Source organism: Hevea brasiliensis, chromosome 14 (assembly GCF_030052815.1).
Source record: "Hevea brasiliensis isolate MT/VB/25A 57/8 chromosome 14, ASM3005281v1, whole genome shotgun sequence".
Taxonomy (NCBI): domain Eukaryota; kingdom Viridiplantae; phylum Streptophyta; class Magnoliopsida; order Malpighiales; family Euphorbiaceae; genus Hevea; species Hevea brasiliensis.
The window spans coordinates 11,023,274-11,092,316 of NC_079506.1; the positions used below are offsets into that span (position 1 = coordinate 11,023,274).

Consider the following 69,043-nt stretch of genomic DNA (forward strand, 5'->3'; position numbering starts at 1 on the left):
CCAAAAATAATTCACATCTAAACTCTGAAGCTATTTTTCAATGTACAAGCGCAGTGAAACTGTGTTAATAAATTCATTATTGCTTTGCTATATAAATATATTAATTTAATAATATTATAATTATTTGTAAAATTATAAATTTAATAGTAAAAATCACTATATATTTTCTTTGTAATGCGCCAAGCCAAAATCAGTAGTCTCAGTCATATTCTTTCGTGGAAGGCATATGTGAGTGTGTTTTTTTTTTTTTGGGTTATAATTATATTTTATTATATCTTATGATATTTTGTCTAAAAATTTTAATTTCATTCTTTAATTATATTAAAATTAAGAAATTTACAATTTTAATTTTGAATTTTAAACCCTAAAATAAATGAGTAATATTTAAAATAAAATAAAAGACCTACATGAAAGTCGGTGAAGACACCAGATTGACTAACTAAATTATTTTCACAAGTAAACAGCATTTGAATTATCTTCATTCATGACAACAACATTGGAGATATTTGCTCTAATTGGGTCAATTTGCATAGCAAGAAGAAAGAAGCATGAAGAGCACAGAGGATTGGAAGAGTGGAAAGTAAAGGGAAAAAGCTTTCGTTAAGGTTCCTATGACTGAGCCCCACACGCTAATCAGTAAGTTTGGAATTCAATCCCAATGATGTCATAGTTTGGTTGAAATTCCCTCTCTTAAGAATCTGAGCAATCTTACTGAACTTGATCTATGTGAATGCTATAAAGTCAAAGATTGTCCAGAGATTCCGTGTAATATAAAGATTCTAACTTTAGATTACACTGGAATAGAACAACTGCCCTCATCAATTAAGCATCTGTCCCAACTTGTCACATTGTCCTTGAACGAGTGTACAGAACTCGTGAGTCTTCCAAGCAGCATTGGCAATTTGAAACGTCTTGAACAACTCAATCTAGTTGGATGTTCAAGACTCGTGACTATTCCAAGCAGCATTGGCAATTTGAAACGTCTTGAAGAGCTTCATCTCGGTGGATGTTCAAGACTTGTGACTATTCCAAGCAGCATAGGCGAGTTGAAATGTCTTGAAAAATTACTTCTCTTTAGATGCTCAAATTTAGCAAGTCTTCCAGAAAGCATCAAACAACTTTCGAAGTTGAAACAGCTTGATTTAAGCATTTGCGAGAGTCTTAAAATTTTACCAGAGCTTCCATCATGCTTAGAATGCTTAGTTGCTGGTAATTGCCCCTCTCTGGAATCTGCATCAATTTCTTTCCATTTCTCAGTACATGAAGATGAAAATGAAGAAGCAGATAAAAGTGAAGATGAAAATGAAGAAGCAAAAAAAAGTGAAGAAGCGGATGAAAATGAAGAAGCATATGAAATTGAATTTGAAGATTGCAAATTTCTTGATTTTAGTAATTGCGTCAATTTGAATAAGAAAGTAATCGAGGAAGTTTTTGAAGCGCATTTGTTGGGTCAGAAAGTTAGATTATGTATGGCAGGAGGTGCAGTGCCAGAAAGGATGAGATATAAGAGTAAAGGGTCCTCGCTTTCATTCAAACTTGACCTTCATCACTTAATTGGCTTCTCTTTCTGCGTTGTTGCTGATACCACATTTTGTAATTTTTTTATTAAAAGAATTGAATGTAGAGTGGATTTCATGTATGGATCTGGAAATAGGCAGGGACGTCGTACATTCATCTTCTTTGAAGGTGATGATTTTGCAAATTTGTATTTTTTTGAATCATCAAACGTGTTGCTTTCATTCAATGGATTGAGGACACGTTTGATGAAGAGTGTTTCGTTAGGGCCTCATTTTACTTCCCCACTGTGTTTGCGAAAATTGTGGAGTGTGGGGTCCATCCGATATATAGTAGAAATAAAAAGAGAAGCAGAAATGAAGAGCATCAGGATGACAGGGAACACCAACCACTTCTTCAAACATTGGAAGACAACTAATTTCTATTTTCACAACAACAGGTATAACTAATTTCTAGTTTGCTGTTACTTTTTAGCATTCACAATTGCTTTTCTCTTACAAATACTTGCAGTTCAAGATGAGCTTCCTATTGTTGGATTCAATTTCTTGTTACAGGAGCAAAATTGGACATCAAAATTCAATAATAAGCGTTGAAAAAAAAAAAAAAAACATGAGGAAGACGACGAAGGCGAACCTGAGGATAAGGAACACGATGCCTTATTGAATCAGGAGGAGGATGAGAACCAAAATGACATTTTGAATCATGAAAGAACAAAAAGGAAGAGGAAGAGGAAAAGCAAAAGGTAAATCTATTTCTTATTTGCTGTTTTAGCATTCTTAATTTCAACATTCTCCGTCACCACATTTGCTTCTTAACTGCTCCAATGTTAGACATTACACAATCTGCTGCTCCATATTCTGTTTATAAATACTAAATTTTACAATATTGGACCCCAATTTCTTCCAATTACTCTGTTCATGTTGATGGCTACTTATTGCTTGACCAACTTATTTATGCATGCCATATGTTAGATGGATATTATATGTTAGATGGATATTATCCTTTCATTCATTGATTTTCACTCTCATTTTTGTGACATAAATGGAAACATTCAAATGGAGTATGTTCATACTTCTATGCAACCTGCTGATATCTTTACGAAGGCTTTGGGAAAGAATCAGATTGATTTTCTTCTTCGCAAGTTGGGCATTCAGGATCTTCATGCTCCAACTTGAGGAAAGGTATTGGATCAAGCAGGAAAGATCTTGGCAGCTGATTGGTTTAGGAAGTTTTGCGAATAATTTGTTTCGTAAAGTCTTGATAGTTTACCTTGTTTACGAGATTTCTTATTGTACAGTTTTAGGAGTTTACCTTGTTTAGGAGATTTGGTGAGCTATAGCTCTTGTGTATATATATATTGTGCTTGTGTCAATGAAGGAGGTAGAACTTTCAGGCCCATTTTTCTCAAAATTCTTTATTGTATTAATATAAAAATAATAATTAATATAGTTATTTCATTAAAAATTATATTGTATTCATATAAAAAATAATAATTGATATAATTATTTTATTAGCATGTTGAATAATAAAATTATTTCTTATATCATGAGAAAATACACAAAATTTTTTCTATTAATTGTGCTATAAAAGTTTACTATATCAATTTTTATATTATAAAATTACTTTTTATTTTGTTTAAAGAAATAAAGAAGGGATAGAAATTTAAAGAGAGTGAGTAGAAAGAGGACAAAAATGTAATTTTCTTTTGACAACCGGTTAACAGGTCATAATGACTATTTCTGAATAAAAATTAAAATTGGGAGATATTTTTGTAATAAATTGAAATTACATAATTGAAATAAAATAATCTCCAAAATTGAGTAGCCATCTTTGTGCTTTAGCTCCAAATTCAGATGAAAAACTTAAAAAAGTAAAAGCTATTCCTAACCGCCCAATAGTTCATTTTTCGCTTCGCTATGTGCCTTGTTGAAAAATAAAACAATTGACCTCAAAGTATGGAGGTGGTCCAGACTTCATGTGGTTGAGCCCCACACAAGTGCCTTCCTGATTAAGTTTGTAAAATGAAATTTCTGATTATCTCATATTTCAATCCCAATTAATTAAAGAAAATAAGGATAATAACTCTAATTAAAATAATCCCAACTAATCCAATATTTCAATCTTGATAAATGAGTTTAATTAGTTGAACATAGTTTAATTAAGTCGGTAATTTGACATAAAGATTAGAGAGAGACTATTGATAAAGAGGAAAAGATTCGATCTTATATGACATAAAGAGCATTTATTTTGTTGACAAAATATAGCTATGCATTCCTTCTTTGAGAAGGCACGTAAGGTGTTTTCCTCTTGTTTCTTGCTTTCTTCGTTTACTTGTTCATTTATGAATTTCATGTCTCAGAATAGTTTAGACACACACTCACAAAATATTCATCTTTAGTAATTTGCTCTCTCTACCTTCTTCAAACTCAGTTGCACAATATCCTTTTTTTATCACTTATCATGGCTTCTAGTTCTTCATCAGCACCTCCCTGCAAATATGATGTTTTTATTAGTTTTAGAGGCAAAGATATCCGTAAGCGTTTTCTGTCCCATCTCTTTGTTGCTTTGGAGCAAAAACAAATCAACGCCTTCTTGGATGAAAACCTTGATAAAGGAGAAGATATCTCACCAGCTCTCTTGAAAATAATCCAGGAGTCAAGTCTCTCAATAGTCATTTTTTCTGAAAATTATGCAGATTCTCCATGGTGCTTGGATGAGCTTGTGAAGATACTCGAATGCAAGGAAACTTTAGGACAAATGGTCCTACCAGTTTTTTATGAAGTAGATCCAACTGACGTTCAAGAGCCGAGAGGAAAATTTAAGGAGGCATTTGATATTGCTAAGCGTGGAGAACAAGTTAAAGGCAGTTTACAAAAGGTGGACAAATGGAAGCATGCTTTAATGGAAGTAAGCAACTTATCAGGATGGGATTCACGAGAAAAGTATGTTAATTATATTTTTAAATTACTCTTTACTGTAGTTTTCTAAGCTTCAATTTAAGAAAACAGTATACACTTTTAATAGAGCACATTAATCTTAATATAGAGCACTAATCCAAAAATAGGCACTGCTAATGTAGAAAATCGATATTTGCTACCGTATTCTACAATCAGAACATATTAATTATATATTTGTTAAGAGTCCGGTAGAGAAAAAAATTCTAATGGGTTTACAAAGATCAAAGGCTAACTAATTTATTAGTTAGTTCTAACCTTTTAGTACTGGTTAATCCAAGCCTTGGCAAGTTCAATCTTCATACTTTATATACTCTTAACTCTAGCACATTCATTTTCCTCCACCCTTTCAATTTAGTTAAGCCCAGTTTCGTTCAGTCCAGTTTCTTGGTTATGCCACTGCATTCAAAGTTTAGGTTTCAGGAGGAGTATTTCAAGTAGTAACTATCTCAGTGGCTGCTTGACCACGTAAAGGGGAGTATGAAGAGTCCCACGTCTAAAACATAAAAGAATTCGATGGGTTTATAAGGTCAAGGGCATTAACCAAATAGTTAGTTCTTGCATTTTAACAATGGTTGGTCTAAACCTAATTAGCAAGCCCAATCTTCATATTTTATGGACTCTTGAATCTAGCTCATTCATTCATCTCTACCCTTTCAGTTCAGTGATAATATTACTATTTACTTAGAAATGTGAGTTTATCATTACTTACTTGTGTTTGTTGTTTGTATATAAATAGGTATGAGTCCAAATTGGTTGAGGAAATTGTCAATGATGTTTTGAAGAAACTTAGTCATATGTCTAAAAGTGATGATTCTTATGATCGCAACTTGATTGGAATTGAATCGCGTGTGGAAAAAGTAGAACGGTTGTTAAATGATAAGCAAGTTGTAGGAATTTGGGGGATGGGAGGCATTGGTAAAACCACAATTGCAAAAGAAGTATTTCATCGAAACAAGAATAAATTTGATGCTTATCACTTTGTTGACAAGCAACCATTATGTGAAGACGCATTAAATACCAGAAGGAAGATATTCATTGTTTATGATGATGTAAATGATCCGATCCATTTAAAAAGTTTAGCAAAAAAATGGGATTCATACGTTGAGGGAAGTAGAATCATTGTAACTAGTAGAGACTTGCAAGTACTTAAAAATGTTTGTTCAAGTGAATGCATATATGAGGTTGAGCAATTATGTAACTCTGAAGATCTTGAACTCTTTAGCTTGCATGCTTTCAAACAAAATAATCCCAAGGAGGGATTTGTGGAGCTATCAAAGAAAGTGATAACCTATGCTGGAGGCAATCCATTAGCTCTTATAGTCTTGGGATCTCATTTATTTGATATGGAGATAGAAGAATGGAAGAGTGAATTGGAAAATTTGAAGGGTCAATCTCTTAAGAATATTCAAGATGTTTTGAGAATAAGTTATGATGGGCTAGAGAGGAATGAAAAGAAAATATTTCTTGATATTGCATGTTTCTTCAAATGGAACCCAAAAGATGATGTTCAGAAAATGTTAAAAGCATGCGGTTTCTCTCCAGAAGGTCCAATACGTCGCCTAATTAATAAATCTCTCATAAGTATCACTTTTGATGTCGTATATATGCATGACTTGATAGAGCAAATGGGCAAGGATATTGTCAATGAGGAATGTGAACAGCCTGGAGGACGCAGCAGGTTGTGGAATTATGAAGATATTAGTCATGTATTAACGACGGATACGGTAATGGCCAAATTAATCAATGAGGCTTCTTCCATTTTCATATTTGAATTTTATAAGAATGTTAGCTCTCATGACGAAGTATTAATCAATAATCCTTTTTGCTGTCATTTTTTATTAGGGAACTCAAAATGTTGAAGCCATATTACTTAACATGCAAAACAACGGTAAATTGGAGGTAAGTTCCACGGCCTTCATGAAGATGTGCAATCTTAGATTCCTAAAAGTCACGGATGATTCCACAGTAGGCGAAGTGCTCCTTCCTAACAGCTTGGAATTTCTTCCACAAAAGCTAAGATATCTTTACTGGATTAATTATCCTCTAGAGTCTTTGCCATTAGAGTTTTGGCCAAAGAATCTTGTACAGCTTCATATGCCTTTTAGCAACCTCAGACAACTGTGGGATGAAGATAAGGTACCGTTCATAAATTTTAGCTACATTTTATAAAGTTGATTTGTGTCTTCTAATTTATTGATATTTTTCTATTTAACTACAGCCTCTTGGAAATTTGAAATTAATGGACCTCAGCAACTCTATTTACCTGACCAGGATTCCAAACTTGTCTAGTGTTGCCCCAAATCTCGAGTTTTTATATTTGGAAGCATGTTCGAGTTTGGTTGAAATTCCCTCTCTTCAAAATCTGAGCAAGCTTACCGTACTAAATCTATGTTGGTGCCTTGAGGTCACAGATTCTCCAGAGATTCCTTGTAATATAAGGATTCTAACTTTAGATGGAACTGCAATAGAACAACTGCCCTCATCAATTGAGCATCTATCTCAGCTTGTCAAATTGTCCTTGAATGAGTGTATAGAAGTAGTGAGTCTTCCAAGCAGCATTTGCAAATTGAAACATCTTGAAGAACTCTCTCTCTATGAATGTTCAAGCCTCGTGAGTCTTCCTAGCAGCATAGGTGAGTTGAAATGTCTTAAAGAACTTTGTCTCGATGAATGCTCAAATTTGACAAGTCTTCCAGAAAGCATCAAACAACTTCCGAAGTTGAAACGACTTAATTTAAGAGATTGCGAGAGTCTAAAATGTTTACCAGAGCTTCCATCATGCTTAGAATACTTACACGCAACAGATTGCATCTCTCTGGAATCTGCATCAACTTCTTTCCTTTTCTTAGAACATGAAGATGAAAGTGAAGAAGCAGATGAAAGTGAAGCAGCAGATGAAAATGAAGATGCGGATATATGTGAAAGAGAAGATTTTTTTAAAGATTGCAAACTTCTTGATTTTGGTAATTGCGTTAATCTGGATAAGAATAAAGTTATGGAGGATGCATTGAAAGCACATCTGTTGGGTCAGAAAGTTATATTATATATTGAAGGAGGTGAAGTGCCAGAAGGGATGAGTTATAAGAATAAAAGTGGATCCTCGCTTTCATTCAGACTTAACCGTCGTCACTTAATTGCCTTTTCTTTCTGCGTTGTTCTTCATCCCACAGAATATTATCGTAATCCAGACAGCATTAAATGCAGAGTGGATTTCATAGATGAATCTGGATACAGCCATAGCCGTGATTTGTTTTTATATTACTATGGGGGTTTGGATGAGGATGATGATTTGGATTTTAAGGATTCACCAGAACACGTATTGCTTTCTTTCAGTGATAATAAGTTCGGCTATGTTGATGAAGAGTGTTTCATTGAGGCCTCATTTCAGTTCTCCATTGCAGATGCCGCGGAGTTAATTACTGAGTGTGGGGTTCATCCTATATATAGTAGAAATAAAAAGAGAAGCAGAAATGAAGAGCATTTGGATGACAAGGAACACCAACGACCTCTTCAAATATTAAGAGAAGAAGAATGAAGAAAAGCAAGAGGAGGCTTCTTCTTCTTCTTCACTCAATCTAAATCTCTCACTATCTCTTCCTGGTTCCTCTTGATAATTCTCAGCGTCCAACCAAAACCTACTCACTATCACAACAGGTAGAACTAATTTCTTATTTGTTGTTTTAGCATTCATATATAATTGCTTTACTCTTATGAATACTTGCAATCTTTTGCAGCTCTATCATCACCTTATTTGGTTCTTAAATACATGCTGCTCCATATTAATCGCCATTTGAGAAAGTGCTTTAAATCATACATCAACAGGAGGTGAAAAGTTGAATAATATTTTTGTATATCAATAGAAGTGTGAAAAATACATCAATAATTTGGTTATAAGAGGTAAAATTATCTGACTTATATATTAATTTAATTTTATATTTTAATTACCAAGTCATGTTGATGCCATGATAGGATCATACAACTCCAACAGCAAAATGCTCGAAGTCATCTTCTTGGCAGAATTTCGCAGAGCTTCATGGCAACTACATCAGCTAGAATCAATGGAGGAACTTGTTTAAGAAAGAATCTTGATTCTAATACTTATTAGCCTAGCAACCATCTTATTTCTGATAGAAGAAGGCTTTAAAGCGGCTTATGTTTTTCGTGAGGCTTAAAACGTAAACAAAAATGGCAACGTCTTCCACTAATTATTTATTGCTAATATTTAAATAGAGAACTCCTGTTACTTTTCTAATTTTTTTTAAAAATTTAATTAAGATTTTTTTAGCAGAAAATTTAATTAAAATTTAAAAAATAACTTTATAAACTGTTAATTAAAATTATACTATAAATTTTTCATAACTAAAATTGAATAATTATTTAAAAACTATTTATTTATAATGATAAAAAATTGACTATCATTATAAAATAAATAAATAACACATATTAATTAAAAAAAGTAAAATAAGTTTTTAAATATATTTTATAATAATTTATTTTTTATATTATGAAAAACATGTTTTTGTTATTTTTCATAAAAAATAAAAACTGAAATTTTTCTTAAAAAAATAAAAACAAAATTTTTTTTTCACAACTTACTTACTATGTTCCTTTTATGACAAATGTAACTAGATTGCTAATTAATAAATTTAATATAATTTATATTAATCAGTTTAAATTAATATTTTACTAAAAAAACCTTTAATAATAATATTTTTAATCAAAATATTTATTATACTTATGATAATATAATATAAAAATATGTATTTTCATTCTCGTTATATTTTGATTTTTTAATTAATTATATAACTTATTTATAAAAAGTTAAAATATAAATTTACAAAAAAAGTTAATTGAAATTTGATTGATAACCACAGCTAACATCGTTCCACGACCATAATTGGCAGAATAAACTTGAGTTATCTAAGTAAACGTCTAACCTTTTGCAAAATACAAACTAAAAAGTATGCAACTCCAATAAGAAGACAGGCAATAGTTTATGATTGTGCGGTCATGAAGTAACAGTCTGTTTGTTTTTGGATGAAATAGGAAGGATTAGAAATTAGAGAGCGATTATCCATTTGGAAACTAGAAATTTGCAATAATTCAATTCAGTTAATTTCTTTTTTGTTAATTCTTGTGTTTGAAAATATGATAAGTGAAAGAAATTAATTTTTTAACTTACAAAAAAAATTATTTTGAAAGAAATAAAAATCAAGGCCAAAACTAAAATAATTGTATAGAAATTTAATTCAATTATTTTCCTAAACACTATTATACTCAACCACTTCCAGTGATTTAAGTTTCTATAGATTCACTTCAGAGAATGGAGGAGATTGGTAGTGGTTTTAGACGGAATGGTGGCAGGAGGTGGCAATGGCAAAACTCTAAAGTCGGCGTGGAGTGAACCAAAGAAGAACAAAAGATGGAGGAGAAAAAAAAAATAAGCGTAATTCGAAGCAGGCAAAACAAGGCTATTTTTTAGCTTACTGTCCCCTCTCTTGTTTCTCAACTCCTTTTACTAATTTTTTTTACATTTTCTATATGTCCTATAAGTAATTAAATCTCAATTAAAAAAAAAAAAATCCCAGAGGTCTGAAATAATTTTAAAATATAAAAATCATTTAAAATAAGTCGTACATTGTTGAAATAATTTTAAGCTCAAATTTTAACTCTTTTATTAATCGAATCTACAAATCAAGTTGATGAAGCTCGACTTAATAAATAAGCAGAGCTATGTGCAGCTCCGTATAAGCAAAGAAACAAGCGCATAAAGGGCAAAGCTTTTGTTAGTTTCAAGCTTCTTAGTTGCCTTCCACATTAAGTTTGGAAATTGAAATTTCTGAATGAAATTATTTAATTTTAAATAATTACAACTACTTTCTTTAAGCCCCAGTTGCCTTCCACATTAAGTAAGGAATTAATATGTTCCTTTTTTCCATTAATAGTATGTTCCTTCCTAGAAGAAGAATATGGTGTTTCCAGTCATCTTCGTCTTCTTTCTTTTCTTTCTTCGTTTGCTTGTTCATTTTTAACTCTAATGTTTACAAATTCATGTCTCATAATAGTTTACACACACACTCACAAAATATTCATCTCTAATGCTATTTTTCTCTCTCTACCTTCTTCAAACTCAGTTTTACAAAAGCTTTCTTTTCACTGATCATGGCTTCTACTTCTTCCACTCCTCCCAATCAGTGGAAAAACATGGGATGTTTTTATTAGTTTTAGAGGCAAAGATATCCATGATAATTTTCTCTCCCATCTCTCTAAAGCCTTGGAGGATAATCAAATCAAGGACTTTATGGATGAAAACCTCCACAAAGGAGAAGCTATCTCGCTAGAGCTCTTGAAAATAATCAAAAAATCAAGTGTCTCAATAGTTATTTTCCCTGAAAATTATGCAGATTCTCCGTGGTAGTTGGATGAGCTTGTTAAGACACTTGAATGCAAGGAAACTTTAGGACAAATAGTCCTACCAATTTTTAACCATGTAGATCCAACCGATGTTCAAGAGTTGATAGGGAATTTTGCGACAGCATTTGGCAATGCTATTCTTGAAGAACTACGTAAAGACCGTTTATTACAAAAGGTAGAGAAATGAAAGCATGCTTTGATAGAAGCAAGCAACTTATTAAGATGGAATTCACAGAATAAGTAAGTTAATTACTTTTTTAATTACTCTTTTAAGTTTCAATTTAAGGAAAGAGAATCAAAATATAAAAACATTTAATAGAGTACATTAATTTTAATATAGAGTACTCATCTATATATTATAAGTAGCACTAATATGGAAATCGATATTTGTTATCTTATTCTAAAATCAAAATATATTACTTATATACAACTATTTACATAAAAGTGTGAGTTTGTCATTACTTATTAGTGTTTGTTGTTCATATGTGACTAGGTGTGAATCCAAATTAATTGAGGAAATTGTCAATAATGTTTTGAAGAAATTTAGTCATATGTCTAAAATTGATGATTCTAATGATCGAGACTTTATTAGAATTAAATCGCATGTGGAAAAATGGAACTGTTATTAAATGATAAGCAAGTTGTAGGAATTTGGAGGATGAGAGGCATCGGTAAAGCAACTATTGCGCAAGAAGTATTTCATCAAAATAGGAATAAATTTGATGGTTATTACTTTGTAGAAAATGTTAGGGAAACAATGACAAAGGAATCATCAAATGATGTGCGAGACAAAATCATTCGTCAATTATTAAGGAACAAAAGTTTACAAGAAGGCAAATTAGATTTGTCTTCTTCTACTAGGAGAAGGCTCTAAAGTATGAAGGTATTCATTGTTTTTGATGATGTAGATGATTTTAACCATTTAAAAAATTTAGCAGGAAAGTGTGATTTATATGGTGATGGAAGTAGAATCATTGTAACTAGTAGAGATAGGCAAGTACTTAAATATGTTAATTCAAAGGAAGGCATATATGAGGTTGAGAGTTTAATTGATTCTCAAGGTCTGGAACTCTTTAGCTTGCATGCCTTCAAGCAAAATCTTCCCGAGGAAGGATACATGAAGCTATCAAAGAAGCCAACAAGCTATGCCAGAGGCAATCCATTTGTAACACCCAGTTTCCAAATAATAATAATAATGTGTTTTTGGAGATATTTTAATGGATGTTTCCAGGGGAAAAAAAAAAAAGAAAGGGGACAAAATGGGGAAAAAGGAAATGAGGACAAATGTGGAATTTCTCTAGAACCTAATAGAAAAAAAAAGAGGAAAGGAAGGATTGATTTGGGGATCCTCAAAAATGAATAAAGAAAGAAAAAATAAAAAAGAATAGTCTATAGTCGAAAGGGGGATAAAGGAGGAAAAAAAAAATATTTATATATATATATATATATATATATATATATATATATATATATATATATATATACATAGAAAGGATGAGGGGCAGAGGAGATCGGGTGAGAGGGGCAGGGGAGAGTTGTAAAAAAGAAATTATCTTTGGGTAAATTTTCGGAGTCCAAGAGCAGCTAGCACCTTAAATGAGGGGTGAGCATTCGGTTCGAATCAAACCGTATCCAATTGAACCAAATTAAATCATGAAAATCGAATTATATATTTTAGAAATCGAATCGAACTAAAATAGATTAAAAATTGAATCGAATCGAACCGCTCTCTTTCGGTTTGGTTCAAACTGATCGGTCTTGATTTTTTATTATTTTTAAATTTTGACTTGATTTTCAAATTATTTGGTTTATTTTGATCTTAGTTTGAACTTAATAACTATTAATCAATGAAATTAAATAATTTATATATATATAATTACATATAATTTATAAAGTCCCCATAAAAATAAATCAACTCAAAAATCAATAAAACTATTCAGTTCGATTCAGTTTAATCGATTTTTTTTCTTCAAAATCAAACCAAACCGAAATAACTGGAATTTTTATAATATAAAACTGAACCGAACTGAATTATTTTAAAAATTGAACCGAATTACCAAATTAAGGCAGTTTGGCTTGGTTTATTCAGTTTGAATCGAATAATGCTCACCCCAACCTCAAATCCCTCCCCTTCTTTGATTAAGCTTTATAGTGTTATTTTCTTTCTCCTGGAATCAGAAAACCCAACGGAACGAGAGGAAGAGCCATTGCTATCCCTCACCAAATTAGAATTTTTTTGGTACTGTAGAAAATTTGACCCTCCTCCACCTCTTTGGTATGCCAAATGACCCCTTCAACTCTTAGTTTCAGAAGAAATCGAAGAAGAGAAAGATTGAAGGATTTGAGACCCGGAGCTTCTTGCCATTGATTTGGTAAATCAGCATTTACATTTAGATGCGGAAGGGCTGCAATAAAGGTCACCGGGACCTTAACTTTCTTTCTCCATCTCTAAATAATTGATTTTGATACTGATGAGTGGAGGACACGCACAGCAGTGCCAGGTAACTGCTCACAAGCCATTTATGAAATTCTGATTTATTTGATTTCATTTGTTTAAATCATCTTAGATTCTAAATTGATGTTGGCTATGCTAGTTATTTCTTATTCCTTGGATGACACTGTATTTGGTTTGGTTAATTACGGTTAATGAGTATATCCTAACATGTTATTGCCAATTGAATATTCTACTCTTAACGCCAAAATATGTAAACTTGCTTTAGGAAAAAAAAAATTATTATCAAGATGACAAATTTCAAGACTTGCATGGGACCTTAAATTATAAAAGCAAGTGCCATTAAAGTGAGCACTTCTTTGTTTAACCTTGGGTAAACGACCATAGAGTATATTCCAGACTACTCTGAATTCTATCTGTTGCAAAGCTTTTTCATGATCTTTTGAAAGGGCTTGTTTAAAACCAATGCTCTATTGTCCTGTAGAAAAGTTACCGATGTTTATATTGAAGTAGCAAGAAACAAGTTGAATGAATAAATAAGTGTAGAGAGCCATTATTTCATCAGATATTCTCCTGTTGTTTGTGCTATATTGTTAAGTATTATTGTAAAGCATCCTAATAAGTGTCACATAAATTGAAATTTTAAGAATGGTCTGTTTTTAATTGAAAGAAACAAAATGAATGAGAACAAAACACATTATAATTGTCATTCTATAAATCATGACTACATGATATTTTTCATTACGTATTTAGAGGTGTATAGTTCCATTACATTTGGCTGTGTACATTATATTCACAGTAGAGATTATTATCATGACAGGTTTCTTCGAATGATCTTCTATTAGTATTCAGTTTCTACTCCTACCAAAGTAGCTCTATATAGTTGATTGGGAGTTTTGGAGTCCATCCACTCTTTATACTTGTATTTTTTTTTTTTTCATTGTGGCGGTTAAATATAAATACATTTTTATAAACTTGCTGGTGCTGCCATTTATTGATTAAAGTTACTGGTTTATTATAATGTTACAACTGGAATTGAAATTATAGATGATTGTGATATAGTTATATTTGATTATGTGGATGATTTAGTTTGGACTCTAAATAATTGTTAAGTTGAAATGGAAATGGTTTAATGAATTTTTTAACTTTATTTCTATTCACATCCACATTTGTGAAATTTGAAATTATGATTGAAAGGAGAGGAAATATAATAGTGGAAGTTTGAACCGGATATTATTACAAATGTAATTGTTGATATTTATGATATCTAGAGAGTTATGTTTTCTTAAAGTTTTTTGAAGGAAAGATAGGTTCGAATTGATATTGCAGTGCTGTCAAAAAAAAAATTTTTATTAGTTATGGTTCTATTTTAATCATGTAAGAGCTACGTAAACCTGATCCTCTTCCACAGGAGATACGTAGACAGCTTTCGAGTGTGGTCCAAAATAAGTATCAACAACTTGAGTATTATACTCTCTCTCTCTCTATATATATATACATATAATTTATTTTTTTTTGGTTATATGTACAATCTGTGACTAGCAATATGTTTGGTGGTGAATTTTGATCTTTCACTAGTTAATACCAAAAATAAAATTTGTTAGTAACCTTAATAGAGGTTGATTTACTTTAGTGCAATTGATTATTTGATGAATCTATATCCTATTGAAGGTCTTTATGTTTAGTTTGACAATTTTCAAAGGGAAACTGTTAGTTGCGTACAATTCTTTTTTTGCCATGTCTTGGTTAGAGGAGACCATTAGCTCTTAAAGTTTTGGGATCTCATTTTTTTGATATGACGATAGAAGAATGGAAAAGTGAATTGGAAAAATTAAAAGGTGAATCTCTTAAGAAAATTCAAGATGTTCTTAAGACAAATTATGATGGGCTATAGAAACATTAAGGACCAAATTAATCAATGAAGCTTTTTTCACTATCATATTTAAATTTTGTATGAATTGTAGCTCTCATGAACAATTAAGTATTAATCAATAATCCTTTTTGATGTAATTTTATTAGGGAACCGAAAAAGTTGAAGGCATATTGCTTGGTAGGCTTTGGAGTTATTATTTGGAGCCACGTTACATGGCCTTCATAAAGATGTGCAATCTTAGATTCCTCAAACTCGAAGTTTGGAATAAGTCTTTAAGTGAGCAAGTGCTCCTTCTTAACGACTTTGAATTTCTTCCACAAAAGCTAAGATATCTTTCTTGGTATAGATATCCTTTGAAATATTTGTCATTAAATTTTTGCCCAAAGAATCTTGTAGAACTTCACTTGCATTGAAGCAATCTCATACAATTGTTGAATGTAGATAAGGTATAGTTCATAAATTTTAACTACATTTTATAAATTCAATTTGTATCTTCTAATTTATTGATATTTTTATATTTTATTACAGCTTCTTGGAAATTTGAAATTAATGGACCTTGAAGACTCTAATGAGTTGATCGAGATTCTGGACCCCAAATCTTGGGTTTTATATTTGAATGAATGTTGGAGTTTGGTTGAAATTCCCTCTCTTCAAAGATTGTCTAGAGATTCCTTGCAATATAAGGATTCTAACTTTAGATGGAACTGCACTAAAACAATTGCCCTCATCAATGGAGCATCTGTCTCAACTTGTCAAATTGTCCATGAATGAGTGTACAGAACTCGAGAGTCTTCCAAGCTGCATTGGCAATTTGAAACATCGCGAAGAGCTTTATCTCTATCAATGTTCAGGCCTCGTGACTATTCCAAGCAGCATCGGCTAGTTGAAATGTCTTAAAGAACTTGGTCTTGATGAATGCTCAAATTGAACAAGTCTTCTAGAAAGCATCAAACAACTTTCGAAGTCGAAACGGCTTGATTTAAGAGATTGCAAGTCATAAATGTTTACCTGAATACACCTCTTTGGAATCTGTTGGAACAAAAATAAATGCAGAAGAATAAAGAAGAGGAAAAAACTATTTGCACAACTTAATTGACATAAATACTAATTAATTGTGCTATTTATATAGTATTAAAGTCTAACTAAATAGAATAAAATTTTATTTAAATCTCAACCACTAGTCAAGATTAGATTACTATTTTAAAATTGAAATACAACAGCCTTAAATATTATCATCTTTAAAATCTTGTAAGATACTAATAGATACTAAATCAACTATGTTTAAATTAGGTTCAACTTCTTTCCTTTTCTTAGAACATGAAGATAAAAATGAAGACTTGGCCTTCGTCACTTAACTGCCATCTCTTTCTGCGTTGTTATTCATTCCACACGTTATTATGGTGACCCTAAAAACATTGAGTGTAGAGTGGATTTCATTAATTGATGAATCTGGAAATAGGCAGGGATGCAATAAATTCTTTCTATATTACCATGGGGAATATGTGGATGAGGATGAGGATGATGATGATGCTCTGTACTTTTGGTACTGATCAGAACACGTGTTGCTTTCGATCAATGGATACAGAACACATGTCGATGAAGAGTGTTTCGTTAATGCCTCATTTCGCTTCTCCGTTGATGACGACATGGAGAAAATTATTGGGTGTGGGGTCCAACCTATATATAGTAGAAATTAAAAGAGAATCAGAAATGAAGAACAACAGTATGATAAGGAACACCAACCTTATTATTATTATTATTATTTTGATCTATTATATTACTATAAGGTGATTAAGATTTATAAATTAATGAAATTTAATAGATGTTTCATATAAAATATATATGATTAAATTTTTTTGATATTTAAGAATATAAAGGATATTTATATATTATCTTTAATAAAATTTTTATTTAGAAGTGTTTTGACTTGAAAATTTTTATTCAAAATGTATATAGGTAGAAAGCATTTTTATGGACTTAAAAGTAACATTTTTTAGTTTTAGGGTGAAATCATAATTTTTAAAAGTTAAAGGATCAAATTGTAAATTGGTTGACACTTGGCAGCTACCCCGTTACTCGTTTTCAACACATGGGCTGGATTTTTTCTAGTCTCAAGCAGAGATATAAGAAAAAGGGGGAAAGAGAAGCAGAGGAAGGAAAGAAAAGAAAAGGAGAGAAGGAAAGAAAAGGAGGAAAAGAAAGAGAGAAAGGGAAGTTCTGAACTTCATTTGCATAGAGAATCAACTAAATTTTGGGTAGAAAATGAGAGTTTAAGGTGAGAGATTGTAAGTTTTAGAAAGAGAAACAATAGTTTTGGTTAGGGAGAGAAAGTAGATTTCAAACAAAAATTCTATTTTTAACATTTATCTTAGATTATGTTGATGTTTATGAGTATCCTTAATTCTTGGATATTCTCAAATAAGGTATACACTATTTTCTATGAATTTTTGAAGTTTATTAGCTTATTTTATATTTTTTTTTATTGAAGTTTAATCAATTCAAAAATATGGTTTTGGATGTTTGAGTGCTAGAAATATATAAATTTTTATTGGCAAATTTTTATGAATTATTATTATTATTATTATTATTATTATTATTATTATTTGAGAGAATAGTTTCCATAATAATGAGTTTTTAAAAGGGAATGAGTTTATTGGAGTTGAAAGGTAATGTTGGTGTATGCACATTATGTAAAACATGTAGGATAGAAATTGGAATTTTTATATATCTATTACATTTTTCTATGAGAATTTTATGTATGCTAAAATATATATATATATATATATATATATATATATATATATGTGAGTTTTTTTTTTTGTTAGTGAATTTTAGTAAATGGGCATGAAGGAAAGTATGTGATAGAATATACTTGTGTTTATAGGCATGAGAATGAAAATGCATAATGTATAAATACTTGGAAGAAATGGGAAATTTTAATTAATTGAAAAGGGTTGGTAGAGGATTGATGATAAATCTATATTTATGTAGCACCCCTAATTTTTAAATAATTATTTTATATGTAAATATTAATATTTTATTATATTAAATATTATGAAATTTTGATTTGAAATTTTCTGAATTTTAAAAATTAGGTTTGATTTTCTTAAAACAATAGATTTCATTAATTTTTAAAAATTAATTTAAAGACCACGTGACAAAATTAAAAATATGTTTGGACTCTATGAATTTTTTCAAGTTTTTTGTAATTTTTTCGAAATTTTCGAGCTTCATTTTTTATCCCATGGCAGAGTAAAAATTTAATTTTGGGCACTATGAATCGAATCGATCGATTCAGATCAAACCGAACCAAATCAGACTAATCGAATTGAATTGATCCACCCTCTTTTCTTCCCTCTCCCCTGTGCACCCTGACACCTCTCATTCCCTCTTCATTTTCTCTCTCCTCTCTCCTCCCCGCCACCGGCCACCACCTGCCCTCCCTTCCCTGGATGCTGGCGCTTCACCTAGGACCCTCCCCACCGTTGGTCGCCACCTGATCGCCGAAAAACATACCCCTTTTCTCCCTCATGCGCGCTGCGTGACTCTTCACCTTTCCGGCTAAAATTCGACTAATTCGGCCACCAATTGGACTGGGTCTTATTCCAAATCTTATCTACACCACGAGAGCTTTCCATAGACACCAATATCACAATTTTTCATCTAGCGGTTTGTCCAATTTTAGGTCAAGAAGTTTAGCCCATTTCGATTTTTGAACTACATTTCTCTCAAACCGAGAATCCCATGAAAATTTCGAGAGTATCAGCGTGCTCCACTCGATAAGAGCTTCGAGGCAATACAAATTTTAAAATATTCCGACGCCGAAAATCCGATGGATCTCACGGACTTTGCAGTATTTTTTTGGACTTTAAATAAGCTTATTTAATTTTGTAAAAATTATATTCTAACCCCTGGTAATATGGGCTTCGCGTAGGTACCTTCGTTTCGTGAAAAATCGACCGGCACCTAGATCTGCAATTTCAGGCCGGACAGATAGGTTGTCGAAGCTATTTTAGAATCAGATTGGAATTATGATCCTCTGCATCATTTGCAGACGCCCCGAACGCATTCCAAGCACTGAAATTGGCATAGGTAAAATCGAACCTTGTGTTTCTTCATTTACTTAGTGCCAGATTTAGAATGAAAATCTATAAAATATTCGTGGATAGCTAGAAAATTATAATTTCTTTTACATTAGCTTTATAATATTGTTAAGGACCACAGGGCAAAATTTTAGAAATTTTAAAGCTCGTTTGAATGATTTTTATAAAATATTATTTTTAAGGACTAAAATATAATTTTTCAATTTTGTGAGTATTGCTTGTTTTGGAGGGCCCAAGAGGGGCCATATGATATTGATGGGATATGGATTGAGGTATATGCTTTAGAAGTGTTATTTGAGCCCTTTTGCAGATTGGGAAGGTCCTAGGTATAGGAAAAACTCTGCTAAATTTTCAGCAAAACCTAAGCTGTCTTTGACTCTTTTAAAGTTTTATTTTAAGTAAATATTGATCAGTTTTTAATGTAATTGTTTAGGTAAGTCGGGCCAACCTTCTTCCTCCGTCCAGTCGCCGCAGTGACTTTTGAAGTACTGTGAGTTAATATTGATTTTACTTATAATTTTATTATTATTATGTATTAAAGGCATGTTCATGCATCACTTATAGATATATGTACATAGTTATTTGCTAGGCATGCCTTATATTGCATTTGTATTTGGTGACATTACTGTGGTTGTTGCTTTATGACATCTAGAGCTGCGTGTGTGGGTTTATGTGCATGTGGTGTATACATGGATATGGGTAGGACAGGTAGACGCAGCTGGAGCTTGACTCACTAAGACCCGATCCTTATTATGGATAAATCAAGGTAGGCACAGCTCGAGTTGATCTTGTTGGCCTCCGTATTTGAATATTAAGAGAAAGTCTAGTTTTGAGTTGATCTCACTAACAGATGTTGGAACTAAGAGAGCTGTATAGGAGATCAACTCCCATATATATATATGTGTGAGTATGGATTTGACACATAGGTGTGTGAGTGCTTCAAATTGCCTTTGGTGTGATTATGACTTGATTTGTTTGAATTGTGCGAAGATGTTGTATTTCATTTTTAGCGATGCACTAGACTTAGATAGTTATAAAAATTATATACAAAATCAATATCTTACTCTATGACTCGAACGCTCACTCCTGTTCACCCCATTTTTTCAGGTTATAGGAGGACTTTTCTTTTCTTTAGTTTGACCTGCTTCCTTCCTCACAGGTCCATTAGCTACTACATCATTATTTTATGTTGTTAATTTGAACTCTAAAATTTTTCATGTACTAGGAGTATCTTATTTGATTTGAGAACTATGAAAGTTTATTATTTGAAATTGTAAACCTAATATTATGCATGTATGGTTGAATGGGATGGATATATATTTTGGATGAGGGAGCTGAGCCTCCATTTGATTAAATTAATTGACTGTGGATTGTGAGGGTGAGCTGAGCTCCCCATGTATATATTTATATTGTGATCACAGGTTGAGTGAGCTAAAAACTCCCCGTTGGGTAGTCCAGTATATGGCCGGACTCTATCCAGTTGATTTCTTAAAAATTGGCTTGGATATGGGCTTTAAGGTTGAGCTAGAGAATAGCTAGGCTTACTACAGGTTTTTGGTGCCTTATCTGATCCAAGTCATAGTACCGGTCCCATAAATTGAGTCGTGACTATTTAGCTTCTATAAATTTTGCTTTTGAAATATTGAGTTAATAGGCTTTGTATTTTGTCTATTGTGATTCTGAATTTCCCAATTGAAACTATATAATTTGCTTGTGAAAATGAGATTAGTACTAGATAGAAGTAATTTTTTGAAAGTATAAAACTATGTAAATATGAAACTAAAGAATATTGTATTTGTTGATTTTATTGAGAAGAAACAATTATATTTAATATGTTAAATCAAAGTCCAAATGGTAAGGTTTAGGAATTTAGGAAATTTAATGAAAATGGTAATTAAGACTTGAATTCTAGAAATTTTAATATGGTTTTTTTTTATATTTTTAAAATAAGTTGTTATTGAGTTAGAGAAACATCAGATTTCAAGTTTTGTATTAAATTTAAAACTTCAGTTACATATGATTAATTTGAAATGGCGTTAGCCTTAAATAGTCAGAAATTTTAGATAATGTAACATGAAATGAGTTGATAGAAAAAATGCATAAAATACTATGCAACTTCTTTGATCATCTTGATCGCTTAGATCTTTCCAGTAACGAGAAATATGGTGAATTTTATATTTATTATCATAGAATTTAATTATGAGCTTTGTAAACCCTTGTTCAATTGTTTACTCTCATGGACCAAGTTTAGCATGTCTTAAACTCTATTGCAGTTCATAAATTCTGTTCAACTTAGTTGTTGGAATTGGAGTAGAGATCAATGAAGAGAATGTGAATTATTTGATTTATTTTAGAGGCCCTTGTGAGACTTTGACTTTTAAATTGTGTTCATGTTGTTGCCTTGTGGTGCTTATTGGAGTAATTGTTATTATGATTATTATTATAGTTATTATTATTATTATTTTTTGAGAAATGTCAATTTATGCTAAATTGTTGTCTTATTTATTTATGCCTTTTTTTTCATTAAAATTTTTATGACACAAAATTATGCATTCTTGAAGTGTTATTTTAGAGTTACATGGACTTGATCATTCATTTTAGAGTTACACAAAATTATGCTTTCGATAGTTTTTACGATTGAACGTTGCCTTCCACATTGAGTTTGGAATTGAAATTTCAGATGACTTGGTTTGTAGCTTAATTTCTGCTTTTACTTTGCTGACAAAGTGCTAGCCGTTCCTTTAATTGTTTATTGGTAATTAATATGTTCCTTCCAAGAAGAAGGATATGGTAGCTTTATATATATATCATGGCTGGCTTCGTCAACCCTTTTCGTCAACCCTTTTCCTGCAATTTGACATGTAATGCTCTATATTTTAAGTATTTATTATATGCATGGCATTCTAGAAAAGAAAAAAAAATGAATTAGACAATAAAAATAAATTTTAGGTATTTCATATTTTAAATTTTCTCGTTTCTTAAATTTCTTTTAAAATTAGACAATAAAAATAATAAAAAAAGGAATTTTTCTTAGGAGTTCCTAAATTTTGCTTGAAAACATTTGTCCAAGTCAAGTCATCAATTGTCTTTAATACGCAATTTTTTTTAATAGTTATATATGTACCAATTTAATTAAATCAATAACTTGATAAAATGCAATAGATTAATGCCGGCCATAAAGACCAAAAAATAAGACAGTGACCATTGAAAACGTACTTTGGACGAAATGATTTCTTATTGTTTTGCTTAACCTCTTCATAATTTCTTTCACGCTAAATGATTTCTTCGTAGAAGGCCAATGTGGTGTTTCCACTCGCCTTCCTTTTTTTATTCCCCTTAATTTCTATATCTGTTGTTTATAAATTTCATGTCTCAGAATAGTTTACCACACACCCACAATATATTCATCTCTAATACTATTTTGCTCTCTATACCTTGTTCAAACTCAGTTGCACAAGACCCTTCCTTCATCCCTTCTAATGGCTTCTACTTCTTCCACTCATCCCAATCAGTGGAAGAAATGGGATGTTTTTATTAGTTTTAGAGGCGACGATACGCGTTATGGTATTCTCTCCCATCTCTCTAAAGCCTTGAAGGACAAACAAATCAAGACTTTTACGGACGAAGAGCTTCATAAAGGGGAAATGATATCACCAGAGCTCTTGAAAATAATTCGAGAATCAAGCGTCTCAATAGTCATTTTTTCTGAAAATTATGCAGATTCTCCATGGTGTTTGGATGAGCTTGTTGAAATACTTAAATGCAAAGAAGAATCAGGACAAATAGTTCTACCAGTTTTTTACAAGGTAGATCCAACTGACGTTCAAAAGCTTACGGGGAATTTTGGGAAGGCATTTGCTATTGCTACGCATGGAGAAAAAGGCAGTCCACAAAAGGTCGACAACTGGAAGCGTGCTATGATGGAAGTAAGCAACTTATCAGGATGGGATTCACAGAATATCAAGTAAGTTAATTACTCTTTACTGCAGTTTTTTTTAAGTTTTTCATTTTAAGGAAAGAGAATCAAAATATAGAAACTTTTAATAGATTACATTAATCTTAATACCTAATTCGAATTAGGCAGCACTAATATGAAAATCGATATTTGTTAACTTATTCTAAAATCAAAACATATTAATTATATACTAATCGTTTTGCCTTATGTTGAGCATATTGTTTATTTTTTTATTTAATAACATAATTTAATATATTTTTTTATATTTTTATATTTTCATAATTATATTATAAAATGTTAATAATAAAATTTTTAATTAATTATAATTTTATCTCAAGTGTTAATAAGTAAATAAATTGATTAATATATTAATTTTTGTTATTTTTAAGTTATCTGACATATATAAGTAAAATAATAAATAAAATAAGAAAAATTGGATGACAGGTGATAATTTTTAAAACACCATTATTAAATTTTTTAAATTTTAAATATAATAAAAAATATTTTTAAAATAAATGCCTGAATTTTATAAATAATTTTTAGTGAACAAATTTTTTTTAATTTCATTTTTATTAACTTAGAAAAACAATGATTTATTTTAAAAAAAATTATATCAATAATATATATTTAATAAAATAATTTAATGTGTATTTTTCTATATTTTTTATTTTTATAATCATATTATAAAATGTTAATAATACAATTTTTAATTAATTATAATTTTATTTCAAGTGCTAACGTATAAATAAATTGATTAATATATTAGTTTTTCTTATTTTTAAACGTAGCAATATTTTAAATATTATTTTTAAATTTTTTCAATTTTAAATATACTAAGAAATGTCTTTAAAAATAGTTACTTAAATTTTATAAATAATTTTTATAAATAATTTTTTAGCGAATAATTATTTAGATATAAATATGTATAAATTAATATAATTTTAAATGAATTTAAAAATGGTTAATTTTTAAAAATATTATGATCAGTAGAAGTTCAAAAATTTTAAATTTTTTTTTTTAAAAATAGGAAAATGAATTTTAAATAGTTATTAATATTTTTGTATTTTAATGGTCGAAATTCTAAAATTTTTGGATAAAAAGTTAATTTTTCATGTGATACAACTAGTTATGATAAAACAAAATATAAAAACAAAAATAAAAAGGTTGTGCCTCATGTGCCCTTTTCTAGGCAGCACACACATGTAAAGTCATTTTAAGGCTTAGCGTGTATATATATATATATATATTAGTATTTACTTACAAGTGTGAGTCTATCCTACTTATCAGTGTTTGTTGTTTATATGTGACTAGGGATGAGGCCGAATTAGTAGAGAAAATCGTCAATGATGTGTTGAAAAAATTTAGTGATATGTCTAAAAGTGATGATTCTTATGATCCCAAATTGATTGGAATTAAATCGCGTGTGGAAAAAGTGGAATGGTTGTTAAAAGATAAGCAAGTTGTAGGAATTTTGGGGATGGGAGGCGTTGGTAAAACAACTATTGCTATATTGTCTTGTGGAAAAATTACTGATGTTTATATTGAAGTAGCAAGAAACAAATTGAATGAATAATAAGTGTAGAGAGCCACTATTTCATCAGTTATTTTCTTGTTGTTTGTGCTATATTGTTAAGTAATATTGTAAAAGGATCCTAATAAGTGTCACATAAATTGAAATTTTAAGAATGGTCTGTTTTTTATTGACAGAAACAAAATGAATGAGAATAAAACACATCATAATTGTCATTCTATAAATCATGACTACAGGGTATTTTTCATTATGTATTGAGAGGTCTATAGTTCCATTACATTGGGCTGTATAAATTATGTTCACAGCAGAGATTATTATCATGACAGGTTTCTTTCAATGATATTCTATTAGTATTCAGTTTCTGCTCCTGCCAAAGTAGCTCTTTATGCTTGATTGGGAGTTTTGGAGCACATCCACTCTTTATAATTGTTTTTTTTTTTTTTAGTGTGCGGGTTAAGTATAAATACATTTTTATAAACTTGCTGGTGCTGCCATTTATTGATTAAAGTTATTGGTTTGTTATAATGTTACAAGTGGAATTGAAATTATAAATGATTGTGATATAGTTATATTTGATTATGTGGATGATTTAGTTTGGACTCCAAATAATTGTTGAATGGAAATGGAAATGGTTTAATGAAGTTTTTAACTTTATTTCTATTCATATCCACATTTATGAAATTTGAAATTATGATTTGAAAGGAGAGGAAATATAATAGTGGAAGTTTGAATCGGATATTACCAAAATTTGTATTTGTTGATATTTATGATATCTAGAGAGTCATGTTTTCTTAAATTATTTTGAAGGAAAGATAGGTTTGAATTGATATTGAAATGCTATCATTTTTTTTTATTATTATTATTAGTTATGGTTCTATTTTAATCATGTAAGAGCTACGTGAACCTGATCTTCCATAGAATACAATATGTGACTAACAACATGTTTGAAGGTGAATTTTGATCTTTCACTAGTTAATACCAAAATAAAAATTGTTAGCGTCCCTAATAGAAGTTGATTTATTCTAGTTCAATTGATTGTTTGATGAATCTATATCCTATTGAAGGCCTTTATGTTTACTTTGAGAATTTTTAAAAGGAAACTATTAGCTGTGTTTAATTTTATTTCGTCTCCTAGTTAGAGGAGATGGTGTGACATGGTTGTTGTTGTTGTTGTGTCTTGTCAGGATCTCTAACATGGCACAGCAAAATCCATAGAATTCAGCGACTAGTCCAAAACCGATTGGAGAAAGTGAATACAACAATAAGATCATGAGTTTAACAATAGCAAATTTTAGGGGGAAAAAAAATGCATCTCCTCAGAAGATCCAACGGCGAAACCTGAATTTGTGGCAAAACTATATTGCTAGTTTTTGAGGGTGAACTTACCAGAAAATCACCATTTTCGTATATTCTTTGTTCTCAGAGTTGCAGGCTTATTGCTCTTTTTAGGTGTAGAGATTTCTTTCGATTTTCATAGAAATTGAAGTCATCTAACAATGAGGTCTTAGCTGAATAACTCTTAAATATATTCAGCATTTACAAACCTTGCTCCACTCCAAGCTGCGAATTATCATAACAAATCGTGTCAATCCAACCTTTAATATAACAGAGGCTATTAGGCACAAAATTCTATTCCAGCAGAATCTTTTTTCAGATATGTTGGATCAAAATATCAAATATAACTTGCATATGGTAAATAACAGAAAAATGGCAACATACTTCACTAAATATTAACAGCTAATTTTTTAAATAAAGAATTAAAAAAAATTAGTTTTCTAATTTTTAAAAATTTAATGAAAATTTAAAAAATAACTTTAAATTATTTTTAACTGTTAACTAAATTCATACTATAACATTTTCATAACTACAATTAAATATTTATTTAAAAAAATAATAATTTGTGAATTTTAAAAATTGTCATTATGAAATAAATGAATAATGCGTATTAAAAAATTAAAAGTAAAATAAATTTTTAAATATATTTTATAATATTTTTTATTATAAAAAACATATTTTTCCTTGTTTTTTATGAAAATAAAAATTAAAATTTTCTTTAAAAAAATAAAAAAATAATAATTTTTACAAATAAACAAGCCCTTGTTTACTCTGTTCTCTTTAGACAAAAGTAACTAGATTGCTAATTAATAAATTTAATATAATTTAATATTTTACTGAAAATCCTTTAATAATTATTATTTTTAATAAGATATTTCTTATACTTATTATTGTATAATATAGAAATATTTATTTTCATTCTCATGACAATCATCATATAATTTAATTAATCTTAAAATATTTAATATCGTTAATCTGTATTTTTATTCTATTGTTATATTTTTTTTATTATTTTTTATTAATAATTTTTGTAATATTATAAAATTTTCATTAAAAAAACTATAAAATAATAATAAAAAGTAAATGCAGAATAATTAATGATAAATTTAAAATATTATTTTTTATATATTAAAATTAAAAAAATAAATACATAAACTAAAATTATTTATATATTAAAATTACATGTGCAAAAGTACAGGCAATTTTATTGTTTTTAATAATAAATATCATTGTTATTAAATTTAAAATACCTATTGGAATGATAAATTAAAATAGTTTAAATTTATAACCTTATCGGATCAAAAAGTAATTCAGCGTGATCAAATTATTTTTTTTTCCAATAAAATCAATAAATTTTTTAATTATTTTTGCAAATAAATTAATTATACTATATTTTTATATATATATTAATTATAGAAACTATCATTTATTCAAAAAATTATTGAAGTTACAATTAATTTATGAATTAAAAAATAAATACATTATTTTTAATTAATTAAACTAGAAATTAATCTAAAAAAATTACCATTAAAATAGAAGAAAAATCATTTAAATTAAATGAATGGAAGAGAAAATTCTAAATAAAAAGCTATTCATATATAGAGAGAGACTGTATAAGGTAATTGCTTTTCCTCTCACTTTCCTTTCGCCAACTACAAAACAGGGCCCAAGTTTTTCTAGAGGGAAGAAAGGGAAATAAGGGGCAAAGCTTTTGATAGTTTCTGTACAGAGACCCCACAAGCTTTTTAGTTGCCTTCCGCTTAGCAAAGATGAAAGAAGCTGGAACCAGCACAATGGAAGAAATTGCATTCAGTTTTACCAGAAGGAAAAGTAGAAAATGAAGGGAAAAGCTTTTGTTAATTAATTAATTCCTATGGTTGACCCCACACGCTAAGAGCCCCAACCAGGTGCCTTGGCATTAAATATGAAATTGAAATTTCTGATTAATGCCAGCCATAGAGAACAAAAGATTACAGGCAGACCATTGAAAAGAAAAGACACTTTTGGACAAAATGATTTCGTATTCAACGAAAAATACTTTTTTCCATCAAAGGAAAAAAAAAAACTTTTTAGAGAAAATAACAATCTTATTAAACTGTAAAATATATATATATATATATATATATATATATATATATATATATATATATAAACACATCATTAATTTGACATTACAATCAAATAATATAAAATATTTTTATTTAAAAATAATTTTTATAAAAAATATTTTATATATAACTTATTTTATACAAAATAAATAGAGACTAAATCGTAAAAAGGTATTTCTACCTCCTTAATAAATTCATTTTCACTTTGCTGTAAAGCTTGTCAAAATACCTTTTTTTAATTAAATTTTTGAATTTCAAATTACGACTATTTTTCTTTGAGCTGAACATGCATTATTTTTCTTTTTTTTTTATATATAAGTAAAAATTTTATTAATAAAAAGGCCAATAAAAATTTAGCTAATTTTCTACTATTTTTGTGTGAGTACTTTATGATAGGTGATAATTAATCTAATAATATTTTTATTTTTAAAACTATAAAATTATGAATTTCATAAAGTGTCAAGTCAAAATTAATAGTCTCAATCATGTTCTAGGGTTATAATTATAATTTTCTTAAGTCTACGTATATCCTATGATATTTTGTCTAAAAATTTGAATTAAATTCCATAATTATATTAAAATTAAGAAATTTAAAATTTAATTTTTTTTTTTAAAACGTAAAATTTGAATTTTAAAGCCTAAAAGAAATGACAGATATTTAAAATAAAATAAAAGAAATGACCTCAATGAAATATTGAGTTGGTGAAGACTCCATATGGGTGGGAAGGAGCACAGTGGAAGAGTGGAAAGCAAAGGTGTAACGGTCGGGCTCCAACCACTAGAGAAATTATCCGCTTTAGGTATAAGCCTTACGGTTTTATCCCACAAGTGAAATGGAGAATTTCTCAGGAGGTCACCCATCCTAAGATTTCTCTCAAGCGAGCACGCTTAGCCTTGAAGTTCTTCAAACTCTTCAAGCCATTCCACCAAAAGGCGCCTCTAGTGATTAGTTCTCCCATTTTATATATCATTACTTTTTGAACCCAAGACCATCTCCGTGCTTTGCCGATGTGAGATTTGCCTAAGGGACCTTTCTCCCCCTCTTTCGGGACTCAGCGTCCTCGCTGAGGTTTGCCCCACCATCGCCCAAGAGGACACGCGAGCGGCTTTGATACCAATTGTAATGGTCGGGCTCTAACTACTAGAGGAATTGTTCGCTTTGGCAATAAGTCTCACGGTTTTGTCCCACAGGTGGAATGGAGAACTTCTCAGGAGGTCACACATCCTAGGATTTCTCTCAAGCGAGCACGCTTAACCCTGGAGTTCTTCCAACTCTCCAGGCCATTCCACCAAAAGACGTCTCTAGTGATTAGTTCTCCCATTTTATATATGATTACTTTTTGAACCCAAGACCATCTCTGTGCTTTGCCGATGTGAAATTTGCCTAAGGGACCTTTCTCCCCGCTCTGATACCAATTGTAACGGTCGGGCTACAACCACTAGAGGAATTGTCCGCTTTGGCCATAATTCTCCCATTTTACATATCATTACTTTTTGAACCCAAGACCATCTCCTTGCTTTGCTGATGTGGAATTTGCCTAAGGGACCTTTCTCCCCGCTCTGATACCAATTGTAACGGTCGGGCTACAACCACTAGAGGAATTGTCCGCTTTGGCCATAAGCCTCACGGTTTTGTCCCATAGGTGTAATGAAGAACTTCCCAGGAGGTCACCCATCTTAGGATTTCTCTCAAGCGAGCACGCTTAACGCTAGAGTTCTTCTAACTCTACAGGCCATTCCATCAAAAGGTACCTCTAGTGATTAGTTCTCCAATTTCATATATCATTACTTTTTGAACCCAAGACCATCTTCATGCTTTGCCGATGTGGGATTTGCCTAAGGGACCTTCTTTGTCATGACCCAAAATTCTGAGCCGTGACCGGCGCATAATTTAAGTATTCTTAAATCATGCAAGCCTTATCAAAGTATCTTGAATAAATATATTGTCACTTACTAATTCTAAAAAAATAGATAAAATTTAAATAAAGAAAATACTGAATAAACATCATAAATATTTCATAAGTAAATTGCTGAGTCTCTACAGATTTCAAATAAAAACTTAAACTATTCAATAAACTAAACTAATTATTAGCCCGAGAGAATATGAATTCGGGCATATCATGAGAACAAATCAAATATTGTCCCTCTCTAGAAAATAAACTGAATATTTGGATCAATTTGCAATTCTCACGATCCAAACGGATATGCAGACAAAGAAAAAGTGGTTTGAGCTAATGCTCAGTGAATGATAATTATAGCACACAACGGAATAGGAATAGATAGATGCTTGATTAATTTCACAATAAATTTTCTATTCAATAAAATCATGCTTATGCTATCAAATCATTAATAAAATAATTTCATAAAATATATATATAAAAGAAATTCATTCAATAAAATTTTTATGGTACAGTGCACCAGGGTGATGATACCCCATATCACCAAAGGCCAGATGGTGAGCGCGCTACCAGATATTAGACACCTTCCTCCTCCTTTACAGATATCAATGCATATGATACTAATGCAAACCATAAAGTGCAATGATGCATGACTCAACAATGCAACCTAATATCATGACAGTCCACACGGCGAATATATAGCGAATCTGAATCGGGCGATACCAATTCAAAACAGAAAATCAAATTGTACAAATTAATCAAAGTCCACATAAAATTTCAGATAGTAAATAATAATTGATAGTGCAATTTCAACAGTTTATTTCAATAATTTCAAAGAGTCAATAAGATCAAATTAATCTCAAATAAATTCAGTGTAACACATCGATAAATTTTATATTCAGATATCAATCAATATAAAGACATTAAAGGCCTGTTCTCGGGATCCTAATATCTCTAATGCAGATATAATTGACAAAATCAATTATTTAATCAAAATCGGAATAAAATTCAATAATAAAATAAAACTCTAAAACTTCACATGTAAAATAATTGTTAAAATACTGATTTAAAATTTCATTTAATAACAATTTTAATGCTAAAGAATTTTAAAATGGACTAAAACAGTGCCATCTACTATAATTACCACTCACCTGGAACCTCCAAGACAATAGCTAGGTTCAATAAAAGAGAGACAATTTTAACTGACAAATTGAATATTCGAATCTCCTACACACCCAAAATATAAAAGAAAAATATCAAATAATAATTAAACAAAATAACTTTAATATATATATATATATATATATATATATATATATATATATATATATATAATCTAAATTCAAAGTTATTGTCTCATAGTAATCATGATCAACCCAATTAAATATCAATGGTCAAAGAAAAAAAATGATTTTTTAGAGTAGTTGTAACAATTCAAGGAAAAAAAAAATCAAATTCACCCATTATTGAACAAAGAGAGGGAATTTTTACCTTGAAAATAGAATCCAAGGTGATGAATAGAGAAGTAAGAATTTATGTATTCTCTGCGCACATCATATTATAAATCGTATATATATATATAAAAGATGATAAAAATACCTGTTGAGAGTATTTGGTAGAAGAAGAAGGTGATAAACAGGTTTTGAGAGCGAAATTTAGCAGAAAGAGATAATTAGGGTATATATATTTTAAGAGTTCTATTAAGTGTAGAATGAAATAAGAGTTATTATTGAACTGGGTTGTTCAGATTACAGATATATATTTAATTTCAAAAATAATATATATATATAAATAAGCAGGTCATCCAATAAAATATTCTTTTTTGTTTTTTTTAGATAATTATATTAAATTATTGTTAGCTAATTAAAATAAATAAATCGATAAAATATTGGATTTCTATATACTTCCCCCCTTGAAAGAAATTCGGTCCCCGAATTTAAACAAACAAAATTCTAACCTGAAAAATCAAATAAGTGAGGATATTTAGCTCGCATTTCAGATTCTGCCTCCCGTGTGGCCTCACTACTTGAGTGATTATGTCACAAGACTTTGATCAAAGCCACTTCTTTAAACCGGAGTTTCCTAATTTGTCGATCTAAAATCTTTACTGGTTGCTCCTCATATGACATATCATCCTTAAATTGTATGGTCTGAGGTTGTAAAACATGAGATGAATCTGGTACATACTTCCTAAGCATAGAAATATGGAAAACTGGATGTACAAGTGTAAAACCAGGTGGAAGGGCTAAACGGTAAGCAACTGCTCCATTTCTCTCCAAAATTTCAAATGGACCAACAAAATGAGGGCTAAGCTTCCCTTTCTCCCCAAACCTCATGATTCCTTTCATAGGTGAAACTCTCAGAAATATATGATCACTAACCATAAACTCTACATCTTTACGCTTAGGGTCAGCATAACTTCTCTATCGACTCTGAGCAGTCAAAAGTCTATCACGAATTAGTCGAACCTTCTCTGAAGTTAACTGTATCAATTCTGGTTTAGTAAGCCTTCTGTCTCCAACTTCATCCTAACAAATCGATGACCTACACTTTTGACCATATAATGCCTCATATGGAGCCATCTCTATACTTGCCTGATAACTGTTATTATAAGCAAACTCTACTAAAGGCAAATGATGATCCCAACAGTCACCAAAATCCATAACACATGCACGAAGCATGTCCTCTAACGTCTGTATAGTCCTTTCTGATAGTCCATCTGTTTGAGGGTGAAAAGCAGTACTAAAGTCTACTCGTGTTCCCAAAAGCTTCTTGGAATTTCTTCCAAAATTGAGTACCACGATCAGAGACAATGGAAACTGGAACACCATGAAGACTAACAATCTTGTTTATATACAACTGTGCAAGTTTAGCAAAGTTATATGTAGTCTTCATAGGAAGAAAATGAGCAGATTTTATCCATCTGTCCACTATCACCCAAATTGCATTGTAACCACCTCGTGTACTAGGTAAACCCACAACAAAGTCCATAGCAATGTGCTTCTACTTCTACTCGGGAATAGGCAATGGCTGAAGTAACCCAGATGGTCTCTGATGTTCAGCCTTAACTTATTGACAAGTCAAACATTTAGCAATAAAGTCTGTAACATCCCTCTTTATGCCACCCCACCAATAATGCTTCCTTAAATCATGGTACATCTTAGTTGAACCTGGGTGTACTGTGTAAGCAGAATGATGCACCTCCTCCATGATTTCTCTTCTCAACTCATCAACATTGGGGACACAAAGTCTAGTGCCATAACAAAGAACTCCATCATCATTTAACATGAACCCTTGAGCTTGGCCTTGATGAATACTATCAGAATCTCTCTTTTGAGTAGCCTTAATTCGATCAATCAAGATAGGCCTAACTCGAAAATGTGCTAAGAATGATCCAACTATGATTTCAAACTCTAATCTCTGATCTAATAACTCATGTAATTCACCAATCAGAGGCCTCCTCTTGGTAGATATATGGGCTAAACTACTAGAAGACTTCCTGCTTAGAGCATCAGCCACCACATTAGCTTTTTCAGGGTGATACTGTATGGTGCAATCATAATCCTTCAGTAATTTTACCAATCTCCTTTGCCTAAGATTAAGATCACGTTGGTCAAAGATGTATTTGAGACTTTTGTGGTCAGTGAAGATTTCACAAGTCTCACCATACAGATAGTGCCTCCAGATTTTCAAAGCAAAAATTACTACAACCATTTCCAAATCATGAGTTGGATAATTCTGCTCATGCCTTTTCAACTGACGAGAAGCATATGCAATAACACATCCATCTTGCATCAAAACACATCCTAAACCAATCCTAGAAGCATCACAATACAATCGTATAACCCCGATCCGCATGGAAGGGCTAACACTGGTGCTGTAGTTAAACGAGTCTTAAGCTCCTGAAAACTTTTTTCACAAGCCTTAGACCACTGAAATTTCACATTCTTCTGTGTCAACTTAGTTAAAGGTGGTACAATACGAGAGAATTCTTGAACAAACCGTCTATGATACCCTGCTAAACCCAAGAAACTATGAATCTCTGACATAGTTGTGGGTTTAGGCCAATGAAGCACTGCCTCAACTTTCTTTTTATCAACACACACCCTATCCTTAGACACTGTATGGCCTAGAAAAGCCACACTATCTAACCAGAACTCACATTTGGAGAACTTGGCATATAGCTTGTGTTCCCGTAAGGTCTGAAGGACAATTTTCAAATGTTGCTCATGCTCCTCTTTACTCTTTGAGTACACTAGAATGTCATCGACGAACACTATAACAAATTGATCTAAGAAAGGCTTGAAAACTCTATTCATAAGATCCATAAAAAGCGGCTGGAGTATTAGTAAGACTAAAAGACATTACAAGAAATTCATAGTGTCCATACCTAGTCCTAAAGGCCGTGTTGAGTATATCTTCTTTCTTGACTCTCAATTGATGATACCCAGATCGAAGACCAATCTTGGAAAAACACTTTGCACCTTGAAGTTGGTCAAACAGGTCATTTATGAGTAGAAAAGGATACTTGTTACGCACAGTCACCTTATTCAATTGCCTATAATTAATGCACATTCTCAAAGACCCATCCTTCTTTTGCATAAATAACACAGGAGCACCTCATGGAGAAACACTAGGGCAAATAAACCCCTTATCTAGTAGGTCCTATAGCTGCTCCTTCAACTCCTTAAGTTCTGCGGGTGCCGTACGATAAGGTGGCATAGATATGGGCTCAGTTTTAGGAACTAAGTCTATACCAAACTCTACCTCTCGCTCCGAGGGTAAACCTGATAAATCTTCTGAAAACACATCAGGAAACTCCTTAATCATTGCAACTTTCTCCAAACCTGCACCTTCTACTTGGACGTCTCTAACATAAGCTAGATACCCCTTACACCTCTTTCGCAATAATCGACTAGCACTCACTACTGAGATAAGATTCCTAGAGGCTATACTGCGATCTCCCTGAAATTGAAATTCTGCCTCCCCAAGAATTTTAAAGAGTACAACTTTATTATGACAATCCAATGAAACATGATAAGTGGCTAACCAATCCATGCCTAAAAGCACATCAAACTCAAACATATCCAAAGAACCAAGATCTGCAGCTAATTCCCTATCTCCAATGTGAATTATACATCCCCTATACACCATATCAGTGTCTATTGCATTCCCCATAGGTGTTGATACAGATAAAGGATACTCTAACAAAGTAGGTGGTGTACTAAATCTCATGGAAAAATATGGAGAAACAAAGGAATGATTGGAACCAGGATCAAATAGTACTTTAGCATCAAATGAGCAAATAGGAAGTGTACCTGTCATTACTGCATTAGATGCCTGAGCATCCTGCTGAGTCAAAGCAAAAAACCTAGCTTGACCTCTACCACCAGATGTTTGTCTCTGAGTTTGAGCAAATCCTCTACCACCAGAACCTCTACTACCTTGTCCTGACCACCAGAACCCTGACTTCTACTACTATACTGTGAAATTGGCTGAACCTGAAAGGGAGTAGAACGTGTTGTCTGACTAGCACCCTGAGTTATCCCACTAGTAGGACAGTCCTGTCTACGGAGTCCCAGCTGTCCACAACTAAAGCATGCTCCAGTGACCCAATGGCAAGTGCCCTTAAGTGGCTTACCATAATGCTGACAAGCAGTGGAAATAAGCCCAGTGCTAATTTGACTATACCGAGCATTCGCTGCATGAGTCCTCTACTTACGTCCCTGATCAACTCCAGATTGATGTGCCTTATTACCAACTGTAGACTGAGAACCCTGCTTATTACCCTGATAAGAGCCTTAATGACTCTGTTCTCTGTTAAACTGATTACCCTGACCATCTTTCTTAAACTGCTTATGCTGCTCACAAGCCCAATGTTCATCATTATACATCTCCATCTATCTAGCCCGATCAACCACCTTTTCATATTTAGGTAGTCGTAAAGGAGCTACACGATCAATTAGCTTGTCTTGTAAACCCCTTTCAAACCTGCGTGCCTTTTTCTCCTCATTTGAAATCAAGTGTTTACCAAAGCGAGATAATTTGATAAACTTCATCTCATACTCTATAACTGTCATGTTGCCTTGCTTCAAGGTTTCAAACTCCAAAGCCTTAGCCTCTTGAACACTAGGAGGGAGAAATCGCTCTAAGAAGAGAGAGTGAAACTCAGGCCAGAGGATAGAACCTTCGGGTCGACCATTCTTCTTAGAGATATACCACTCACGAGCAACTCCCTTAAGCTGATTTCCTGCCAACATCACCATCCTAGCACTACTGCAACCCATAGTGTCATAACACCTCTCCATGTCATCTAGAAAATCTAAGGGATCAGCTAATGCATCTTCTCCAGTGAACTCCTTTAGTTTTAGCTTGAGAAAGTTTGTAGAGTCAAGAAATCGAGCCCTATCCTGAGCTAGTATTGAAATAGGGCCAACCATAGGTTGCTGTTGTTGAGTTGTAAGGTACTCGATTATAGTATTAACAGCATAATTCACTGCATGCAATCTCACTGCCAGATCTGCCATAGTAACCTGATAAGCTCTAGGTGCTTGAGCTGCAGTAGCTAATTGGAATTATTGTGCCCCTGTCTTAGCTGTAGGCATCTGTTAAGATGTCTGATTAATAGTTTAAGGTGGTACCTTCCCTGTTGGATCAAGGTTTGCACTATTAAGACCCTTGGCCCTAGCTCTCCTCTTACGTTTAACAGACCCAGACACCTATTCATTTTAATAGAAAGGCATTAAATCTGAAAATGTAAGCCAAATTAAGACAGGTGAAAAAGTATGAAAGACGCAGATATCTAAAGCAATGATAAACTGAAAAGACGTTAAGGATCTGTAGACCCTTATTTTGTGATGAGTATGTGCATTAAGGCCGTAGAAAACCCGATGATGAAAAATTATATGACTGTAAGATATAATTAGAGACGTGGAACTGAATTATTAATTCCGTGGCATGATCTTGAAAAAAAAAATAATATGTTTTTTGGGAAATTAATTTAATTTAAATAAAATTTTATTTTGTTTAAATTTGATATGGGTAGTTCTTAAATAGACCTAATTAAGTTTAATTGGGCCCCATGGGCCTAAGAAAGCCTAGTTAAGAATTTTAAATATGACCCATTTAATTTATTTTTTAAAAATTTAAATAAGAAAATATCTTTTTCTCTATCCCTTTCCCATACAAACTCTCTCTCCCCCTTTGGCCCCACTCTCTTTCTCACTCCCTATTAGTGCCACCCCCTTTCCCTCTCTTCCTATTGGTTGGAATACCTTACCCATATCCTAGTCTCACCTAAATTCCTCAATCAGTTATCTGAACCTTATCAGACTAGAACTTCAAATCCTACCACACCTCTTCCTCACTCCCTATTGGTGCCTTCCTCTTTCCCTCTCTTCCTATTGGTTAGAATACCTCACCCATATCCTAGTCTCACCCAAATTCCTCAATCCCAGTTATTTAAGTTTTCTGAACCTTATCATACTAGGACTTCAAATCCTACCACACCTCTTCCTCACTCCGTATTGGTGCCTTCCCCTTCCCCTCTCTTCCTATTGGTTAAAACACCTCATCCATATCTCAGTTTCACCCAAATTTTATAATCCTAGTTGTTTAAGTTATCTTAACTTTATCACTCTAGGACTCCAAACCCTATCACACCTCTCTCCTAAAACCCTATAAATACCCCACTGACAAAAAATAAAAAAAAAAGAAGGTGGAGGAGAAAAAAAATTAATAAAAAAAAGGAAAAAAATTAAAGAGAGGAATAGCCAAAATTCTTTTAGTTCTTCTTTCTTTCTAGTGATATTTCTTAAAGGTCAGTTCTCTTATTTTCTTTTCAAGATCTATGCCATGCAATGTTTAATTCTATGTTCCTTATTTTTAATTTATTTTATATGTTCATATAAATCATGTAATCATGTTTAATTTGAGGGGATACACAACTCTATACATATTCAGTTTTCTGTCTCTCATATTTTTATTATTTTTCATTATTTGTAAAAAATTTGTAAAAATTATATTCATAATCAACACAAAATTCTATTAATTTTAGGCTCAAGAATCACTAAAAAAGCTTTAATATTTTGTAAGTTATGGCTGTTTGAAGTTAGGGTTCCCATAAAATCTGATTTATAGGATTTTCGATTTTTGGAGCCTATATCTCCCTTGTTTCTTAATATTTTTTTGTAAATCTGGTGTCTAAAATTAAGTTTGGAATCTTATGAATCTTTTCCAATTAGTTTCGCATTCATATCTGTTATGGTTGGTGAGTTATGAATTTTACAAAAAAGTAGTGCGATTCTGTTATTGGAAAAATTTATGATTTGTGTAGATCATTCAGTTAGCGTTTTGTTTGGTTTATAAATTTTATGATGTTGTATAGTATTTTGGCTATCTTCTGTAATTTTTTCATGATTTTTAGGCTTGTCTAACTATTTTTTAAAAATTAAATTTCTTGCTATTGTTAATCTGCTAGAATTTGAAAATTGTATGTTTATGCATGTTCTTGTATTTTCTTGGGTTTCAATTGATATTTGATCTATTTTTTTGTGCTTTTTTAATTCAAGAAGTATTATGAAGTGTTTGGAATATGTTAGAAGATGTGGACCCTTAGGTAGTTGTAACTAATTAGGAATCTTAACCCTTTAGGAGACTAGAGTTAGAATCCAATATAAATTGTTATTAATATTTTCTTATTTTCTTTATTTTTTTTTATTTTCTTTAGTTTCTTTATTTTTTATTATAAACAAAATTGGTAAGTAGCCCTAAGATAAGTATCAAAGAGGGCATTTACGTGGAGCTTACATGGAGCTAAATGGGAGTAATCCAGGGATATCATTGTCATACTAGAAGATAATACCCTTTTTTAAGGGTAGCTTACCCCAATGGCAACTGTAATTACTGACAAGTAAGTAATCCTAAATTCTTAGAATAACCATTGACATAAAATTATAGTAATAATAGGATTTTTATTTGATAAATTAAAATTAACTTTGTTTTTAATTTAACTGACATTTGTATGTAATTAATTTAAATAAATACTTTGTAAATTAAAATTAATCTTGTTTATAAATTAAACTAATATTGGCATGTAAAATAAATTTAATTTAATACTTGGTAATTGTAAAATAAATTTACATGTTAGAAATATTTATTAGGTTGCGATTGTTTGGGCCTTATGTGATATTAGAATAAATTAGGCATGTACATAATTAAATTAGTTCAATTATCCTTAGGGTAACTTGGTGAAAATTAATTAATTAGATTAAATATAAACTTAGTGTTATTTGAAATTGAATTTGTTTGTAAATTAAATTCTCAATAATAAATTAATTTTAGTAATCTGGTAAACATCATTTAATTAATTAGCAACCCCATAGATAGGAATTATTTGTGCATGAAAATTGTTTATAAACAACAACCCTTTTGTGAATTACTTGCGTGTGTAGGATTAGAATTACATTTTTAGGATAAGTTTAATAAATGAATAATAAATAAGACTTCTAGAAATATTAGTAGATGACTGGCACTCGAATTAACGAGGTTAGACCAAGCGTAAGGGGTGCATAACACCTTCCCCTTACGTACCCACTATCCCGAACCTAGATATTGGGCTATGGTAATGACGGTTGAGGAAACTCTGCAAGGAGTAAGTTGCCATCCATGACCCTCGGAAGAAACACTGAATATGTCCCGGTTATTACCCGGGTGGTGACTCCTGTCTATCTATGTCTTTGTGACATAAATCCTTAGTATCTTGGTAGTGTTATGGGAAGGCGGTACTTACCAGTGGTTCGATTCTATTAGGATTGTATGAAGTGCACGTCTAGAAAATGTTGTCTAAGGAGGTAGTACTTAAGTGAGAACATTGTGACTCCACCATCTTTTCTGGGCATTACCTGGTCCATTTTATATAATTCTAGTGGATGATATTTTGCCTCACGCCTGCCCCCTCTTACAGGATCCTATGCTCCGCAAGTTTACTAGATCTCAACCGGGCTCTGATACCAACTTTATCACGACCCAAAATTCTGAGCTGTGACTGGCGCATAATTTAAGTATTCTTAAATCATGCAAGCCTTATCAGAGTATCTTGAATAAATATATTGTCACTTACTAATTCTAAAAAAATAGACAAAATCCAAATAAACAAAATATTGAATAAACATCATAAATATCTCATAAGTAAACTACGGAGTCTCTACAGATTTCAAATAAAAACTTAAACTATTCAATAAACTAAACTAATTATTAGCTCGAGGGAATATGAATTCGGGCATACTATGAGAACAAATCAAAGATTGTCCCTATCCAGAAAATAAACTGAATATTTGGATCAGCTGCAGAATTCTACTGATATGAAACAGATAATAGACAAAGAAAATGTGGTTTGAGCTAATGCTTAGTGAATGGTAATTATAACACACAAAGGAATAGGAGCAGATGACGCTTGATTAATTTCACAATAAATTTTCTATTCAATAAAATAATGCTCATGCTATCAAATCATTAATAAAATAATTTCATAAAACATATATATAAAAGAAATTCATTCAATAAAAATTTTATGGTACAGTGCATCAGGGTGATGATACCCCACTTCACCAAACGCCAGATGGTAAGCGCGCTACCAGATATTAGATACCTTCATCCTCCTTCACAGATATTAATGTATATGATACTAATGCAAACCATAAAGTGCAATGATGCATGACTCAACAATGCATCCTAATACCATGATAGTCCACACGGTGGGGCCAGATAGCAGATACAGATACTGAGCACAGGTACCAATTCAAAACAGAAAATCAAATTGTACAAATCAATCAAAATCCATGAAAAATTTCAGATAGCAAATAATAACTGATAGTGCAATTTCAACAGTTTATTTCAATAAATTCAGAGAGTCAATAAGATCAAATTAATCTCAAATAAATTCAGTGTAACACATCGATAAATTTTATATTAAGATATCAATCAATATAAAGACATTAAAGGCCTGTTCCCGGGATCTTAATATCTCTAATGTAGAGATAATTGACAAAATCAATTATTTAATCAAAATCAGAATAAAATTCAATAATAAAATAAAACTCTAGAACCTCACATATAAAATAATTGTTAAAATACTGATTTAAAATTTCATTTAATAACAATTTTAATACTAAGAAATTTTAAAAGGGACTAAAACGGTGTCATGTATTATAATTACCACTCACCTGGAACCTCCAAGACAATAGCTAGATTCAATAAAAGAGAGACAATTTCAACTGACAGATTTAATATTCGAATCTCCTACACACTCAAAATATAAAAGAAAAATATCAAATAATAATAAAATAAAATAACTTTAATATATATATAATCTAAATTTAAAGTTATTGTCTCACAGTGATCATGATCAACGCAAATAAATATCAATAGTCAAAGGAAAAAAAATGAATTTCTAGAGTAGTTGTAACAATTCAAGAAAAGAAAATAAAATCAAATTCACTCATTATTGAACAAAGAAAGGAAATTTTTACCTTGAAAATAGAATCTAAGGTGATCAATAAAGAAGTAAAAATTCATGAATTCTTTGCACTCATCATATTATAAATCGTATATATATATATATATATATATATATATATATATAACAATAAATAAAGGATGATAAAAATACTTGTTGAGAATATTTGGTAGAAGAAAGAGGTGATACACAAGTTTTGAGAGTAAAGTTTAGCAAAAAAAGATGATTATAATATATATATTTTAAGAATTATATTAGGTATATAATGAAATAAAAATTATTATTAAATTGAATTATTTAAATATCATATATATATTTAATTTTAAAAATAATATATATATATATATATCATCATTTAATAAAATATTTTTTTTTATTTATTTTTAATAATTATATTAAATTATTATTAATTAATTAAAATAAATAAATAAATAGGTAAAATATTAAATTTCCACAAAGCTTTTGCTAAAGCTGCAACGCTTCAATCCCACATTATTAGGCCCACTCTACTGTTTTGCATTTAATTTGTGTGGACTAAATAGAGCTATACGATCCTTCCTGGAAGGCAAATCTGATGTTGACTAAAATTCCAGTCGTTCTTTTTGTCCATTAGTAATATGTTCCTTCCTAGAAGAATATTAAGGTGTTTCTGGTCATCTTCATCTTCTTTCTTTTTTTATTCTTCCTTTACCTCTTCATTTGTTCATAAATTTCTTGCATCAGACTAGTCTACCCAAATATTCATCTCTAGTATTTTGCTTTCTCTACCTTCTTCAAACTCGGTTGCACAAGATCCTTCTTTTATCACTTATCATGGCTTCTACTTCTTCCACTACTCCCTATCTGTTGAAGAAATGGGATTTTTTTTTTAGTTTTAGAGGCGACGATACGCGTTATGGTATTCTCTCCCATCTCTCTAAAGCCTTGAAGGACAAACAAATCAAGACTTTTCTGGACGAAGAGCTTCATAAAGGGAAATGATATCACCAGAGCTCTTGAAAATAATTCGAGAATCAAGCGTCTCAATAGTCATTTTTTCGAAAATTATGCAGATTCTCCATGGTGTTTGGATGAGCTTGTTGAAATACTTAAATGCAAGGAAGAATCGGGACAAATAGTTCTACCGATTTTTACAAGGTAGATCCAAGCGACGTTCAAAAGCTTACGGGAATTTTGGGAAGGCATTTGCTTTTGCTACGCATGGAGAAAAAGGCAGTCCACAAAAGGTCGACAAGCTGAAGCGTGCTATGATGGAAGTAAGCAACTTATCGGGATGGGATTCACGAATATCAAGTAAGTTAATTACTCTTTCTTTTGATTTTTTAGTTTTTCATTTTAAGGAAAGAGAATCAAAATATAGAAACTTTTAATAGATTACATTAATCTTAATACCTAATTCGAATATAGGCAGCACTAATATGAAAATCGATATTTGTTAACTTATTCTAAAATCAAAACATATTAATTATATACTAATCGTTTTGCCTTATGTTGAGCATATTGTTTATTTTTTTATTTAATAACATAATTTAATATATTTTTTTATATTTTCATAATTATATTATAAAATGTTAATAATAAAATTTTTAATTAATTATAATTTTATCTCAAGTGTTAATAAGTAAATAAATTGATTAATATATTAATTTTTGTTATTTTTAAGTTATCTGACATATATAAGTAAAATAATAAATAAAATAAGAAAAATTGGATGACAGGTGATAATTTTTAAAACACCATTATTAAATTTTTTAAATTTTAAATATAATAAAAAATATTTTTAAAATAAATGCCTGAATTTTATAAATAATTTTTAGTGAACAAATTTTTTTTAATTTCATTTTTATTAACTTAGAAAAACAATGACTTATTTTTAAAAAAAAAATTATATCAATAATATATATTTAATAAAATAATTTAATGTGTATTTTTCTATATTTTTTATTTTTATAATCATATTATAAAATGTTAATAATACAATTTTTAATTAATTATAATTTTATTTCAAGTGCTAACGTATAAATAAATTGATTAATATATTAGTTTTTCTTATTTTTAAACGTAGCAATATTTTAAATATTATTTTTAAATTTTTTCAATTTTAAATATAATAAGAAATGTCTTTAAAAATAGTTACTTAAATTTTATAAATAATTTTTTAGCGAATAATTATTTAGATATAAATATGTATATATTAATATAATTTTAAATGAATTTAAAAATGGTTAATTTTTAAAAATATTATGATCAGTAGAAGTTCAAAAATTTTAAATTTTTTTAAAAAAAAATAGGAAAATGAATTTTAAATAGTTATTAATATTTTTGTATTTTAATGGTCGAAATTCTAAAATTTTTGGATAAAAAGTTAATTTTTCATGTGATACAACTAGTTATGATATAACAAAATATAAAAACAAAAATAAAAAGGTTGTGCCTCATGTGCCCTTTTCTAGGCAGCACACACATGTAAAGTCATTTTAAGGCTTAGCGTGTATATATATATATATATATATATTAGTATTTACTTACAAGTGTGAGTCTATCTTACTTATCAGTGTTTGTTGTTTATATGTGACTAGGTATGAGGCCGAATTAGTAGAGAAAATCGTCAATGATGTGTTGAAAAAATTTAGTGATATGTCTAAAAGTGATGATTCTTATGATACCAAATTGATTGGAATTAAATCGCGTGTGGAAAAAGTGGAATGCTTGTTAAAAGATAAGCAAGTTGTAGGAATTTTGGGGATCGGAGGCGTTGGTAAAACAACTATTGCACTAGAAGTATTTCGTCGAAACAAAAATCAATTTAATGGTCATTACTTTGTTGAAAATGTCAGGGAAACAATGATAAAGAAATCATCAAAATCAGCACGAAAAAAAATAATTTGTGAATTATTAAGGGACAAACATATAGATGATTTGAATGATCATGTTTGCAAAAGGCTCAAGAGTATGAAGGTATTGATTGTTTTTGATGATATAGAGGATCGAAACCATTTAAAAGATTTAGCAGGAGAGTGTCATTTGTATGGTGAGGGAAGTAGAATCATCATAACTAGTAGAAATTCACTTGGTTTATCAATAGAAGGCATATATGAGGTTGAGGAGTTAATTGATTCTCAAGCTCTGGAACTCTTTAGCTTACATGCCTTCGAGCAAAATCGTCCCAAGGAAGAATATAAGGAGCTATCAAAGAAGGCGACAATCTATGTTGGAGGCCATCCACTAGCTCTTAAAGTTTTGGGATCTCATTTATTTCGTAGGACGATAGAAGAATGGGAAAGCGAATTGGAAAAATTGAAAGGCAAATCTCTTAAAAAAATTGAAGATGTTTTGAAAAGAAGTTATGATGGGCTAGAAAAGAATGAACAGGAAATATTTCTTGATATTGCATGTTTCTTCAAAGGGGAAGATAAAGATGAGGTTGAGAGAAAATTAAAAGCATTTGGTTTCTATCCAGAAAGTGGAATACCTCGTCTAATTGAGAAGTATCTGATAACTGTTTCAAACAATAGAGTGGATATGCATGACTTGCTAGAGCAAATGGGCAAGGATATTGTTAATGAGGAATGCAAACAGCCTGGCGGACGCAGCAGGTTGTGGAATTATGAAGATATTGATCATGTATTGACAACAGAGACGGTAAGGACCAAATTAATCAATGAAGCTTTGATCATTATCATATTTGAATTTTGTAAGAATTGTAGATCTCGTGACGAATTAAGTATTAATCAATAATCCTTTTTGCTGTTATTTTACTAGGGAACTGAAAATGTTGAGGCCATATCGTCTCGTACGGTTTGGAAGCCTTTGAAGCTAAGTGCCACGGCCTTTGCGAAGATGTGCAATCTTAGATTCATCGAAGTAGGTACAATGTGGAACGAAGTGCTCCTTCCTAAGAACTTTGAATTTTGTGCACAAGCACTAAGATGTCTTTACTTGTATAATTATCCTCTGGAATCTTTGCCGTTAAATTTTTGGCCAAAGAATCTTGTAGAACTTCACATGACTTCTAGCAAACTCATAAAACTGTGGAATGGAGGAGATAAGGTACAATTTATAAATTTTAGATACATTTTATAGAAGTTAATTTGTATCTTCTAATTTATTGATATTTTTCTATTTAATTACAGCCTCTTGGAAGTTTGAAATTGATGGACCTTAGCTACTCTTGTAACCTGATCAGGATTCCGGACTTGTCAAGTATTGCCCCAAATCTCGAGTTTTTATATTTAAATGGCTGTGAGAGTTTGGTTGAAATTCCCTCTCTTCAAAATCTAAGTAATCTTGTAGAACTTCGTATGCGTGGGAGCAAACTCATACAACTGTGGAATGGAGGAGATAAGGTACTGTTTATAAATTTTAGATACATTTTATAGAAGTTAATTTGTATCTTCTAATTTATTGATATTTTTCTATTTAATTACAGCCTCTTGAAAATTTGAAATTAATGGACCTCAGCTACTCTCATCGCCTGATCAGGATTCCGAACTTGTCTAGTATTGCCCCAAATCTCGAGTTTTTATATTTGGAAGGATGTAAGAGCTTGGTTGAAATTCCCTCTCTTCAAAATCTGAGCAAGCTTACTGAACTTTATTTAAATGGATCCAATAAAATCAAAGATTGTCCAGAGATTCCGTGTAATATAAGGATTCTAAAATTAGACGGAACTGGAATAGAACAACTGCCCTCATCAATTAAGCATCTGTCTCAACTTGTCATATTGTCCTTGTATTATTGTACAGCACTTGAGAGTCTTCCAAGCAGCATAGGCGAGTTGAAATGTCTTGAATATTTATCTCTCTGGACGTGCTCAAATTTAGCAAGTCTTCCAGAAAGCATCAAACAACTTTCCAAGTTGAAAAAGCTTCATTTAAGCGATTGCGAGAGTCTTAAGAGTTTACCAGAGCTTCCGTCATGCTTAGAATTATTAAATGCAAATGCATGCCGCTCTCTGGAATCTGCTTCAATTTCTTTCAATTTCTTAGAACATGATGATGAAAATGAAGAAGCAGATAGAAGTGAACATGAAAATGAAGAAGCACATAAAAGTGAATCTGAAGATTGCAAATTTCTTGATTTTAGTAATTGCGGCAAATTGAATAAGAAAGTAATGGAGGATGTTTTTGAAGCGCACCTGTTGGGTCAGAAAGTTACATTATTGATGGCAGGAGGTGAAGTGCCAGAAAGGATGAGGTATAAGAATAAAGGATCCTCGCTTTCCTTCAAACTTGACCTTCGTCACGTAATTGCCTTCTCTTTCTGCGTTGTTCTTCGTCCCATATGTGAATCTGGAAATAGGCGGGAACGTAATGCGTTCAACTTATTTGGCGATAAGGACCTTGCGAATTGGAATGGTTATTATGGAGGTCCGTATCTTTCGGACTTATCACACGTGTTGCTTTCATTCAATGGATTGAGGACACGTTTTGTTGAAGAGTGTTTCGTTAAGGCCTCATTTTGCTTCATCGATAACCGTCTCTTGGATCGGCCGGAAATTATGGAGTGTGGGGTCCATCCTATATATCGTAGAGATAAAAGGAGAAGCAGAAATGAAAAGCATCAAGATGACTAGGAATGCCAATCACTTCTTCAAATATTGGAAGACAAATCGAAGAGAAGAAGAATAAATAATGAGGAGGAAGCTTCTTCTTCTTCTTCACTCGATCTAAATCTCTCTCTATCTCTTCCTGCTTCCTCTTAACCAAACCCCACTCACTTTCACAACAGGTATAACTCATTTCTAGTTTGCCGTTACTTTTTAGCATTCTTAATTGCTTTACTCTTACAAATAACTGCAATCTTTTGCAGCTCTATCATCTGCCGCTCCATTGTCATTTGAGAGAGGGAAGACTATACAGGAGAATAATTAAGCTCAAATCAGGGGAAAAACAACAGGTGAAATGATAAATAGTATCTTCGTTATATGTAATGTGAACAATATTACAATATAATATGTTGTTATGTGAACATATAATCTATTATGTCATCCACATTACAACATTAGCTTCCAAATCTAACGATTGACTGAAACTGAACCCCACTTCACTTCCAAATCAACTAAGATACACATTGCAAATAAATTAGATTTTATGATTCCTTAAGTTATGAAATTTCAAAGAAGAAATTCTTTTTAGGGGAAAAGAATTATAATACCCTATGTCCTAATAATAATAATAATAATAATAATAATAATATGTTTTTAGAGATATTTTAATAGATGTTTCCAGAGAAAAAAAAAAGGGGGGATAGAAAACAGAAAACCCAACGGAAAGAGAGGAAGAGCCATGGCTATCCCTCACCAAATTAGTTTAATTTTTTTGGAACTACAGAAATCTGACCCTCCTCCACCTCTTTGGAATGCCAAATGACCCCTGCAACTCCTAGTTTTAGTGAGAAATCGACAAAGAGAAAGGGATTTGTTTCCCGGAGCTTCTTGTGAATGATTTAGTAAATCAGCATCTACATTTAGATGTGCAAAGGCTGCAATAAAGGTCACCAGGACCTTAAACTTCTTTTTCCATCTCTAAATGGTTGATTTTAATATTGACGAGTGGAGGACACGCACAGCAGTGCCGGGTAACTGCTCACAAGCCATTGATGAAATTCTGATTTATTTGATTTCATTTGTTTTAATCATCTTAGATTCCAAATTGATTTGGCTATGCTAGTTATTTCTTATTCCTCGGATGACACTGTATTGGGTTTGGTTAATTACGGTTAATATATCCTAATATGTTATTGCCAATTGACTATTCTACTCTTAACACCAAAATATGTAATCTTGCTTTAGGAAAAGAAAAAATATATATATATATATATATTATCATCAAGATGATAAATTTTAAGACTTGCATGGGACCTTGAATTGTAAAAGCAACGGCCATTAAAGTGAGCACTTCTTTGTTTAACCTTGGGTAAACGACCACAGAGTATATTCTTATACTTGACTGAATTCTATCTGTTGCAAAGTTTTTTTTTCATTATCTTTTGAAAGGGCTTTATTTCAAACCAATGCTATATTGTCTTGTGGAAAAATTACTGATGTTTATATTGAAGTAGCAAGAAACAAATTGAATGAATAATAAGTGTAGAGAGCCACTATTTCATCAGTTATTTTCTTGTTGTTTGTGCTATATTGTTAAGTATTATTGTAAAAGGATCCTAATAAGTGTCACATAAATTGAAATTTTAAGAATGGTCTGTTTTTTATTGACAGAAACAAAATGAATGAGAATAAAACACATCATAATCGTCATTCTATAAATCATGACTACAGGGTATTTTTCATTATGTATTGAGAGGTCTATAGTTCCATTACATTTGGCTGTATAAATTATGTTCACAGCAGAGATTATTATCATGACAGGTTTCTTTCAATGATATTCTATTAGTATTCAGTTTCTGCTCCTGCCAAAGTAGCTCTTTATGCTTGATTGGGAGTTTTGGAGCACATCCACTCTTTATAATTGTTTTTTTTTTTTTTTTAGTGTGCGGGTTAAGTATAAATACATTTTTATAAACTTGCTGGTGCTGCCATTTATTGATTAAAGTTATTGGTTTATTATAATGTTACAAGTGGAATTGAAATTATAAATGATTGTGATATAGTTATATTTGATTATGTGGATGATTTAGTTTGGACTCCAAATAATTGTTGAATGGAAATGGAAATGGTTTAATGAAGTTTTTAACTTTATTTCTATTCATATCCACATTTATGAAATTTGAAATTATGATTTGAAAGGAGAGGAAATATAATAGTGGAAGTTTGAATCGGATATTACCAAAATTTGTATTTGTTGATATTTATGATATCTAGAGAGTCATGTTTTCTTAAATTATTTTGAAGGAAAGATAGGTTTGAATTGACATTGAAATGCTATCATTTATTATTATTATTATTATTATTATTAGTTATGGTTCTATTTTAATCATGTAAGAGCTACGTGAACCTGATCTTCCATAGAAGGTATGTAGGCAGCCTTCCAATGTGGTCCAAAATAAGTATCAATAACTTGTGTATTGTGGTCCATAATTTTCTTTTTAGTTATATGTACAATATGTGACTAACAACATGTTTGAAGGTGAATTTTGATCTTTCACTAGTTAATACCAAAATAAAAATTTTGAAGGCCTTTATGTTTACTTTGAGAATTTTTTAAAGGAAACTATTAGCTGTGTTTAATTTTATTTCGTCTCCTAGTTAGAGGAGATGGTGTGAAATGGTTGTTGTTGTTGTGTCTTGTCAGGATCTCTAACATGGCACAGCAAAATCCATAGAATTCAGCGACTAGTCCAAAACCGATTGGAGAAAGTGAATACAACAATAAGATCATGAGTTTAACAATAGCAAATTTTAGGGGGAAAAAAATTGCATCTCCTGAGAAGATGCAACGGCGAAACCTGAATTTGTCGCAAAACTATATTGCTAGTTTTTGAGGGTGAACTTACCAGAAAATCACCATTTTCGTATATTCTTTGTTCTCAGAGTTGCAGGCTTATTGCTCTTTTTAGGTGTAGAGATGTCTTTCGATTTTCATAGAAATTGAAGTCATCTAACAATGAGGTCTTAGCTGAATAACTCTTAAATATATTCAGCATTTCCAAACCTTGCTCCACTCCAAGCTGCGAATTATCATAACAAATCGTGTCAATCCAACCTTTAATATAACAGAGGCTATTAGGCACAAAATTTTATTCCAGCAGAATCTTTTTTCAGATATGTTGGATCAAAATATCAAATATAACTTGCATATAGTAAATAACAGAAAAATGGCAACATACTTCACTAAATATTAACAGCTAATTTTTTAAATAAAGAATTAAAAAAAATTAGTTTTCTAATTTTTAAAAATTTAATGAAAATTTAAAAAATAACTTTAAATTATTTTTAACTGTTAACTAAATTCATACTATAACATTTTCATAACTACAATTAAATATTTATTTAAAAAAATAATAATTTGTGAATTTTAAAAATTGTCATTATGAAATAAATGAATAATGCGTATTAAAAAATTAAAAGTAAAATAAATTTTTAAATATATTTTATAATATTTTTTATTATAAAAAACATATTTTTCCTTGTTTTTTATGAAAAATTAAAATTAAAATTTTCTTAAAAAAAAAATAATTTTTACAAATAAACAAGCCCTTGTTTACTCTGTTCTCTTTAGACAAAAGTAACTAGATTGCTAATTAATAAATTTAATATAATTTAATATTTTAGTGAAAATCCTTTAATAATTATTATTTTTAATAAGATATTTCTTATACTTATTATTGTATAATATAGAAATATTTATTTTCATTCTCATTACATTTTTATTTTTAAATTAATTATATAACTTATTAAAAAATTTAAAGATAAATTTACAAAAAAGTTGATTAAAATTTGATCGATAACCATGACTAACATAGTTCCGCGACCACAATTAGTAAAATGAACTTATCTCGGTTAAGTGTAGTAGCCTTTTACAAAATACAAACAGAAAAGGAATGCAACTCCAAGATGGCTCTAAATAGGTTTAACCCTCTCTCTCCCTTTTATGTCTTTAATAAATTTTAATTTACTTATTTTATTAATTTTATTTTAATATGCATTTAATAGAGACATAATTTACTGTATGGAGTACTTAAAAGTTTAGCATTCTCTCTCTTTTTATGTATTTAATAAATTTTAAATGTTATTTTATTTTTATTTATCTTAAAAATAATTATTTTTATTAAAATATTGTTTAATTTGTTCAAATTAATTTTTTTATTTGTAATAAATTTAATTTACTTTAATACCATTTTATTTTATTGATCTTGATTTAATATGCATTTAATATATACATAATTTATTGCATAAAGTACTTAAAAGTTTAGCATTCTCTCTTCTTTTTATGTATTTAATAAATTTTAGGTGCTACTTTTATTTATCTTAAAAATTAATTAATTTTATTAAAATATTATTTAATTTGTTCAAATTAATTTTTTATTTTTAATTAATTTAAGGGTAATCAATAAAAATAAGCTTATTTAATTCATTCTATACATAAAGTAATAAAAATATATATTTTTTAAATATTATTATATTAGTATTTATATTTTCCTTAAATTATCCAAGTTTTATTTACTCCAGAATCGCTATTTGGCATTGTAAATTGATTTCTTTGTCTAAAATCCCTTTATTAAGATCAATATATATTGTAATCTATATAATCTATCTATATGTTATTATATGTGTAATGTAGGTGAAACTTTCCTAAATGGCTACACATGACAGCTCTAAATAGAGGTAACAAGTTTGAAGCTACCATATAGAGTCTACACTAATTGCTTGCTTAGCTGACTAATTACAGTCAATAAAAAATAAATCATAAATTTAACAAAGGCAAAATTGAGTACTAATTTTTCAATGAAAATTAAAAATGATAACGTTAACTTGATTAAAAAAGTTAATAAGGTAATAAAATTTCAAGGAAAAAAATGCTTGCTCAATCTAATAAGGTAATAAAATAATTTATATTTTGAATTTATGAAAAAAATTAGCATTTTTCATACTAAAATCTATTTAGTGATTTTAAAAAAAAAAAAAAATACAACCCATAATAATAATGCAATTTATCTCGTAGAGTTTATTTCATATAAGCTAATCAACTCTTTAATACTATTAATCCATATTAAAATATATTTATTTTATATAATTATCACTTTATATGGTACAAACATATATCTATATGTTCCTTTTATACTATATTTATACTTTTTAAATTATTGATATTCTTTTTTTAGAATAATATTAATAGGATTTATTAAAGATAACATTTAATATGTTATATCTCTTTACTATATTAAGTAGATATAAAAAAAAATTAATATTTTAAAATCATGACAATCATCATATAATTTAATTAATCTTAAAATATTTAATATCGTTAATCTGTATTTTTATTCTATTGTTATATTTTTTTTAATTATTTTTTATTAATAATTTTTGTAATATTATAAAATTTTCATTAAAAAAACTATAAAATAATAATAAAAAGTAAATGCAGAATAATTAATGATAAATTTAAAATATTATTTTTTATATATTAAAATTAAAAAAATAAATACATAAACTAAAATTATTTATATATTAAAATTACATGTGCAAAAGTACAGACAATTTTATTGTTTTTAATAATAAATATCATTGTTATTAAATTTAAAATACCTATTGGAATGATAAATCAAAATAGTTTAAATTTATAACCTTATCGGATCAAAAAGTAATTCAGCGTGATCAAATTATTTTTTTTTCCAATAAAATCAATAAATTTTTAATTATTTTTGCAAATAAATTAATTATACTATATTTTTATATATATTAATTATAGAAACTATCATTTATTCAAAAAATTATTGAAGTTACAATTAATTTATGAATTAAAAAATAAATACATTATTTTTAATTAATTAAACTAAAAATTAATCTAAAAAAATTACCATTAAAATAGAAGAAAAATCATTCTAAATAAAAAGTTATTCATATATAGAGTGAGACTGTGCATAGCACATGCATTTTGCCAGTTGCTAATATTTCGGATGATTTTGTTTGCAGTGGACAAGCTTTGTTAGTTTCAATGCTTAAACATGGATAATTTTTATAATTCATTCTTAAATTTTACCTTATATTTCACTTTCATTCTTTAATTTTAATTTATTAATAAAAAAATCTTCCATTCCTGAATTTTATTCTATATTTTACTTTTATCCTTTAATTTTAATTTATTAACAAAAAAAATCCTTAAACTTTGATTTTATTTGTCAAAAATACTTCTAACCTGCTACAAACTTGTCATAGTAGGTTTTTCATGTTAAAAAAAAAATGACATCATTATTAAGGAGGTAAAAAAAAATAACTTTTTAGAGAAAATAACAATCTTATTAAACTGTAATATATATATATATATATATATATATATATATATATATAAACACATCATTAATTTGACATCACAATCAAATAATATAAAATATTTTTATTTAAAAATAATTTTTATCCCTAATATTTTATATATAACTTATTTTATGCAAAATAAATAGAGACTAAATAGTAAAAAGGTATTTCTACCTCCTTAATAAATTCATTTTCACTTTGCTGTAAAGCTTGTCAAAATACCTTTTTTTAATTAGATTTTTGAATTTCAAATTACGACTATTTTTCTTTGAGCTGAACATGCATTATTTTTCTTTTTTTTTTTTTATATAAGTAAAAATTTTATTAATAAAAAGGCCAATAAAAATTTAGCTAATTTTCTACTATTTTTGTGTGAGTACTTTATGATAGGTGATAATTAATCTAATAATATTTTTATTTTTAAAACTATAAAATTATGAATTTCATAAAGTGTCAAGTCCAAATTAATAGTCTCAATCATGTTCTAGGGTTATAATTATAATTTTCTTAAGTCTACGTATATCCTATGATATTTTGTCTAAAAATTTGAATTAAATTACATAATTATATTAAAATTAAGAAATTTAAAATTTAATTTTTTTTTAAAACGTAAAATTTGAATTTTAAAGCCTAAAAGAAATGACAGATATTTAAAATAAAATAAAAGAAATGACCTCAATGAAATATTGAGTTGGTGAAGACTCCATATGGGTGGGAAGGAGCACAGTGGAAGAGTGGAAAGCAAAGGTGTAACGGTCGGGCTCCAACCACTAGAGAAATTATCCGCTTTGGGTATAAGCCTTACGGTTTTATCCCACAAGTGAAATGGAGAATTTCTCAGGAGGTCACCCATTCTAAGATTTCTCTCAAGCAAGCACGCTTAGCCTTGAAGTTCTTCAAACTCTTCAAGCCATTCCACCAAAAGGCGCCTCTAGTGATTAGTTCTCCCATTTTATATATCATTACTTTTTGAACCCAAGACCATCTCTGTGCTTTGCCAATGTGAGATTTGCCTAAGGGACCTTTCTCCCCCTCTTTCGGGACTCAGCGTCCTCGCTGAGGTTTGCCCCACCATCGCCCAAGAGGACACGCGAGCGGCTTTGATACCAATTGTAACGGTCGGGCTCCAACTACTAGAGGAATTGTTCGCTTTGGCAATAAGTCTCACGGTTTTGTCCCATAGGTGGAATGGAGAACTTTCCAGGAGATCACACATCCTAGGATTTCTCTCAAGCTAGCACGCTTAACCCTGGAGTTCTTCCAACTCTCCAGGCCATTCCACCAAAGACGTCTCTAGTGATTAGTTCTCCCATTTTATATATCATTACTTTTTGAACCCAAGACCATCTCCGTGCTTTGCCGATGTGGAATTTGTCTAAGGGACCTTTCTCCCCGCTCTGATACCAATTGTAACGGTCGGGCTATAACCACTAGAGGAATTGTCCGCTTTGGCCATAATTCTCCCATTTTATATATCATTACTTTTTGAACCCAAGACCATCTCCTTGCTTTGCCGATGTGGAATTTGCTTAAGGGACCTTTCTCCCCACGCTGATACCAATTGTAACAGTCGGGCTATAACCACTAGAGAAATTGTCCGCTTTGGCCATAAGCCTCACAGTTTTGTCCCATAGGTGTAATGAAGAACTTCCCAGGAGGTCACCCATCTTAGGATTTCTCTCAAGCGAGCACGCTTAACGCTAGAGTTCTTCCAACTCTACAGGCTATTCCACCAAAAGGTACCTCTAGTGATTAGTTCTCCAATTTCATATATCATTACTTTTTGAACCCAAGACCATCTTCGTGCTTTGCCGATGTGGGATTTGCCTAAGGGACCTTCTTTGTCATGACCCAAAATTCTGAGCCATGACCGGCGCATAATTTAAGTATTCTTAAATCATGCAAGCCTTATCAAAGTATCTTGAATAAATATATTGTCACTTACTAATTCTAAAAAAATAGATAAAATTTAAATAAACAAAATACTGAATAAACATCATAAATATTCCATAAGTAAACTGCTGAGTCTCTACAGATTTCAAATAAAAACTTAAACTATTCAATAAACTAAACTAATTATTAGCCCGAGGGAATATGAATTCGGGCATATCATGAGAACAAATCAAATATTGTCCCTCTCTAGAAAATAAACTGAATATTTGGATCAGCTGCAGAATTCCACTAATCTGAAACAGATAACAGACAAAGAAAAAGTGGTTTGAGCTAATGCTCAGTGAATGATAATTATAGCACACAACAGAATAGGAATAGACAGAAGCTTGATTAATTTCACAATAAATTTTCTATTCAATAAAATCATGCTTATGCTATCAAATCATTAATAAAATAATTTCATAAAACATATATATAAAAGAAATTCATTCAATAAAATTTTTATGGTACAGTGCACCAGGGTGATGATACCCCATATCACCAAAGGCCAGATGGTAAACGCGCTACCAGATATTAGATACCTTCCTCCTCCTTTACAGATATCAATGCATATGATACTAATGCAAACCATAAAGTGCAATGATGCATGACTCAACAATGCAACCTAATATCATGATAGTCCACACGGTAGGGTCATATAGCAGATACAAATACTGGGCACTGGTACCAATTCAAAACAGAAAATCAAATTGTACAAATTAATCAAAGTCCACATAAAATTTCAGATAGTAAATAATAATTGATAGTGCAATTTTAACAGTTTATTTCAATAATTTCAGAGAGTCAATAAGATCAAATTAATCTCAAATAAATTCAGTGTAACACATCGATAAATTTTATATTCAGATATCAATCAATTTGTAGAGATAATTGAGACATTAAAGGCCTGTTCTAGGGATCCTAATATCTCTAATGCAGAGATAATTGACAAAATCAATTATTTAATCAAAATCGGAATAAAATTCAATAATAAAATAAAACTCTAAAACTTTACATGTAAAATAATTGTTAAAATACTGATTTAAAATTTCATTTAATAACAATTTTAATGCTAAGGAATTTTAAAAGGGACTAAAACAGTGCCATCTACTATAATTACCACTCACCTGGAACCTCCAAGACAATAGCTAGATTCAATAAAAGAGAGACAATTTTAACTGACAAATTGAATATTCGAATCTCCTACACACCCAAAATATAAAATAAAAATATCAAATAATAATAAAACAAAATAACTTTAATATATATATATATATATATATATATAATCTAAATTCAAAGTTATTGTCTCATAGTAATCATGATCAACCCAATTAAATATCAATGGTCAAAGAAAAAAAAATGATTTTTTAGAGTAGTTGTAACAATTCAAGGAAAAAAAAAATCAAATTCACCCATTATTGAACAAAGAGAGGGAATTTTTACCTTGAAAATAGAATCCAAGGTGATGAATAGAGAAGTAAGAATTTATGTATTCTCTGCGCACATCATATTATAAATCGTATATATATATACAAGATGATAAAAATACATGTTGAGAGTATTTGGTAGAAAAAGAAGGTGATAAATAGGTTTTGAGAGTGAAATTTAGCAGAAAGAGATAATTAGGGTATATATATTTTAAGAGTTCTATTAAGTGTAGAATGAAATAAGAGTTATTATTGAATTAGGTTGTTCAGATTACAGATATATATTTAATTTCAAAAATAATATATATATATATATATATATATATATATATATATATATATATATATATATAAGCAGGTCATCCAATAAAATATTCTTTTTTGTTTTTTTTTTTAGATAATTATATTAAATTATTGTTAGCTAATTAAAATAAATAAATCGATAAAATATTGGATTTCTATATACTTCCCCCCTTGAAAGAAATTCGGTCCCCGAATTTAAACAAACAAAATTCTAACCTGAAAAATCAAATAAGTGAGGATATTTGGCTCGCATTTCAGATTCTGCCTCCCATGTGGCCTCACTACTTGAGTGATTATGCCACAAGACTTTGATCAAAGCCACTTCTTTAAACCGGAGTTTCCTAATTTATCGATCTAAAATCTTTACTGGTCGCTCCTCATATGACATATCATCCTTAAATTGTATGGTCTGAGGTTGTAAAACATGAGATGAATCTGGTACATACTTCCTAAGCATAGAAATATGGAAAACTGGATGTACAAGTGTAAAACCAGGTGGAAGGGCTAAACGATAAGCAACTGCTCCATTTCTCTCCTAAATTTCAAATGGACCAACAAAATGAGGGCTAAGCTTCCCTTTCTCCTCAAACCTCATGATTCCTTTCATAGGTGAAACTCTCAGAAATATATGATCACCAACCATAAACTCTACATCTTTACGCTTAGGGTCAGCATAACTTCTCTATCAACTTTGAGTAGTCAAAAGTCTATCACGAATTAGTCGAACCTTCTCTGAAGTTAACTGTATCAATTCTGGTTTAGTAAGCCTTCTTTCTCCAACTTCATCCCAACAAATCGATGACCTACACTTTTGACCACATAATGCCTCATATGGAGCCATCTCTATACTTACCTGATAACTATTATTATAAGCAAACTCTACTAAAGGCAAATGATGATCCCAACAGTCACCAAAATCCATAACACATGCACGAAGCATGTCCTCTAACGTCTGTATAGTCCTTTTTGATAGTCCATCTGTTTGATGGTGAAAAGCAGTACTAAAGTCTACTCGTGTTCCCAAAAGCTTCTTGGAATTTCTTCCAAAATTGAGAAGTAAATTGAGTACCACGATCAGAGACAATGGAAACTGGAACACCATGAAGACTAACAATCTTGTTTATATACAACTGTGCAAGTTTAGCAAAGTTATATGTAGTCTTCACAGGAAGAAAATGAGCAGATTTTGTCAATCTGTCCACTATCACCCAGATTGCATTGTAACCACCTCGTGTACTAGGTAAACCCACAACAAAGTCCATAGCAATATGCTTCTACTTCCACTCGGGAATAAGCAATGGCTGAAGTAACCCAGATGGTCTCTGATGTTCAACCTTAACTTGTTGACAAGTCAAACATTTAGCAACAAAGTCTGTAAAATCCCTCTTTATGCCACCCCACCAATAATGCTCCCTTAAATCATGGTACATCTTAGTTGAACCTGGGTGTACTGTGTAAGCAGAATGGTGCACCTCCTCCATGATTTCTCTTCTCAACTCATCAACATTGGGGACACAAAGTCTAGTGCCATAACAAAGAACTCCATCATCATTTAACATGAACCCTTGAGCTTGGCCTTGATGAATACTATCAGAATCTCTCTTTTGAGTAGCCTTAATTCGATCAATCAAGATAGGCCTAACTCGAAAATGTGCTAAGAATGATCCAACTACGATTTCAAACTCTAATATCTGATCTAACAACTCATGTAATTCACCAATCAGAGGCCTCCTCTTGGTAGATATATGGGCTAAACTACTAGAAGACTTCCTGCTTAGAGCATCAGCCACCACATTAGCTTTTTCAGGGTGATACTGTATGGTGCAATCATAATCTTTCAGTAATTTTACCAATCTCTTTTGCCTAAGATTAAGATCACGTTGGTCAAAGATGTATTTGAGACTTTTGTGGTCAGTGAAGATTTCACAAGTCTCACCATACAGATAGTGCCTCCAGATTTTCAAAGCAAAAATTACTACAACCATTTCCAAATCATGAGTTGGATAATTCTGCTCATGCCTTTTCAATTGACGAGAAGCATATGCAATAACCTGTCCATACTGCATCAAAACACATCCTAAACCAATCCTAGAAGCATCACAATACACTGTATAATCCCCTAATCCAGACAGAAGGGCTAACACTGGTGCTGTAGTTAAACAAGTCTTAAGCTCCAGAAAACTTTTTTCACAAGCCTTAGACCACTGAAATTTCACATTCTTCTGAGTCAACTTAGTTAAAGGTGCTGCAATACGAGAGAATTCTTGAACAAACCGTCTATGATACCCTGCTAAACCAAACTATGAATCTCTGACATAGTTGTGGGTTTAGGCCAATGAAGTACTGCCTCAACTTTGTTTTTATCAACACACACCCTATCCTTAGACACTGTATGGCCTAGAAAAGCCACAATATCTAACCAGAACTCACATTTGGAGAACTTGGCATATAGCTTGTGTTCCCGTAAGGTCTGAAGGACAATTTTCAAATGCTGCTCATGTTCCTCTTTACTCTTTGAGTACACTAGAATGTCATCGACGAACACTATAACAAATTGATCTAAGAATGGCTTGAAAACTCTATTCATAAGATCCATAAAAAGCGGCTGGAGTATTAGTAAGACTAAAAGACATTACAAGAAATTCATAGTGTCCATACCTAGTCCTAAAGGCCGTGTTGAGTATATCTTCTTTCTTGACTCTCAATTGATGATACCCAGATCGAAGATCAATCTTGGAAAAACACTTTGCACCTTGAAGTTGGTCAAACAGGTCATCTATGCGTGGAAAAGGATACTTGTTACGCACAGTCACCTTATTCAATTGCCTATAATTAATGCACATTCTCAAAGACCCATCATTCTTTCGCATAAATAACACAGGAGCACCCCATGGAGAAACACTAGGGCGAATAAACCCCTTATCTAGTAGGTCCTATAGCTGTTCCTTCAACTCCTTAAGTTCTGCAGGTGCCGTACGATAAGGTGGCATAGATATGGGCTCAGTTTTAGGAACTAAGTCTATACCAAACTCTACCTCTCGCTCCAAGGGTAAACCTGATAAATCTTCTAAAAACACATCAGGAAACTCCTTAACCACTGCAACTTTCTCCAAACCTGCACCTTCTACCTGGACGTCTCTAACATAAGCTAGATACCCCTTACACCTCTTTCGCAATAATCGACTAGCACTCACTACTGAGATAAGATTGCTAGAGGCTATACTGTGATCTCCCTGAAATTGAAATTCTGCCTCCCCAAGAATTTTAAAGAGTACAACTTTATTATGACAATCCAATAAAACGTGATAAGTGGCTAACCAATCCATGCCTAAAAGCACATCAAACTCAAACAACCAAAGAACCAAGATCTGCAGCTAATTCCCTATCTCCAATGTGAATTATACATCCCCTATACACCATATCAGTGTCTATTGCATTCCCCATAGGTGTTGATACAGATAAAGGATACTCTAACAAAGTAGGTGGTGTACTAAATCTTATGGAAAAATATGGAGAAACAAAGGAATGATTGGAACCAGGATCAAATAGTACTTTAGCATCAAATGAGCAAATAGGAAGTGTACCTGTCATTACTGCATTAGATGCCTGAGCATCCTGCTGAGTCAAAGCAAAAAACCTAGCTTGACCTCTACCACCAGATGTTTGTCTCTGAGTTTGAGCAAATCCTCTACCACCAGAACCTCTACCACCTTGTCCTGACCACCAGAACCCTGACTTCTACTACTATACTGTGAAATTGGCTGAACCTGAGAGGGAGTAGAATGTGTTGTCTGACTAGCACCCTGAGTTATCCCACTAATAGGACAGTCCTGTCTACGGTATCCCAGCTGTCCACAACTAAAGCATGCTCCAGTGACCCAATGGCAAGTGCCCTTATGTGGCTTACCACAATGCTGACAAGGAGTGGAAACAAGCCCAGTGCTAATTTGACTATACCGAGCATTCGCTGCATGAGTCCTCTACTTACGTCCCTGATCAACTCCAGATTGATGTGCCTTATTACCAACTGTAGACTGAGAACCCTGCTTATTACCCTGATAAGAGCCCTAATGACTCTGTTCTCTGTTAAACTGATTACCCTGACCATCTTTCTTAAACTGCTTATGCTGCTCACAAGCCCAATGTTCATCATCATACATCTCCATCTGTCTAGCCCGATCAACCACCTTTTCATATTTAGGTAGTCGTAAAGGAGCTACACGATCAATTAGCTTGTCTTGTAAGCCCCATATCACCAAATCCCACATCGACAAAACACGGGAGAGATGCTGGGTTCATAAGTTGGTGGTTCGTAACCCCTATTGACGCGTTTTAAAACCGTGAGGGCTTCGGCCCAGAGCGGACAATATCACTAGTGGGCCGGGCCGTTACATTTGACGCTGAGTCCCATAAGGGGGGTGGATTGTAACACCCTAGGCAAATCCCACATCGACAAAACACGGGAGAGATGCTGGGTTTATAAGTTGGTGGTTCGTAACCCCTAGTGACGCGTTTTAAAGCGTGAGGGCTTGACCCAGAGCGGACAATATCACTAGTGGGCGGGCGTTACATTTGTGGTATCGAGCGACTCGCGTGCAACCTTGAGCGATGGTGGGGCAAACCTCGGCGAGGTGCCGAGTCCCATAAGGGGGTGGATTATGTAATGGCGGCCCACTAGTGATATTGTCCGCTCGGGCCGAAGCCCTCACGGTTTTAAACGCGTCACTGTGAGTTACGAACCACCAACTTATAAACCCAGCATCTCTCCCGTGTTTTGTCGATGTGGGATTTGCCTAGGGTGTTACAATCCACCCCCCTTATGGGACTCAGCGTCCTCGCTGAGGTTTGCCCCACCATCGTTCAAGGTTGCACGCGGAGTGGCTCTGATACCACAAATGTAATGGCTCGGCCCACTAGTGATATTGTCCGCTCTGGGCCAAAGCCCTCACGGTTTTACAACGCGTCACTAGGGGTTACGAACCACCAACTTATAAACCCAGCATCTCTCCCGTGTTTTGCCGATGTGGGATTTGCCTAGGGTGTTACAATTTTAATGCTAAGGAATTTTAAAAGGGACTAAAACAGTGCCATCTACTATAATTACCACTCACCTGGAACCTCCAAGACAATAGCTAGATTCAATAAAAGAGAGACAATTTTAACTGACAAATTGAATATTCGAATCTCCTACACACCCAAAATATAAAAGAAAAATATCAAATAATAATAAAACAAAATAACTTTAATATATATATATATATATATAATCTAAATTCAAAGTTATTGTCTCACAGTAATCATGATCAACCCAATTAAATATCAATGGTCAAAGAAAAAAAATGATTTTTTAGAGTAGTTGTAACAATTCAAGGAAAAAAAAAATCAAATTCACCCATTATTGAACAAAGAGAGGGAATTTTTACCTTGAAAATAGAATCCAAGGTGATGAATAGAGAAGTAAGAATTTATGTATTCTCTGCGCACATCACATTATAAATCATATATATATATATATATATATAAAAGATGATAAAAATACCTGTTGAGAGTATTTGGTAGAAGAAGAAGGTGATAAACAGGTTTTGAGAGCGAAATTTAGCAGAAAAGAGATAATTAGGGTATATATATTTTAAGAGTTCTATTAAGTGTAGAATGAAATAAGAGTTATTATTGAACTGGGTTGTTCAGATTACAGATATATATTTAATTTCAAAAATAATATATATATATATATATATATATATATATATATATATATATATATATATATATATATATATATATATATAAATAAGCAGGTCATCCAATAAAATATTCTTTTTTGTTTTTTTTAGATAATTATATTAAATTATTGTTAGCTAATTAAAATAAATAAATCGATAAAATATTGGATTTCTATATACTTCCCCCCTTGAAAGAAATTCGGTTCCCGAATTTAAACAAACAAAATTCTAACTTGAAAAATCAAATAAGTGAGGATATTTGGCTCGCATTTCAGATTCTGCCTCCCATGTGGCCTTACTACTTGAGTGATTATGCCACAAGACTTTGATCAAAGCCACTTCTTTAAACCGGAGTTTCCTAATTTGTCGATCTAAAATCTTTACTGGTCGCTCCTCATATGACATATCATCCTTAAATTGTATGGTCTGAGGTTGTAAAACATGAGATGAATCTGGTACATACTTCCTAAGCATAGAAATATGGAAAACTGGATGTACAAGTGTAAAACCAGGTGGAAGGGCTAAATGGTAAGCAACTGCTCCATTTCTCTCCAAAATTTCAAATGTACCAACAAAATGAGGGCTAAGCTTCCCTTGAGCAGATTTTGTCAAGATAGGCCTAACTCAAAAATGTGCTAAGAATGATCTAACTACGATTTCAAACTCTAATCTCTGATCTAACAACTCATGTAATTCACCAATCAGAGGCCTCCTCTTGGTAGATATTTGGGCTAAACTACTAGAAGACTTCCTGCTTAGAGCATCAACCACCACATTAGCTTTTTCAGGGTGATACTGTATGGTGCAATCATAATCCTTCAGTAATTTTACCAATCTCCTTTGCCTAAGATTAAGATCACGTTGGTCAAAGATGTATTTGAGACTTTTGTGGTCAGTGAAGATTTCACAAGTCTCACCATACAGATAGTGCCTCCAGATTTTCAAAGCAAAAATTACTACAACCATTTCCAAATCATGAGTTGGAAAATTCTGCTCATGCCTTTTCAACTGACGAGAAGCATATGCAATAACCTGTCCATACTGCATCAAAACACATCCTAAACCAATCCTAGAAGCATCACAATACACTGTATAACCCCCTGATCCAGACAGAAGGGCTAACACTGGTGCTGTAGTTAAACGAGTCTTAAGCTCCTGAAAACTTTTTTCACAAGCCTTAGACCACTGAAATTTCACATTCTTCTGTGTCAACTTAGTTAAAGGTGCTGCAATACGAGAGAATTCTTGAACAAACCGTCTATGATACCCTGCTAAACCAAACTATGAATCTCTGACATAGTTGTGGGTTTAGGCCAATGAAGCACTGCCTCAACTTTCTTTTTATCAACACACACCCTATCTTTAGACACTGTATGGCCTAGAAAAGCCACAATATCTAACCAGAACTCACATTTGGAGAACTTGGCATATAGCTTGTGTTCCCGTAAGGTCTGAAGGACAATTTTCAAATGCTGCTCATACTCCTCTTTACTCTTTGAGTACACTAGAATGTCATCGACGAACACTATAACAAATTGATCTAAGAAAGGCTTGAAAACTCTATTCATAAGATCCATAAAAAGTGGCTGGAGTATTAGTAAGACTAAAAGACATTACAAGAAATTCATAGTGTCCATACCTAGTCCTAAAGGCCGTGTTGAGTATATCTTCTTTCTTGACTCTCAATTGATGATACCCAGATCGAAGATCAATCTTGGAAAAACACTTTGCACCTTGAAGTGGTTCAAACAGGTCATCTATGAGTGGAAAAGGATACTTGTTACGCACAGTCACCTTATTCAATTGCTTATAATTAATGCACATTCTCAAAGACCCATCCTTCTTTCGCATAAATAACACAGGAGCACCTCATGGAGAAACACTAGGGCGAATAAACCCCTTATCTAGTAGGTCCTATAGCTGCTCCTTTAACTCCTTAAGTTCTGCGGGTGCTATACAATAAGGTGGCATAGATATGGGCTCAGTTTTAGGAACTAAGTCTATACCAAACTCTACCTCTCGCTTCGAGGGTAAACCTGATAAATCTTCTAAAAACACATCAGGAAACTCCTTAACCATTGCAACTTTCTCCAAACCTGCACCTTCTACCTGGACGTCTCTAACATAAGCTAGATACCCCTTACACCTCTTTCGCAATAATCGACTAGCACTCACTACTGAGATAAGATTGCTAGAGGCTATACTGCGATCTCCCTGAAATTGAAATTCTGCCTCCCCAGGAATTTTAAAGAGTACAACTTTATTATGATAATCCAATGAAACTTGATAAGTGGCTAACCAATCCATGCCTAAAAGCACATCAAACTCAAACATATCTAAAGAACCAAGATCTGCAGCTAATTCCCTATCTCCAATGTGAATTATACATCCCCTATACACCATATCAGTGTCTAGTGCATTCCCCATAGGTGTTGATACAGATAAAGGATACTCTAACAAAGTAGGTGGTGTACTAAATCTCATGGAAAAATATGAAGAAACAAAGGAATTATTGGAACCAGGATCAAATAGTATTTTAGCATCAAATGAGCAAATAGGAAGTGTACCTGTCATTACTGCATTAGATGCCTGAGCATCCTGCTGAGTCAAAGCAAAAAACCTGGCTTGACCTCTACCACCAGATGTTTGTCTCTGAGTTTGAGCAAATCCTCTACCACCAGAACCTCTACCACCTTGTCCTGACCACCAGAACCCTGACTTCTACTACTATACTGTGAAATTGGCTGAACCTGAGACGGAGTAGAAAGTGTTGTCTGACTAGCACCCTGAGTTATCCCACTAGTAGGACAGTCCTATCTACGGTGTCCCAGTTGTCCACAACTAAAGCATGCTCCAATGACCCAATGGCAAGTGCCCTTAAGTGGCTTACCACAATGCTGACAAGGAGTGGAAACAAGCCCAGTGCTAATTTGACTATACCGAGCATTCGCTGCATGAGTCCTCTACTTACGTCCCTGATCAACTCCAGATTGATGTGCCTTATTACCAATCAGAGGCGAGAACCACCTTATTACCCTGATAAGAGCCCTAATGACTCTGTTCTCTGTTAAACTGATTACCCTGACCATCTTTCTTAAACTGCTTATGCTGCTCACAAGCCCAATGTTCATCATCATACATCTCCATTTGTCTAGCCCGATCAACCACCTTTTCATATTTAGGTAGTCGTAAAGGAGCTACACGATCAATTAGCTTGTCTTGTAAGCCCCTTTCAAACCTGCATGCCTTTTTCTCCTCATTTGAAATCAAGTGTTTACCAAAGCGAGATAATTTGATAAACTTCATCTCATACTCTATAACTGTCATGTTGCCTTGCTTCAAGGTTTCAAACTCCAAAGCCTTAGCCTCTTGAACACTAGGAGGGAGAAATCGCTCTAAGAAGAGAGAGTGAAACTCAGGCCAGAGGATAGAACCTTCGGGTCGACCATTCTTCTTAGAGATATACCACTCACGAGCAACTCCCTTAAGCTGATTTCCTGCCAACATCACCATCCTAGCACTACTGCAACCCATAGTGTCGTAACACCTCTCCATGTCATCTAGAAAATCTAAGGGATCAGCTAATGCATCTTCTCCAGTGAACTCCTTTAGTTTTAGCTTGAGAAAGTTTGTAGAGTCAAGAAATAGAGCCCTATCCTGAGCTAGTATTGAAATAGGGCCAACCATAGGTTGCTGTTGTTGAGTTGTAAGGTACTAGGTTATAGTATTAACAGCATAATTCACTACATGCAATCTCACTGCCAGATTTGCCATAGTAACCTGATAAGCTCTAGGTGCTTGAGCTGCAGTAGCTAATTGGAATTGTTGTGCCCCTGTCTTAGCTGTAGGCATCTGTTAAGATGTCTGATTAATAGTTTAAGGTGGTACCTTCCCTGTTGGATCAAGGTTTGCACTATTAAGACCCTTGGCCCTAGCTCTCCTCTTACGTTTAATAGACCCAGACACTTATTCATTTTAATAGAAAAGCATTAAATCTGAAAATGTAAGCCAAATTAAGACAGGTGAAAAAGTACGAAGGACGCAGATATCTAAAGCAATGATAAACTGAAAAGACGTTAAGGATCTGTAGACCTTTATTTTGTGATGAGTATGTGCATTAAGGCCATGGAAAACCCGATTATGAAAAATTATATGACTGTAAGATATAATTAGAGACGTGGAACTGAATTATTAATTCCGTGGCATGATCTTTAAAAAAAAATATATGTTTTTTGGGAAATTAATTTAATTTAAATAAAATTTTATTTTGTTTAAATTTGATATGGGTAGTTCTTAAATAGACCTAATTAAGTTTTATTGGGCCCCATGGGCCTAAGAAAGCCTAGTTAAGAATTTTAAATATGACCCATTTAATTTATTTTTTAAAAATTTAAATAAGAAAATATCTTTTTCTCTATCCCTTTCCCATACAAACTCTCTCTCCCCCTTTGGCCCCACTCTCTTTCTCACTCCCTATTGGTGCCACCCCCTTTCCCTCTCTTCCTATTGGTTGGAATACCTCACCCATATCCTAGTCTCACCCAAATTCCTCAATCAATTATCTGAACCTTATCAGACTAGAACTTCAAATCCTACCACACCTCTTCCTCACTTCCTATTGGTGCCTTCCTCTTTCCCTCTCTTCCTATTGGTTGAAATACCTCACCCATATCCTAGTCTCACCCAAATTCCTCAATCCCAGTTATTTAAGTTTTCTGAACCTTATCATACTAGGACTTCAAATCCTACCACACCTCTTCCTCACTCCGTATTGGTGCCTTCCCCTTCCCCTCTCTTCCTATTGGTTAAAACACCTCATCCATATCTCAGTCTCACCCAAATTTTACAATCCTAGTTGTTTAAGTTATCTTAACTTTATCACTTTAGGACTCCAAACCCTATCACACCTCTCTCCTAAAACCCTATAAATACCCCACGAACAAAAAATAAAAAAAAAAGAAGGTGGAGGAGAAAAAAATTAATAAAAAAAAAGGAAAAAAATTAAAGAGATGAATAGCCAAAATTCTTTTAGTTCTTCTTTCTTTCTAGTGATATTTCTTAAAGGTTAGTTCTCTTATTTTCTTTTCAAGATCTATGCCATGTAATGTTTAATTCTATGTTCCTTGTTTTTAATTTATTTTATATGTTCACATAAATCATGTAATCATGTTTAATTTGAAGGAATACACAACTCTATACATATTCAGTTTTCTGTCTCTCATATTTTTATTATTTTTCATTATTTGTAAAAAATTTGTAAAAATTATATTCATATTTAACACAAAATTCTATTAATTTTAGGCTCAAGAATCACTAAAAAGGTTTTAATATTTTGTAAGTTATGGCTGTTTGAAGTTAGGGTTCCCGTAAAATCTTATTTATAGGATATCCGATTTTTGGAGCCCATATCTCCCTTGTTTCTTAATATTTTTTTGTAAATCTGGTGTCTAAAATTAAGTTTGGAATCTTATGAATCTTTTCCAATTAGTTTCGCATTCATATCTGTTATGGTTGGTGAGATATGAATTTTACAAAAAAGTAGTGCGATTTTGTTATTGGAAAAAGTTATGATTTGTGTAGACCATTCAGTTAGGGTTTTGTTTGGTTTATAAATTTTATGATGTTGTATAGTATTTTGGCTATCTTCTGTAATTTTTTCATGATTTTTAGGCTTGTCTAACTATTTTTTAAAAATTAAATTTCTTGCTATTGTCAATCGGCTAGAATTTGAAAATTGTATGTTTATGCATGTTCTTGTATTTTCTTGGGTTTCAATTGATATTTGATCTATTTTTTTGTTCTTTTTTAATTCAAGAAGTATTATGAAGTGTTTGGAATATGTTAGAAGATGTGGACCCTTAGGTAGTTGTAACTAATTAGGAATCTTAACCCTTTAGGAGACTAGAGTTAGAATCCAATATAAATTGTTATTAATATTTTCTTATTTTCTTTATTTCTTTTATTTTCTTTAGTTTCTTTATTTTTTATTATAAACAAAATTGGTAAGTAGCCCTAAGATAAGTACCAAAGAGGGCATTTACGTGGAGCTTACATGGAGCTAAATGGG

General features: G+C 31.5%; 4 protein-coding genes and 1 long non-coding RNA gene across 6 annotated transcripts; all 5 read left to right on the forward strand.

Moving 5' to 3' along the window:
* The first annotated feature begins 548 nt into the window (after positions 1–548).
* LOC131172710 (disease resistance protein LAZ5-like) lies at positions 549–2,398 on the forward strand. Its single transcript, XM_058134225.1, has 3 exons — positions 549–580; positions 671–1,686; positions 1,783–2,398. The coding sequence occupies exons 1-3, from the start codon at positions 549–551 to the stop codon at positions 1,962–1,964; spliced, it is 1,230 nt and encodes a 409-aa protein (XP_057990208.1). The 3' UTR covers positions 1,965–2,398.
* Positions 2,399–3,867: 1,469 nt separating this feature from the next.
* On the forward strand, positions 3,868–8,007 carry LOC110647594 (disease resistance protein RPV1-like). The gene is made up of 5 exons (XM_058134226.1): positions 3,868–4,048; positions 4,211–4,457; positions 5,209–6,196; positions 6,315–6,608; positions 6,691–8,007. Exons 1-5 carry the CDS (start codon positions 3,976–3,978, stop codon positions 8,005–8,007), a joined length of 2,919 nt encoding a protein of 972 aa, XP_057990209.1. The 5' UTR covers positions 3,868–3,975.
* A 2-nt stretch (positions 8,008–8,009) lies between these two features.
* LOC131173451 (uncharacterized) lies at positions 8,010–8,555 on the forward strand. 2 transcript variants are annotated; one of them, XR_009143758.1, is made up of 3 exons: positions 8,010–8,126; positions 8,207–8,369; positions 8,442–8,555. It is a non-coding gene; the product is annotated as an uncharacterized LOC131173451 (long non-coding RNA). The 2 variants fall into 2 exon arrangements; XR_009143757.1 differs by lacking the exon at positions 8,442–8,555 and having other exon boundaries at positions 8,207–8,383.
* Positions 8,556–11,499: 2,944 nt separating this feature from the next.
* LOC110647586 (disease resistance protein RUN1-like) lies at positions 11,500–45,675 on the forward strand. The gene is made up of 6 exons (XM_058134227.1): positions 11,500–11,719; positions 11,825–12,040; positions 16,637–16,745; positions 16,797–16,881; positions 22,764–23,278; positions 44,236–45,675. The coding sequence occupies exons 1-6, from the start codon at positions 11,500–11,502 to the stop codon at positions 45,392–45,394; spliced, it is 2,304 nt and encodes a 767-aa protein (XP_057990210.1). The 3' UTR covers positions 45,395–45,675.
* Positions 45,497–47,231, forward strand: LOC131172711 (probable disease resistance protein RPP1). The gene is made up of 3 exons (XM_058134228.1): positions 45,497–45,706; positions 45,790–46,002; positions 46,086–47,231. Exons 1-3 carry the CDS (start codon positions 45,497–45,499, stop codon positions 47,229–47,231), a joined length of 1,569 nt encoding a protein of 522 aa, XP_057990211.1.
* The last annotated feature ends 21,812 nt before the right edge of the window (positions 47,232–69,043 follow it).

Bases quoted from the DNA above. Each gene is read 5' to 3' on its own strand.
- LOC110647586 (XM_058134227.1), top strand. From the start codon at position 11,500: ATGGAACTGTTATTAAATGATAAGCAAGTTGTAGGAATTTGGAGGATG. The intron at 16,746-16,796 runs GTACTTTTGGTA...CAATGGATACAG, and splicing joins GAGGATGATGATGATGCTCT to AACACATGTCGATGAAGAGT. The intron at 23,279-44,235 runs GTAAGTTAATTA...ATATGTGACTAG, and splicing joins TGGGATTCACAGAATATCAA to GTATGAGGCCGAATTAGTAG.
- LOC131172710 (XM_058134225.1), top strand. From the start codon at position 549: ATGAAGAGCACAGAGGATTGGAAGAGTGGAAA. The intron at 581-670 runs GTAAAGGGAAAA...ATGATGTCATAG, and splicing joins GAGGATTGGAAGAGTGGAAA to TTTGGTTGAAATTCCCTCTC. The intron at 1,687-1,782 runs GTGATGATTTTG...GTGTTTCGTTAG, and splicing joins TACATTCATCTTCTTTGAAG to GGCCTCATTTTACTTCCCCA.
- LOC131172711 (XM_058134228.1), top strand. From the start codon at position 45,497: ATGTGCAATCTTAGATTCATCGAAGTAGGTACAATGTGGAACGAAGTG. The intron at 45,707-45,789 runs GTACAATTTATA...ATTTAATTACAG, and splicing joins TGTGGAATGGAGGAGATAAG to CCTCTTGGAAGTTTGAAATT. The intron at 46,003-46,085 runs GTACTGTTTATA...ATTTAATTACAG, and splicing joins TGTGGAATGGAGGAGATAAG to CCTCTTGAAAATTTGAAATT.
- LOC110647594 (XM_058134226.1), top strand. From the start codon at position 3,976: ATGGCTTCTAGTTCTTCATCAGCACCTCCCTGCAAATATGATGTTTTT. The intron at 4,458-5,208 runs GTATGTTAATTA...GTATATAAATAG, and splicing joins GGATGGGATTCACGAGAAAA to GTATGAGTCCAAATTGGTTG. The intron at 6,197-6,314 runs GTAATGGCCAAA...ATTTTTTATTAG, and splicing joins ATGTATTAACGACGGATACG to GGAACTCAAAATGTTGAAGC.